General features: G+C 39.9%; 1 protein-coding gene and 1 long non-coding RNA gene across 2 annotated transcripts; one reads left to right on the top strand and one right to left on the bottom strand.

Moving 5' to 3' along the window:
* Positions 1–31,727: 31,727 nt before the first annotated feature.
* On the bottom strand, positions 31,728–37,653 carry LOC140332621 (uncharacterized). Its single transcript, XR_011921206.1, has 3 exons — positions 37,498–37,653; positions 34,370–34,580; positions 31,728–33,094 (listed from the first exon to the last, which is right to left on the bottom strand). It is a non-coding gene; the product is annotated as an uncharacterized lncRNA (long non-coding RNA).
* Positions 37,654–37,856: 203 nt separating this feature from the next.
* On the top strand, positions 37,857–45,680 carry MRPS30 (mitochondrial ribosomal protein S30). The gene is made up of 5 exons (XM_072416680.1): positions 37,857–38,434; positions 40,094–40,239; positions 41,730–41,835; positions 43,806–43,982; positions 45,302–45,680. Exons 1-5 carry the CDS (start codon positions 37,894–37,896, stop codon positions 45,562–45,564), a joined length of 1,233 nt encoding a protein of 410 aa, XP_072272781.1. The 5' UTR covers positions 37,857–37,893; the 3' UTR covers positions 45,565–45,680.
* The last annotated feature ends 26,409 nt before the right edge of the window (positions 45,681–72,089 follow it).

Raw genomic sequence — 72,089 nt, 5'->3', positions numbered from 1 at the left:
TTCAGCAATACTGGCAGGGTTGTCAATCCAGAAAGTGGATGGGACTAGATATAACCAGGTGCTAATTGACAGACTAATGCTGATAGCCGCACCCCCTGCAATATCTTCCCATCCCAAGTAGGCACATCCTATATTAAAGTGGCAACTCTGCTCTGTATTAAGGGGCAGAGGAGCATTGTAGCCACCCCATCACAGGAAATTGCATTAGGTGGGATTCCCTGACAGACCCAGCAGGTATTTGCAGTACATTTAATGGATGAATATAGTTTATTATTTTAGCACACAATTGTGTTAATTGGTATTTGCATGGCATACAATATGATAAGAATCTTATGAAGAAAAGTTACTTCCTCCTTAGTGGAATCTCTATAGGATTCTATGCAAAATGTAGTCGAGGGAGACATAATTTACAGGACAAAGCATTGCTCTGGTAGTCAAAAAAAGCTGGAAGGGGGTAATCATTTCATCGAATATACAGACATCAATAAAAACTGTAAACCTTTTCCACATTAAAAATGTAAAACAATTTTGGAAATTTTTATTAATATTATTGAAAATTACCAAAATAAAATTGAAAAGGAACATGGAAGAATATGTCTACAGTAAACTATGTCAGAACATATACAGTATGTGTATATATATATATATATATATATATATATATATATATTGCACATTTATCTACTGAACTGGAACCCTTTCAGTAAAAATGTCAGAGTAAATGAATTAGTGTAACAAATAATGTTTTATGACCTGTGTCCTGCCGGTGATAATCAGACTGCCGCTTCATCTCCACTCATATAATCAGGGTGACTAGCAATGAAAGGAACATCTGGCTTATCAATAAAAATGTTTATAAAAACACCTGTCCTTAATTTGATTTACCAAGCATTTCAAGGTGATTAATTTACATATACATTTTATGTTCTTTGGTGAAAACTCATTAACCTGGGATCTTTACCAACGAATAATCCCGAGAACACTGGAAGACTTCACGCATGAAAAATGAGGTTTGTGAGACTCCATCTTAATGAAGAAAACACTTTCTGAAGATGACATTTCAAACTTGGGAAATATTGTGTAATGTTAAATTGTTCATACTGCCATCTGTTCAATAATGACACCATGGCTTCACCTTAAAAGAATTACAAAATAAAAATAATAAGTGCCAAGAACACCAAGAACATTTTCATTACTGTTAAAAGTACAACTTTACTTTTAGTATGATTTTACAGATAAAAACATAATGCCTACATTGCATTTTTCACCAGTATTGTTGCTTTGCTTGTTGAGCTTTTTCTTCTATCAATGATGATTCTGTAATAACTAATTTTAGATAAAAGTTTGTCTTAAAGTAGAACTTTCTAAGAAAGAAAAAAATAATAATACTTACTTTACTGATGGAAACCTGTCAATCCATCCACAACCTGAGCAGTTAGCAGTAAGTCCCATGCCGTATTGGCTTCGCTCTCCGGTGCGAATGGAACAGCGGACATGGCAATCTTCTTTATTCTTTCTTTGGGCTTCTTTTCACATCACCCGAGCATAGAACCCAGGATGTTGTGGGCTTCTCCTTCACCTTCGCAGTGGTAAAGATGTAAGGGGAGGAGAACTACCAAAACACTATAAAGTGTGTTGCCATATGACCACACAGCACTTATTATTTGTTTTTACAGTGGTCACGTATTCTAATTGAACGGGGTTTCTAATGGCCTCAATAGGCAGCTAAGTTTGACAATGAGGCCTGCTAGAAGCTGCTGTCACTTAGCATAGCAGGATCTGGTTAGTTCAAGCTAAAGCCCAAGGACACAAACTGACCTCATTCGTACAAATCTGCTTCCATGCTTGGTGGTGGTGGTCTCAGAATCCAGTAGAATATAAGGGGAATTGGCAGAATCACCAGGTATCCTGAAGCAAAAACAATTTTGCCTATAAAACAATATAGTCAAGTGATAGAACATATGTATCAATATATATATTTTATGTTGGGGTATTCAGGTGTGTGTTAACACAATGCCAATAGGGAATTGCCAGATATTGGCAATGATCTAAGATAAGCATTTGCTGCCTGTCATTTTGGGAAAGGTTATAAGACCAATTGAAACAATCTGCAGTCCATTATTCTACAGTGAGAACTATGATTCAAAAGTGTAAAACATTCAAGACAGTTGCCAGTCTTCCCAGCAAATTCACCTAAAGGTCACAAAGTAACAATGTCCTACGATTCAAATCTTCCCATGAACATGCTCCAGTGTTAAATAGAAAGCATCTATGGTGCTCCTTTGTGAATTACCGCAGTGTTCAACCCCTTAGCACATACACTCACCAGATGGAATTGACCTTTATAAATAAAAAAGGTCAGTAAGCCTTTGAGTTATGGAGCTGTCAAATTCTTTGTACTCCATGCTTGGTGTACGTACAAAAACATCTTTCCACATAGATCCATAAAAGATAGGAGCAAGGCCAAAACAGTTTAAAATGCTTGAAAACCCTTTATTATAAGTTTAACAGCCAAGAAAACTCGCATGTCAAAGGGCTGGACCAGTACTGGTATAAATCCCCCTTACGGCGCTGCTTTTCTCATTCTTTCAAGAGCGTGCCATGGGCAAATTCTGGGTGGCATGAGCCATGAGCACCAGACAAAAATTATACCTTCTAAATCATTTACATAGAATGAATTTACAGATCAGGTGTTCTGCTCCAGCTTATCTTTATACCAGTTCCAGGTGAGTCAGTAAAGCATTCAAATCAAGAGATCAGAATTCCAGCCAGGTGACTTTCCTTTTCAGAAGGTCGGCGATGGCTGCTTCCATAGACCTCTCATGGTTGGTATCCTTTAATCAGCCTAGACAGTACACTGAGATGTGTGCTCAACACTTTTTTTTGTTGACATATCAGAATTTTTTTGTAATCACTAGGAATTCTTGATTATTCGATATCTGAGAATCTTTATTAAAGCAACTTTGCCTATAGTGGAACTATAGGTCGCCAGGATGTGCCAGGTAGCCAATTGTGCCAGGGTTGCTGAGCATGATTCTGGCTTGGCCTTGCATGATGGCTAAAGTCTCGACACCAAGAAGAAGATTGGATAAAGATGGCAGCACTCAGGATGGAGCAAGGACAGGTAAGTGCAATTAAAAAAATTTTGTCTGGTAGGTAAGGTTATTTTATTGCAGATGAAACATTACCTGTCGCTTCTGAATTAATAAACCTACCTGGTAACAATTTTTATATTTGAAAAGTTTAGTTCTGCTTCAAACATTACAGATTTACTACATTTACCAAATTTCCACCATTCTGTTGGCTGCTGGAGCTTTGATATTGGCTGATGATGTAAAAATTACAATCAGGACAAGGGTCCTACAAGAATTGTTTGGAAGATTTTGGGGTCTATTTTTACATTTTTTATCTGGCGATTCAATGGATTTATTAAAATTGTACCCCTTTTTTCATTCAGATTCGTTCTATTCCCCTATCACTGACAGGCGAATAAAATAAATATGAAAATAGGAATAATGAAATAGGAAAATATGAATAATGAAAAAAGGGGCAAAGCCCCAATAAATTGTTGGAGACCCCCCAAGTGCATTTCTAGTGAAAAGATCTTGTAACATAATGGTGTATTTTGTCAGTTCATAGTAGGTTAGGTTGAAAAAAGACATAAGTTCATCAAGTTCAATCACTAGGGAAATAAATAATCCCAGCTATAAAACCCTATAAGACATAGTTGGTCCAGAGGAAGGCAATACAAACCCCTGGTACAATTTGCTTCAACAGGGGAAAAAAAATCCTTCCTGATTCCATAAGGCTATCGGATGTTCCCTGGATCAACAGTCTCTGTTATTTTTACTTTAAAGCCTTAATACTCAGTTATATTCTGTGCTTCTAGAAATCATCCAGCTTTTTCTTAAAGCAATCTATAGTAGTTGCTGAAACTACTTCCTGAGGGAGCTGATTCCACATTTTCACAGACCTTACAGTGAAGAATCCCTTCCTTATCCGAAGCTTAAACTTTTTTTCCTCCAGACGCAAAGAGCGCCCTCTTGTTCTTTGTAATGATCTCAAAGTGAATAATGGGGAAGAGAGTTCTCTATATGGACCGTTTATATATTTATACAGGGTGATCATATCCCCCCTTATACGTCTCTTCTCAAGGGAGAATAGATTCAGTTCAGCTAATCTCTCCTCATAGCTGAGCTCCTCCATTCCTTTTATTAGTTTAGTTGCTCTTCTCTGCACTCTCTCCAATTCCACAATGTCCGTTTTGTGAACTGGTGCCCAAAACTGGACTGCATATAGTTCAAATAGTAGAATGTGTATAACATACAAAGCATTGTCATGTTTTGCAGATGAAGCTTAATCACAAAAGCGAAATGCGTTAGCATTATATGTTATGTTGTTTGTAAATAAAAAAATTCTTCTATCTGGAGATCTATATATGATTTGAATTGTCTTCAAGTTGTTTTGGCCTGAAGTTGACTTGTGTTTGTCTTTCTTCTAAGCTGCTTTGGCATTCTTTTGGACCTAGGTAGGATAAAAAGCATTTTGGATACAAATACACAAAAATACAGTCTCCCATTGTAATATGCATTTCCCAGAGCTGAGGGTTGCTTGAAATCCTTATCAGAGGTGAGTTGTGTGAAGACTTGCTTGCTGGTAGGAGAGGAACCGCTAGAGAACAAAATAGGCATCTATAGCAAGGCAGTGCCGCAGGCAAGTAGTTTCAGTGTACTATATAAGCCAGGCCTATCAAAAAGAACTTTTCTGTTGCTTTATAATGAGCAGAAATGAAAGCAATATATAACTTTGGACTATTATGTATTTTTCATTTCTCAGACACTCGATGGCAGAGATCTGCAGCTGCTTCCTTCCCGATCATGATGTTTCAAGAACTCTCCACATGAATCGCTGTCATGAGCTTTCTCCAGGGTAATATATTATTCCACATATATGCTTAAAATATCCCTTCTCATAAAACGCATAACAAGAACGTCTGGGTTATTATTGTATAATTTGTTGATTTCATATGCAGCTGGGGGAATGCTTCAATAGAGAAAACAAAAATATTGAGTTCTAGGTCATTCGGTGCCATCTTGTTAATAAACTGAATTTACTTATCTTCAGAGAAAGTATCACAGTACACAATCTTTTCTTCAAGTGAACCTGTCACATCTTAAAGATTAAAGCATATAGATTCATGCAAGTATCTTTACAAGTAAATTTCTTGCAATCTTGTAATACCTGGGAATTACTGAGGAGAGCTAAGCCTAAGATTTTTCTTTGAAAAGGAAGAGTTCCTAGTTCATCCAGCCCTGGTGTCAGAGACCACAATAATAACCCTCAACATGTGACAGCAATAATTACTTCCCATAAGTGTCAGGACTGCAATACTAACCCCTATGGACATAAAAATCTGAGGGACAAACCTGAAATGAGATGAGATCCCGGGGGCTTCTCTTCTTCACCCAGTGTCCATGTATCAGGTGACAAAACAGCAGCTGTGTCTCCAAAAGGTTCAGCTGGTGGCCCTGACTACCTTTGTACGTGAGAACCCAATAGTATCAATAAGGCTGAGTGTTAAAGTGAAAGAAGAGGGGCTATAGGGTGTAGACCAGCCTTCATAAACCTTTTTACACCTGAAAAATCCATTAAATATTTTTTACGTGTTGGGGAAACCCCTGCTATAACCAGTCAATGTAGAAAAAAAGCTAATTGCATTGGTTGCCATACATTAGTAATTAGAATACCACCATTACAGACAGCTAAAAGACCATTGGCTTCATGCAGCTGGGCTCACCAGGTGGTGTTTGCTCTGAAACAAAGTAGGCACAATCTTATGGGATGGCCACAGCTCAAGAAACCTGCAACCTATCTGGTGGATTCCTGCAATCTTGCACTTGGGGCCCCAATGTAGATGGCACTGGGCATGCGGTTCCAAAGGAGCATCAGTGCCTGTAAAGGAGGTACAGAAATGCAGATCAGAGGCTGGTTGAGTAAAAGGAAGGGGTCAGAAATGTCCTGGCAGGTGCATTACAGGAGTACAGATCACAGATAGGCTGGCGAACAGAAAACAGTTGGCAGCATGCTGGCAGGGGCAGTACGGAACAGTAGGCAAAACAGGTTCAAAAACCACCCAAGGTTGGTAATTATAAATGGAGTCCATACAAAGATTCTTCTGGTGGTACACTGGTTAAGAATGGCTGTTGTAGACTAAGCACCAGGAAAGCTGGTGTGTAAGCATTTCTGGAGGGCCAACAAATAAGGTTGAGAAGCCCGAGGTCAGAGCCAGCTTTGCTGGATCACCTAGGTTCTCCCATGATTAGTCTATCTTCACCAGTCTTGGAGGGCTTTATTAAATTAGACCCAATATATCCAATATTAAGAATATTCCAATACCAGGAAATATAAAAGCACCAAAATGTATTATACAATTGAAAATCATAATTCAGGGCACACAAATTAAAGAACCCTTGTATGCGTCTTTAGGCCTAGTTCCTGGTGTTATCTTGAGGAGTTACATAGATATACAAACTTTGATTCCGACGTATCAACCAGTATGACCCCGTCTTGTGTGCTTTCTTTTTACATATACAGCTAAATGATCCCTCTTCCGTATGTTCCAAATTATAGAGTGATATTTTTGTCATCGTAATGCCCCATGTCAGGGAATATCATAAAAATAGAGCCAGGAGGTGGACTAATGAGGCCTAAAATATAGACTAGATGTCACACCAGGAATCCAATCAGCTCCATCATATTGTGCTATCAGCATACACTGCAATGACACGGGCCCGATGAACCTCATATAATCGCTTCATGCTACTTTTTGTTGTATTCTGCATCTGATTTCTGTATTAGAGAAGTTTAAAAACACTTCTAAATCATATTTTTAATTATTTACTTGGATTGTACAGATCAACATGTGGAAAGTACCAACTATTAAATGTTATACCTATATAATCAAGTGGAATGGTGTCCAACTTCAGCAGTATTTACCCAAGTTGGAGACCTATCTTTTGAATGGGCAATATTCCCAATCATCTGGAGAGCTGAGAACATTATAAATATGTGCCAATGTCCCCAAACTATAAATATCCATCATGAAGTCTTTATGTTCTCCCCATGTTTATGTTGGTTTCCTTTTGGTACTTTGGTTTTCTCCCATATCCCAAATACAAACTGGTAGGCAAATAATGTTCATCATAAAAACTATATAGACTGTATGGAACAATAGGTTGTGAGCACGTCTAAAGAACAATTAGTGACATTGCTATGTAAAATGCCACCTAATATGTCAGCGCAATGTAAATACAAGAAGATAATAATAACAAAAGCCCCAATTTATTTTAAAGTCATAGCATGCAGAGTAGGGTACAGCAAGAAAGCTTTGAGTTATACACATACAGGTAGTTACTTTTCTGCTCCAATGGCCACAAACCTGGCATTCCCCAGTCCCTGCCTGGCATTGGTATTGATGTCATTACTAGTGCCGGCGTTGGCCAGGTCTTTGGCCGCCTATGGATATAGGGCTGGAGATGATCAATAATGTTATCACTGATTGTCCCTGAACTGTATTAGGCATAGCTTTAATCCCAATACATAGAAGCATAGAAGCAGATAAGCAAAGATCTCCCCATGTTTGCCAGGGTTTCCTCCACATTCCAGTTAGGTTTTATGGCTTTGCTCAAAAAAATGACCTTAGACTACAAAGACATAACTATGGTAGGGACATTAGATTGTGAGCCCCTTTGAGAACAGCTAGTGACGTGACTATGGACTTTGTAATATGCCGACGCTATATAAATACTGTGTAAAAATAATAGAGTTTCCCTGAAGACCCGAAAGTTATTTAAAGGGTTACCCCATGTTAAAAAGTTTCAGAAATACACATTGACATTTTTTAAACGTTATAATTAATAAGTGCACAATAATATTATAAGATGAAACAAAGTTTTTGCCTGGAGATGGGTTGCATATTTTTCTGTGTATGACCTACCAGCTTTGTTTATTGATGGTGTAATCGTCAAAACAAGTTTTTCGGCTTTTCTTATAAATAAAAGAAGAGCGAGAACCCCCTGGGACTGATACAGTGGCAGGGGAGTAGGCGAAATGTGAAGATAGAGCAAATAAATGACTCATGAGGAGGTGAAAGTTTCAGCTTTTCTGACAGACACCGGATGAACAATGTAGGTAGAGAGGCTGAGCATTCACCCCCACACAGACAGCTGTCACCGGATAATAAACGGCACACAGGAACAGCATCATCAGTATAATTATCCCTTTCAGCCACCATTACTTCAGGTAAATGGCCCCACAAATGGCCCAGGCCACTGGTAATTGCACTGAAATTTAAGCGGGTTGCAATTCAACAGGAGAAGAAAAAGAGAGGCAGAAAGTGTGCAGCAGAGCCTAACGCTTCAATATATCTGGGAGGGAAATTTTAGAGAATGGGAGTCAGCAAATATACATTGTACTGTACAATAAATGTTTATTTTATATATATATATATATATATATATATATATATATATATATATATATAATGTAATAAATATATATATATATTCGTATATCATATACTGAATTACAGATGTGGTGTGACAAGTTGGAACACCCGATTGCATGATATGTCATACCTATGGAAAATTATATATATATAAGGCATCACAGAACAACACAACCAATAAACAAAACATAGCAATAAGGTTAATCAAGAATTATTCCATTTTTTAAAGTTTGCTTTAGTTCTTTGTATGTCAGGTGATAAAGCTGCCCATTCTTCTAAGCAAAAAGCCCACAGGTTCCTTAAGTTATTGGTTATCTTACATGAACTGCATATTTGTGATCTCCCCAAAGTTTAATGATTTTGAGGTCAGGAGATGGTGATTGCTATGGCCTACTCCAATGACCTATTAATGATTTCCTCACTAACAACCTTTTTCCATGCATGACTTTAAGACTTTTCTAGAGCTGCCCCGACTCTCTGGAATCCTCTTCCTCGTCCTACTTAGCTTGCTCCTAGTTTCACTCACAAAACCCATCTTTAAAAACTTGCCTACCCAACTTCTTCTGTCTCTTAAACCCGCACTGTTTACCCACCATTCCATATCCTCCCCCTCCTCCTATTGTGTGCTACTTCCCCTTCTCTTAAATTGTAAACCTTTATGGGTAGGGTCCTCTCGGGTCCTCTCCTCCTCCTGTGTCACTGTCTGCGTCTGTGATTTGCAACCCCTATTTAATGTACAGAGCTGCATTACATGTTGGAGCTATATAAATACTGTTTAATGACAAAGGGTACTCTAGCACCTTCACTTTTTTTCTGCTGTAGCTACTGAAGGATCAATGATTAATATGTTGGAATGATTCGGGTGCATACAATGTCCAGTTTCAGGACTGATGAATGCAAACTATCTCCCATTTTTTCTGGTAACATTTTTTTTTTGCAGCAGTAGCTTATATATCCAAAGAACATCAGAGATCCACCTACATGCTTCACACTAAGGATGAGGCACTTTTCTTTATCGGTTCACGTTTGGTCCCATTATTCCAAATGACCTCCCTACTTGAAACACCAATACAACTTGTTTGCAGAGAAGACTGTATTTTTGTTGGCAGTTGTGGATGAAGTTTGGTTAGTTTCCTATATTATTGCTTGATCAGCTTTACCTGAAGTATCCTATGGTGGCCACATCGGAGCTGTGTGCACTCCCTGCTGTGTCCTGACAGGTATGGCAAAGGCAAGTGTGGCCACATGCCACACCCTGCAGGAGTCATCCTGGAAGGAAGGGCAAAATTAAAGGGCCAGAGGCTATATTATCCTCTGCTTTGCAAGTGCTTGGTACTGTGACTTTGCACTAGTTAGCATTTAGGACTTCCCCTAGTGTGTGCCTTGCCTGTTACCTGCCCTGACCTTCCCAATGTCACCTTTGCCTTCCACTCTCCCTTACCTTCTTCCTGGGCACTAACACTGCCTTGCCTGCCAAGTGCCCCAACCTTCTGCTTTGGATACTGACGTCGTCTTCCCTATCCGAGACCTTCTACCTGGACACCAACACTTCCATGACTTCCACTTGCCCTTACCTTCTTCCTGGGCACTAACACTGCCTTGCCTGCCAAGTGCCCCAACCTTCTGCTTTGGATACTGACATTGTCTTCCCTATCTGAGACCTTCTACCTGGATACCGAAACTGCCTTGCCTGCTGTAGTATGTCCTGTGACATACTACATGCCCCGGTGTCTCAATGCCTGATGCTCTGAGTGTCTCCACATTGAAGCCCACCTCTGTAGGTCCTTCCTCCGGTGGGGGGAGACTTGAGGGCTGCAACCAGACGGCACTTTGCAAAAACAGCCCAGTAGTCCTTAGGGTTACCGATCCATCACTTCTTGCGGGGTACTCTGGTGAAAACCAGGGTGTTGGTTAAATAGTGGGCCTAGGGTGATCCCACGTTTCCTGCCAGTAGAACAAACATAACACACACATTTGTAAAACTTTGGATATTTTTTATATCCTTTTCCTGATTTGTTTAATTCCAGGACCTTTTTCCACGTGTCCATTGACAGTTCTTTTGCTTTCCGTGTGGCTCATTATCCAGCAAAGTCAGTGCAGCTCTTAATGAATACAAATTGACTTGTTTTACACAGACATTGATTACAATCCAAGAAGTTACAGGCCTGGACACTCCTCTCTAATTAGCCTTAATTACAACCAATGTGTGTCAGCTTGTGTGTATATTATCAGCCCCAACATTCAAGGGTATGGAAACTTTATCAGACCCATTTGGCTGATTTAAATTATCATTATGGTTTAAGCACACACAATTACGTGATTATAAATTGCTTCATCTGAGCACACTCCCTAAATAAAAGGAAATTTTTTTGTGCAGAACTATTTTCCAAACAATAGCCAATATTTCACAAATTCTGAGTATTTAAGCCCATGAGCACAACTGTAGCAGGAAAGGTGGAACAATTCTGTATGCACAGTTGAAGAAGAATAAGATTTCCAACAAGCTCATATATGAGTGATTGCCAGTTATTCATAAATACAGCTTATGTAATGCAAACTAAACCACGGGCTAACTTGTGCAACCTCTGCATTTATTACACCCATCTCATAGGCTTTCATTTCCTTATTAAATACTTTTTTTTAAAATATTGTTTTCCTAATAAGCTATACAAAACAACAAATAAAGAGTTCCAAAAAAAGTATCTCTATATGCTTTACATTGTTTTACTAGATTTAGAAAGAATATATTGAGATGAGGTATAAAAAAGTAGATCCACAACATAGAATGTGTTTCTGTTAGGGGCCAACAATAACTTGAGTCAACAGTGTCTGATGTTTAAAAAGCTATAACCTCACATTAAAAGTGGCTACAGAGGTCATGAATGGCTTGTTATAAAGCTCTTTGAGTTTTTAAAGCTCTTAATGCTCTTAAAGCTCTTTAACTGTTTGTTAAAAAATATGTAAATAGTAAAATGTCTATGTTCTGGGCACAGGTGTACTTTGAAGGAATTTTGTGTTTCTACAGTTTGCCTTGAAATGGAGGCCTGTTTTAACTGTTAAAGTGGAACTCCAGGTTCCTTATCCCATGGTACCCCCTAGAGTCCCTGCAGCCTTTTCCCTAAGCTGCTTTGGCCTGCAGTCTGAGTCATCCTTTACAATAGAAGACCAATAGTCCTCCATTGTAGGTGGGAAACCACAACTGGGATAATGTAGAGAATAGAGGACTAATGGAGCAAGGAGTGAGCTAAGGGAAAATATTATTTACATCTCTTATACCCACGCTATAAACTCTTCCTTAAACTTTTATTATTATTATTAAACAGGATTTATATAGCGCCAACATAGGCAGCGCTGTAAGATAGGGGTAGCAAATGACAGACAGTTACAGACAGTGACACAGGCAGAGAAGAGGACCCTCCCCTGAAGAGCTTACAATCTAGGCGGTGGGGGAAGTCTCACACAATAGGAGGGGAGATATGGAGTGATGGGTGATGGTGAGTGTTTTAGGAGAGAGAAGAAGACGGGTAGCCAAGTCTAAAAAAGTGTGTTTTGAGTGCTCTTTTAAATGAGTGGAACGTAGGAGCAATATGAAAATGACGAGGAAGACCATTCCAGAGAATCGGGGCAGCTCTGGAAAAGTCTTTGAGCCATGAGTGTGATGGGGTTATGAGTGAGGAAGTCATTAGTAGGTTATTGGAGGAGCGAAGAGAGCGGCTGGGGGAGTATTTTTCTACAGGGTCAGAAAGGTAGGTTGGACAGGAGCTGTGTAGGGATTTGAAGGCAAAGCACAGGATCTTGAATTTGATTCCAGGTTGAAATGGAAGCCAACGAAGGGAACTACAAAGAGTTGCAGCAGAAGAAGAGTGGTGGGAAGGATGGATGAGTCTGGCTGCAGCATTCATGATAGATTGTAGAGGAGAGAGTCGGGTTAGTGGAATACCAGAGAGGAGGAGGTTACAGTAGTCCAGACGAGAGATGATAAGACCGTGTACAAGGATTTGGTGGTCTCAGGGGACAGGTAGGGGCGGATTTTGGAAATATTGTGCAGGTGGAAGTGAAAGGACCTGGGAATGTTTTGAATATTGGGGGTGAATGAGAGGGCAGAATCGAAGGTGACACCAAGACAACGTGCCTGAAGGGAAGAACGAATGACTGTGTTGTTGACTGTTAGATATATGTCAGGGGGGGATTTGGAATTTGAGGGGGGGATGATGATGAGTTTGTTTTTATCCAAATTGAGTTTCAGAAATTGGTCAGATATCCATGATGAGATGGCTGACAGGCAGCATGAGACCTTATCCAGGACTGAGGGAGACAGGTCAGGGGAGGACAGATAGATTTGAGTGTCATCAGCATACTACCGAGATGAGATTACCGAGTGAGGAGGTGTACAGAGAGAAGAGAACCGGTCCAAGGACTGACCCTTGGGGAACACCAACAAGGAGGGGAGTCGGTGAGGAGGAATTACCATTGATAGAAACTTGAAAGGAGCGGTCAGAAAGATAGGAGGCAAACCAAGAGAGAGCAGTGTCACTGATACCAATGGAGCGCAAGATTTGGATTAGAAGGGGGTGATCAACAGTGTCAAACGCAGGAAAGATCAAGGAGAAGGAGCAGGGAAAAATTACCTTGAGACATAGTTCTTTAACTTGCCTTTAAATGGAGGGCTTTTACAGATGTTAAAGCTGAACTTCAGGTTTCTTATCCCATGATAACCTCCAGACTCCCTGCATGCAGCCACCAAGGGCTCAACCACAACCTGGATCATGGAGAGAATATGGGCTGGGGGAGTGAGGGGTGAGCTAATTTAAAGTATTATCTACATCATCTCTAGACATACACACACATTTAACCTTTCCCTAGGGTTTGTCTTTAAATGGAGGCCTGCTTGAGCTATTAAAGCCGAACTTCAGGTTCCTTATCACATGATACCTCTCTGCCACCTGGGGTTGTGATCTAATACCAAAGTCATCCTCCACAATGAAAGACCAATAGTTCTCTATAGTAGGTGGGGAACACCAAGGGCCTGACCGCAACTTGGTTCATGTAAATAATATGGGCTGGGGGAGTGAGGGGTGGGCTAAGGTAATATATTATCTACATCACTACCAGTCATAAACAAGCATTTATCACTTTTCTAGGGTTGGCCTTAAATGGAGACCTGCTTGAACTGTTAAAGTTGAACTCAAGGTTTTTTATCCCCTGCTACATCTCAGATCCCTGTAGCCTTTTCCATAAGCGGCTCTGGGTTGTGGCCTGATACCAAAGTCATCCTCTACAATGGAAGACCAATGGTACTCCATTGTAAGTGGGCAACACCAGGGATCATGGAGAGAATAGAGGAATGGGAGAGTGAGAGCTGAGCTAAGTTAAAGTATTATGTACATCACCTCTAAATAAACACAAGCATTCAACCCTTGCCAAGTGGGGCTATCCTTTACTGCAAGGGAACATTTTTCTGAACCTAGATTTTAGCTTTAATCATGAACCAATTTGCTGACTATAAAAATGAATTCTTAACCTCACAAATTACCTAGCAAAAATCCTGTTACTTCCCTCCTTTAGAAAATGTGTTCTGCAATGCCATTGATACTTCTATTCTCCTAAAAACAATAGGGAGGTGGTGGAAATGCTGATAGATGGCAGCCAGGACTATAATTTCTGTCCAAAGAGACAAATCTTTTGTTTGCCATGGTGTTGTGCGAAAATTTGTGGCTGCCTAATTATTTTCTTTTTTAGGCAGTGCTGACTGTTCACTTGTACTGCAGGTGCACAGGAAAAATGGTCAGTGGTAATGCGGAATAATAATTAATCTCATCACACAGCAAATGTTGTATTTAGATTCTGCATTATGTCACTTCACAAATCTTGTGATCTTTTATTGCATGTAAAGTTCTGTCGTCACATACAAAGCTGGCAGATCCATTGTATTTTACATTCAACTGACTAAAGAAACAAATATAAAAGTAATATATTGTAAACCTGCTGTGGGGGATAGCTGATAGCAATGATATTCATATACAGCTCAGCGAGCCAGCATGGGTTACATTTATCAGGCTCCATCCTGGGTTTTAATATTTTCAGTGGAAGAAACACAAAACTTGATAGAACAATACAGAATTATACAAACAAAACACAAATTGCGCTTTATGATATTTGGGACCCCTTAAAAACATTTTTGGGTCATCTATCGCCCTCTTTTAGTAGTTACCTTCCCATTTACCCGAAGACAGAAATGCAAACAGTCCTTTTATAGAAAATAACAGCCGCTTGGTCAACTTACAAGTGGCTGTGTTTCTCTTAGAGCTCTCTTCCCCTCCAGTTTTGGGAACCCAGTGAGCTCCCAGCAGTCTGCAGTTTGTTGCCTAAATTGAGCAAATATGTTTAAATTTAGAGCTGGCTCCAAGACTCCAAACACCAGCTTTTCATATAAACATACTGGTGGAACTACTGTATGTTTTGTTGGAGACATTAGTAGACAAAATTCCTTAGTCTGGGCACTATATACACCCAATCTAATACTTTCCCAGCCAAGCCATTGAACAACCTGTCACAATATTATCTTTAAATTATAAATAATTAAATTTTCAAGTTGGGTCCTGCCTACTCCCATTCCCCAAAACCTCTTCCCTTTAACCTGATATTTTTTTATTATTATACCTTACCCATTTCCAGGGAGCTTACTGAGAAGTCACCTATCAAGCAAAAACTAGTGTAATAATGTACCCCAGAAAAGGGCTTAATGAATTCTTGGTTCTTTTTACTTTGCTTTGGTAAATTGGCCAATTTGTAGAATTTTTAGCAAACGCATAAATACATATTAGATATATTCATGGCCAAGAGTGGCAGGGTCTTGGACGAAAGAGTCTCAGCAGATATGTGATTAGACAAACTGAATCAGGGCTGTCCGGCTAGTGCTAAAATAGTTGGTGAGGTGCCTGCTGAAGAGGAGCGAAGGGAAATCTTGCATTGGAAAGGCAGGTATAAACCTGTCCTAATTGTGAGGAACTTGTCTCAATCAGAGAAGTAGGACTGCCTACAACGCAGAAGACATTGGGTCTGATTTGTTAAAGCTCTCCAAGGCTGGAGAGGATACACTTTCATCAGTGAAGCTGGGTGATCCAGAAAACCTGGAATGGATCTGGTCCAGGATTGAAAACATTTGCTAAACAATAGCAAAAAACTTTTAGGAAATCCATTTCAAGTTTGTTGGATCACCCAGCTTCACTAATGAAAGTGTATCCTCTCCAGCCTTGGGGAACTTTATTAAATCAGCTCTATTGCATCCAACACACTGAAAAGAAGGAAGGTACTGACAAAAACACAAACTAGTTGGATGGCATAAAAATTAGACTAGGCACAGAAGCTAAGTAGGTTGCAGCATAAAAGAGAAGCAATGTTTCTATGGCTAAGACGAACCACAGAAAATAAGGGCAGGACTCAAGGTATTGGGTCTTACAGGTGAATCTAGTTTTGCACGAAAATCACTGGACTGGTGGTAAGATAATTTCTTTGTACTTGGGTGTGGACCTATTAAAGGCTGTAAAGTTATTGGATTTGGACCTGGAGTAAGTATCAGATTAGATTTACAGCAGTTACTTTCCCTGGGATTGAACTGCCCAGTGCAAAAGGTCACCTGTAAAAAGGTAGCAGGTATTCTAATACGTTGGTTCCAGGTCTGCAGGGGCAATTGTAGAATACAAGATTTGTAAAGCAAATCTGGTAACTGCCATAAGGATCCAAGGATAAGGTACTACATTGAGAATAATAAACTCACTGCTCACATAACCCTCAGAACTGAGGGGGTTCTTCAGAGGATTCCCCAAAAAACTGGATCTCTCTCTATAAAGCACCCTTTCCTATCAATGTTTAGGGATCTTCTGGGGAGAAGAGACATTGGTCAGGATCGGCAGACTCTTCTAATATAAAAAAAAAAACATATGCTACTTTAATGTTATTTGAAATTAGCCTTTTGAAAGATTCTCTCCCTACTGTGCAGTATTTTTCCTGAATTTTCTTTTGTGTTGGTACTTGTCCCCAGTGACAGTGCCCTGACTTTTATGCTTTTTTTGCATCGTTTGAAGAATTTAGTAAAAATTTGCCTCTAGAGTTCACCTATCACTAGACCAGAGGGAGAAGAAGCTTTACTGTACATTCCAGATTTGATGGACATTTCACCTTGAAATATCTCGATCTAACAAGATTTTCCTGGGGATACTTTTGCAGGCGAATGCCGTAACATTTGTGAAATGCCATAACATGGGGAAGGAGGCCCATTTACATCAGGTAAGCTATGCCTGATATGAGGATAGATTTCTGCCATTACAATATTATTCTTGTCACCCACCCAAATGGACTATACAGCTGTCAGTTCTATTCTAACATAGGGTGTCCATTATGTACCCAAAAAAGATGAATGTCTAATTAAAGCTCACAACTCACAATATAGCATTGTAGGAGCAGCATGGTGCTCAGGGGTTAGCACTCCGGCCTTTGCAGCGCTAGGTCCTAGGTTCAAATCCCAGGCAGGACACTATCTGCATGGAGTTTGCAGGTTCTCCCTGTGTCTGCGTGGGTTTCCTCCGGGTACACCGGTTTCCTCCCAAAAACATGCAGTTAGGTTAATTGACTTCCCTCTAAAATTGACCTTAGACTACATTAATGACATATGACTATAGTAGGGACATTAGATTGTGAGCTCCTTTAAGGGACAGTTAGTGACATGACTATGGACTTTGTACAGTGCTGCGTAATATGATGGCGCTATATAAATACTGTGTAATAATAATAATAGGAGAACACATCACACTACTACTGCTGAGTCAGCACCCTAACTATATGACAGCAACTCAATTGCCGATCTTATTGTGCAAGAACAACATGCAAATCTAAAGCAAGAAACAGCAACCTCATTGTATTAGAGAACATGAACGGGTGATCAAAAATAATGACAGTGGGATAAGAATAAATACAAATACAAAAAATAAATCAAATAAATGTGATTGATATGTGGTTTAAAATCTATAAAATGTATAAATGGCTTTGGGGATGATTTTCAAAAGGAGTAGAAGCGTGTTTACTTTAAAAGTGAATTTTCATTTATCTTAATGAATGAGGTGAAACAAAGGTGAAGGTGACTTTGCAAAGGCTACATAATCATGTGCAAAGAAAATGAAAATATAGGATTTATGCTTACACTGTTGTATGATTAAAGTCAGTACAACTTTACCAGATTCTCTTTGGAAAGTGATCCACCATAACAAAAAGGCTTTAACACCCAGCTTACAAAATCTCTTCTTATATAAGCAGAAGAAAACCTTGGCATAGCAGGACTGAAGCAAAATCTGGCATGCCTGGGTATGATCACCACCTAGACGGTCCAGGGAACTTTCATTATTTAAAGGAAGAAAATGCTTCTTAGCTTGTTGGGCAGCACTGTGGCTCAGTGGTTAGCACTCTGGTCTTTGCTGTATTAAGGTCCCAGGTTCAAATCTCAGCTGCGACAATATCTGCATGGAGTTTGCAGGTTCTCCCTGTGTTTGTGTGAGTTTCCTTTGGGTACTCCAGTTTCCTCCCACATTCTAAGAACTGTTATAATTATTGGTTTGTCTCCAAAATTGACCTTAGACTTTATTAATGACATGGTATGACTATGGTAGGGACATTAGATTGTGTGCTCCTTTGAGGGACAGCTAGTGACATGACTATGGACTTTGTACAGTGCTGAGTAATATGATAGCGCTATGTAAGTGTGAGATTGAGAAAACAGCACATGTGTTCAATGTTTGTAATAAAATATAGGACTACTGTCGTTCTGCATTTTAGCCACAAGATGCCGCTGTTTCTGAGCACAGCTAAACAAGTGGCCAGTATTTGTATATTGTTAGGAGGTGTGGTTGTTCTGAGGAGAGGAAACAGGAAGGAGGAGAGCAGACATCTTGCAAGGACTGTGTGTGTAAAAGAGAATCCATTCGCATCCAAGGGTCAGCGTGTTCCTAGAGACTCAGAAGCTGTGGCTGAGTGAAGCTGACAACCATCCAAGGTAGATCCTGTCCAGAGGAAAGAGGATTGTTGTCCAGAAAGGCTGAGAGAAGCTGAGGAACCGAGAGCTGTCTGTCCTGCAGGACCTCATGTTTGCTGAAGAGACTTGTTGCTATTTTTCAGTTTAAAGACATTGATGGATCCAGAACAAGACCCGGGTCAGTAAAATCGTGCACGCACCGCATTATAGGATTGGCGCCTGAAACACCAAAGACTGAGATTATACCTGCAATAGTTAGTAAGTTAGGGTCTATGTATGTGGCAGGTCATATTAACCAATCTTGAAAAGGACGCTGTGCTGACCTCTGGGGTGAATGTATTTAATGTGTTTCATTTGTGTTATTGTTTGGAATTTTGTTTATTGTAATATTACGCAGTAAAGTACGTTTTTTTTTATATGAGCTGGCATCCGTGTTGTGTTCTCTGTTCGTGACTTCGCTGTATCCTAGAAAGCCCCCGGTACACGGCTTACATAAGTACTGTATAATAATTATAAAGAAAGCTAGTCTGAGGACAGATAAATAATCTGTAACATTTCATAAAGAAGTATTTTAGATTGTCAGGCACAAGGTTTACTTCAGTTGAACGGTTAACTCCAAGGACATTGTTTGGTATAATGTCGCAATATCGTAGATGACTCTTCATCTACATTCATGATCTGGGAATATAAATACATTTTATACATTTCATTACCACTTCTAAATAAAAATCTTAATCTACCTCTTAGCTCCTGACCTCCCTATAATACTATCTTATGTTCTAGCCCGGTGTTTCTCAATCAGGGTTCCTCCAGAGGTTGCTGGGAGTTCCTTGTGCAATGAGCAGTTTGTAACTCTCCCGTCAGTTTAACAGATTCCAATGATCTTTTTGCCTCTATGTGCCAACATTCACATTTTCTTTGCTAACAAGACCTACCAAATAGAATTTGCTTTTAGAGCTTGCAATCACCATTGAATTTCTCTGGGCAAATTAAAAAAGTATCAAAAATCATTCTCAACCGCATAGTTGTCCTTTTAGAAAAAGTATCCTTTTATTAGTTCATTCACTTCCCCCTCCATCCTTGATCTCTACATGACTACCTTTCCCTTTTCCTATTTTATTATTGTGCTACTTTCCTATTACTGTGGCTTGACTTTGACCCATGACAGCCTAGGATGAAATGAAGAAGGTTGACTGATGCTGGCTGTCATTAAACCTGGATGACTGAAGCCATCTTGTGGCAGAAAAGAAGTACTGCAAGGAACAGACTCTAATGTACGTATTACGGCATACTTTTATATGTAACCTAATAATGGGCTTTTATTACTATTATCATTTTCACAGGACTTCTTCTTTATTATCAGATACATTACACTTATTATATCTATAAATCAAAAGCAAGGGCTTATGAAAGAATTAATAATACAAAGATTATTTTCTTTTTTTTACTTATTCCAATAAGATAATGATTGTTTTTTTTACTGATTGCAGCATGGGGAAAAGGTTTAAGTGTTGGCCTGGCTTTTTCTATTGGGGATAGAGTGGTAATAAGCTGATACATTTCATTTGTATGGCAGCCTTATTGTACAGCTCTGGTAAATGGAGATCGGGGGAATTTCCATTTATGAAAACATAAACGTTATGATTAGTGAACAGAATAATGTAAATATATATGGAATTACCGAGATCATGAAAAATATAGATTACAGAAGACCCGGGCGTTCTTCCAAAAACACGAGGGCTGATTTACCAATGAAGAAGATGATGGCTCGGTGAATTGAATAAAGTGTAGATGTCATCATTCCAGCAACGTTGAAATGCATTAATATTATCAATAAACAAGATTTATATAGCGCCAATGAATTACCCAGCGATATAGATTATCTTGCTGCGTAGGCAACACTCTGATGGCCGTATCTGAAGAAATTCCTCGCTATAATGTGGCTATAACACAGCGTGACAATGTTTATATTTGTTGGGTCTATCAATCTATTTGCCTACTGACTATCAGTGAATCTGATATTCACCAAACATTCTTTGGTGGATAGTCTTCCAGATCAATGGGTCTGATTTATTAAAGCTCTCCAAGGCTGGAGAGGATATACATTCATCAGTGAAGCTGGGTAATTCAGCAAATCTGGAATGAATTTCTTTAAAGTCATTAGCTATTTGTTAGCTAATGTTTTGAATCCTGGACCACCCAGCTTCACTGATGAAAGTGTATCCTCTCCAGCCTCAGAGAGCTTTAATAAATCAGGCCCTGATTTATTATGATTGATTATTATGATTGATTCTCCACCACTGCTTTATAAATAGACCCAATATCTTCTTGGCAGGGGGAATATGGACATGGAAGCAGTGGCGAACGTAGCCAACAGTGCAAAACCGACATGGAGCCCCTGTTGGCTTAGGACGGTCCAGGATTTTGTGCAGCGGCACGCATTGCACTTTCCTATGTATGCCCCTGGCGCCAAAGCTTAAGTGCCACAGGTGAAAGTATTTCAATTCTTCAACATTCGGCCACTGGCATAAATCCCACCCATCTATATGTTGGGATTGTTGACGTGATGCTCTTATGTACCCTTGATGCCAATTAAAAGACAATTTGTATTGTTGAGGTCAACCAGCCCATTTATATCAAAGTGTAAGTTGGCTGATCCAATAGTGGGCATAGCCAACAGTGGGCCCCTGTGCAGAATTGACCTGGGGTATCTGTAGGGGCTCCTTCAGTGCCTCTCAATGTCCACCCCTGGCTGAACCAATTCATGTTCGTTGCCCACTTCCTTGCACCAGAAAGCCCTTCTTGCATTAATTTGTTAGAATAGAGCATCTGGGTATATGGAAGCTTGTTACCCCCACTCCCTCCTTACCCCTTCTCAGACTTGAGGGGCCAATTCTCAGTCTTGTGGGGTGGGGGGCAGTGAAATCATTTACCTGGGTAAGATCCAAAACCATCTGACAATGGAATATACCCAATGTGCACTGCTGTAATGGCAGAAAGACAGTGGACTGGTAAATATACCCCGTCCTGGGGGAAAATCTCAGTACACAAATTATCCAGTGCATTTTTGTGTTAGAACCTCCATCTGGGTAGTTTGCAGTTAGGGAGATTTCCCTTTACATCCTGTTTGGTCACAATGATAGGAGAAAGGGAAAAACTCCCAAGAACCAATACAGAGCAAATGCTCTCCTTCCCAGTGTGCCATTCCCTAGTGGCTGAGAGTGAATATAACTCCTTAGGGTGTATTTATGAAACCTTTTTGCATTCAGAATCATTCAAATCCCCTTGATGAGATTTCTGTAATTCATATTAAACCCAATGCTCATTCAGCCACCTGGGGACCAATTGTCAAAATAGCACAACAGTCACTTTGGTAAATGCTAAATATTCTCAATGCTACTGAATGAAGGCCATGTCTTAGCTAAACTGGGGGGCAAATAATTTATATACTCCCCTTGGTGTTTCCAGGTATGGAGGGATATACAATTTATTCACCTTTGGTGTCTGGTCTAAGACTGATGCACAGGGTGGGTTATGTGTCCATAGCTTCGTGTGTATTCTAGAACAGTGGTCACCAACCTTTTCGGACCAATGGACCACTAAATTTATGGGCTCTGGACACACACATGGGGAGCCGTGTGTCACTCAAAGGGGAAGAAACTTCCCCCATAGGGACGTATGGATGCCAGAACCCGCCCACTCCCCCATTGCAGGTCTGAGCCACCGCCTGCGATCCATACAGGATACATGGTATGCAGCTCTGGCTGGTGAACCCCTCCTCTATCCTTCTCCTGGGGGGTGCTTGGGGGGACCAGCACCGGTTAGCGACTGCTGTTCTAGAACAACCCATTTTTTTTTTCATTCCCAGCATCTGCATGTAGTATAACAGGGAAGATACACAATATATATAAATAAAAGCTACCAGGGCTTGCAGAATAAAAGTGAAGGCTTTGCTTTACTTTGCATGAAGAAAGAACAGGTTCACTTTACAGGCGTAACAAATTTTACTCCACTATACAGAGAAAAGAGTTTCATGCTGCAGTTACCTCTGCAGGTCCCTGCTGTTTTCTTGTCAATTTATAGATGACAGCTACTATCACAGCTCTTGCTTGGTGGATAAGGGAACTCCAGCATGGAAACCCCTTCCTCTCTCTTTGGCTAATCACAAAACAACTTGTATTCTATGAATATGATACACAATGTACTGTTTTGTGTTCAAGCCTTCTGCCATTGGCCTAGAATTGAGGACAGAGGCGTGCAAACAACAATGTCAGCACTAAATGAGAACTGCAGCCCTCATATCTGGGCCCAGCGGAACAAGATTGGTGGCTGTGCAACCTGGACAGGTCACTTCTATGTGCAAGTGATATAATAAAAAAGTAAAACAAAATACCTGGGGTGCTTCTTTATAGCGAAAGTGAACTCAAAATTGACAACGGGGGCTAGAGGCATGGCCACCATCCAGGTGGGGATGGGGAGTGGCAAAAGGGTACTTCTGTACTGGAACCTGATCAAAAAACTTGACTTTTGCAATGCTGGAACTTTTAAAAGGAGGGGGCCCCAGAAAGTTTACCTAGCATAGGGCCCAGACATTTCCAATAGTGTTTCCAATCTCCACTGATGGCTTTTGGTAAAGTCTTCTGCCAAGAAAACTTTTTCTGGCTCCTGGTGGCTTTTTGTTCTTCCCTTGCACTGCACGACACTGTGCTAGGAACAGACCTAGATGCCGGAGACAATGTATCGTCATCAATGGCCATCCAGTGGTTAGGGTGGACTTAATCCTTCACAGCCACCAGAGGCCAGAGCAATGAAAATGGCGGCTTTGCGGAATGCAGCGGGACCCTGTCATTATTGTAGGTGTTAAGGAAAAGATGCCATTTACGTTCGTTTGTTGTGCATTATGGCAAAAACGCACCAACACCAATGAAAAGTTCTGCTTTAAGCATGCAGACCAATATTTTTTTGTTTTTTGGTCGTATCATTTTACTACCAATACCACGCATTAATTACATCATACAAACGAAAGTCAAAGTCGTAGTGGAATGTACTTTCTAAAGCTGTCCTCAGCTCACCCCAAATGTCTGAATGGCCTTCAGACACCGTAGAAAAGTGTAACAATTCAGATTTATTAGATGAGAGAGAAGCTGTCCTATGCAGTACTCTGCCACAGGCCAGTTGACAGCAGCCCCATATTCAGATGTCGTATATCGAAACCCAAGGACAATAATGTCATCTGTTTTCTTTTTGCTTTTTAATACCACACTTCCTGTCCTAGGATGAAAAGGCTCACTACTGTATTGTGTTTATAAAGGAGTGGTGTTGTCACCTTAGGACAAAACACCTCTTCTTCTACACTCTGCCTTTATATGGGGGGTTATAGTCGAGAATGACAGCTGGGAACAATGCTATTTGACAACAGGCAGCAGAGGCAAAAGCACAGGAAGTTATCAGCTTCATTTTTTTTAGAGAGGACTCCTCCCCTTCCACGTACGTCAAGTATCCCAGAAGGCTTCAGACTGTTCTTTCAGACTGTGCATAAGTCCGAGATCGGGCATGTGCAGAGAAGGCTTTACCTAAATGGAAAAAAAAAGCATGCGCAGTAAGATTTGCATTTTTTTTTCAAAAAGGAATGTCAGGCTATCTCATCCATAAGCAGTGTGAGATCAGATGACATAAGAAGAAACCAGAAGAAGATGGCGACATCCCCATTGGAACTGGAATCAGATTGTGGAGGGATCGAAGGCTCTTTGAAAGTAAAGGTTTTTTTTTTTTAATGAAAGTTCCACTTTTGAGAATCCACAAATAGGCCGGTCATTAGTGCAGAAAGGGACAGGTGATGTCTCTTTTTCAATAATCCTACCTGGGTATCTGGCAAAAAGTTGAGTAGCACATGCTTTAGTTGCTGAGATACCCAGAAATCCTGGCTCCCCCTGCACATGCTGGGAATGAATGGCCTGCCCATTCAAGATAGCCAAAGACTGTCTACAGGAAGAGAAAAAAGGATAAGATGCAGACCCCTGCAAGGAATCTGAAACAGGTGAGTATTATTGGTTTAGTTTCAATTTAAAAAGGTAATTACTTCTCCGGGTTCCTTACAGTGCTGGTAACATGACCAAAGTGCTAGAGATTGAGTCACACTGTCTATACGAGGGAGAGAATCAGACCTCCATAATGGCTAATTCTTGCCTTTATCTGGCATCATGTGACCAAATCTAGCAATGGGGGAAGCAAGGAGCAGTATTTTCCCCAGGAACGGTAAGTAGAATGCTGAAAAACATTAGTAGCTCATTGATTGGTTTCACTTGCAACCTAGAATTTAGTTCAATAGGAAAGAATTAATAAGATTTTTCCTATGCCTGCAGAAAAAAAGCAAGGGACCAAACAGAGTTCATAGTGGTGGCTGAGCTGCACTGGAGGGATACGTATACATAAGTCTAGTTATCTTCTAACTCAGCTTTGCCTTGAAACCAATCCTCTATACACTGCAAAGCCATTTCATACCACGGACATGGGACACTTTGGACACTCTCCATTACTTACCTTAAAGATGGGCTCTCATTAGAGGCTTCACCTACATGGGTTTGCAGTGAACAGGTCAAAAATGTTTGCGGGGCCTGCAGGCCCATATCTAATAAAAGAACTGTTCTTCTGTTTTTTTTGTTTAATTTATATAATACGAAATTCAGGGGTATGGGGGCAGATTCCTTTCCATTTTCTTTAAAAGATGATTTGAATATATGTGAACCGCTCTTCTTTGTGTATGTATGAGGAACAGGTTAGAAGGAGAAAAGAAAGGGGCTTCAGGCTCGTTTTAAGTTGTGTATTGTTTCAAAAAGCAGTTTAACAGTCTGGTGTCATACATCAGTACAATAGAGTGTTACATCACAAAAGACCATTTACCATTGTAGAATCATGGGGTGAAGGTTGGCTAGGCTGAACAGTTGCGTTCTAGGCTAGAAAAAAGGTGTGCATGAAAAAAAGTCTTGTCACCCAACGCGTTTCGCCACTGGGGCTTCTTCAGGGGTATGCAACAAGCATAATATACTGTATATACAAAATACAAATTACAAGAGATTAATTAATTTATTAGAGTGTAGTATACATTATGATAAAGCATACATTAATATAGATAAAGGCTTTAAATGTCAGCATATTAGAACAAAATAGCATATGCATACATATTTGTGTGGATACAGATTCATATATAACATAAAGACATGTATATAAAGATTTTATAGCTAAGGTCATCAGTGTGTAGCATAATATATGATACCATATAGGGTTATATCATGATATATATATTTCATGCCTATGGAAAAGCAGTAGTAGTTAGACATTAATTCCCTATGGTCTAACTACTACTGTTTTCCATGGTTATTTCCTACATTTAAAGACCAGGAAACATCTGTAATTTATATCACATTCTAACCCAAGGCACCATCTGTAAGACTGCCCTTCCAAAAAAGTCTATTATTAGATATTTAATACTTGAATTTTATTCAATTTCCATATATTTTTTTTAGACAATATAACCCATATCAGCAGCAACATTTATCCTTATCTGTGCTTAGACAAATAAGTCAAACTTATCTATGTCTATTGTAATATCCTTCAACAACAATACTACATTCAACTTAATTTAAGACACTGGACTACCTCTACATAAGCAGCTTATTTCAATATATGTATAACTACATACAGTCTACTTACTCAACACATATACTTACATACAAAACCCACCTATTTAATTTACATTTTGTATATATGGATAATAATATATACTTAGCCAATCTTACCACCCTGAAATATCTATACATCATGATATAATCCTTCTATAAACCCCTAAGCATACATTGATGTAGTAAAGATCACACAGGCCACGTTTTCTATATTTTGCACCATAGCCAAGACATACGAACGGCTCCGATTAATCTATATAACAGTTCTCTGCTGGCTGCAGTTTTGCCTGCAGTAAACTGGCAGTGTGAGAATGTCAAAAACCTCTTAGATGTGAACAAAACCTTTCATATCACCAGACTTCTCAATGACCCCAACGCTACTTTAAGGTGGTCAGTTTTCTTTTTGGGGAACAGAAAGACTTGCAGCTTCTCCTTTGTTCTGAATTAAAAAAAAATGCTTTTAAACTATGTTATTTCATGGCATGGGAGCAGAAAAGGAAACTAAGATGTCACAATAACCGTTCAATGGATTGGGAGGATTTTACCTTCAATGATTATGACGGCAGATGAAGATTTGTAAAAGGAGAAATAAAACACTGGAAAGCTCAACTAGAGGTTATCTTCGCCGATGCAACCAACTATTGTAACCAGGGCCATCATCAGACATTTATAGGCCCTATACTTGGTACAATTCCTGAGCCATTCTCCCCATGTCTATTAGTTCCAGCATTGAAAAAGTCAAGTTAAGTGTCTGGGCTTACCAACAAGGGAACCATTTGCACAATACAGTCTGACCCTCTAATTGCAGATCTGCATAGCAATACATTTTGGATATGGTACAAAGGGGTAAAACTAAATAGTCCTTAGTAATAGACCCTCAGTGACAGATCTTCCCCCAGTTCATAGCTCAGGGACAAACCCTAGTAACAGAACCCCAGTGCAGACCTTAGTGACAGACCCCATAGTGATAGACCCCCACTGCAAACCTTAGTAACAAACCCCCATTGCAGACCTCAGTCACAGACCCCAATTTCGGACCTCAGTCACAGATTTCTTTGCAGACCTCAGTCAAAGACCCCCCATTGCAGACCTCAGTCACAGACCCCCCATCACAGACCTCCCTCACAGACCCCCCCATTGCAGACCTCACTCACAGACCCCACCATTGCAGATCTTAGTCACAGACCCCCCTTCCTTTTAGACCTCCATCACATAATCTTTTCCTTGTGCCCCTTTAGGTTTGCCCCGCTGAAGCGCATGGCTGCATACTCCCCTGGTATACCTTTTAGGGCACAAGTGAGCGAGACTCATGTGGAACCCAGGCAGATAGACTGACGGGAGCCACCACGGGATCCTCCAGGTAAGGTGACATTCACCCTGTGACTGAAGAGTGAAAAAAAAAGCTGTACAATGATGTGCTTATTGCTGTGTCACTCTATTAGCATGCACCTCTAATTGGCTTCCAGTGCTGCTTCTCCCTCTCCATATCCATGTTTAACTGCTAGGGTGTTAGAGCCAGATACCAAATTAGATTTTGATACTTACAAATGCTTACCTTAAAAAACAAACACACATTTATGGATGTTTTAATGATTACAGTGCTACAATAATGTGCACTTTTAATATCGTCTTGGAGTTGAGCTTTAATTACCAATGCCACATCATCTTTAACAGCCAATCTTTTCCGGGCGTATAAAATAGACGTTACAAACGGGAAATAAACACACTTGTTAAAACAAAACTGTGGGATTGTTTTGTGTGAATAAAGCTGTGAATAAAGCACAGCTCGTGCAAAATGTGAAAAGTGCTTATGTAATCTTATTTCACATTTTATTACGGTCTGCATCCTGCGTTATTGAGAGATTAGTTGTCGCCATGGCAACTGGCGGCCGGGAGTCCTGCCAACTACCGCTGGTTGTAACAAGTTTGATAAATTCTGCTGTGTACACTGGCAGCAGCAAAAAAAAAAACACGTTCACTCAGCCGTCAGTGATACATCAGAAACAAGTAACACTTAAAGGCTAAGTTCATCTTTTTAGAAACTTTATCCATTCGAGTTCCTGATGACCCAGGGCTGTTGGACTCTTCTATTGACTAGGTTCAAATTCTTTATCCATTTACCTTTTAGAAAAGTTTTGCAAAAAATAAAAACAGGCCGTATGTTGTCTCTGGGCAATAGGCTTTCCAGATCGGCTGGTTAATAAAAATAGAAACACATACAGAACGGATTTTATTATAGTATCAGAATTCTAAGGGGTCTATTTAAAAAGCAGGGAGTTTAAAAAATATAACAAAACATTTTTTTATTGGACATAACAAAAGCCAAAATTATACAAAACACCATTATAACAAAAGAAAGAAAAACACACATAATATTCCAAAACAAATTCAAAAGATCTACCTAAAAGTTGGGTTCGATACCTGCACCTTGGGGGGTATAGGCAAAGTTCACCCAAAGGTAATTCTTTGAAACAAAGTTTTAGATCCTCTTATGAAATTCTTGTAAAATAAATAAATGGTCTTTTATAAGATGGAGCGATGAAAGCCACCACTGAAATGACACGGTACCAAAACAGAATGTCACAGTCCTACAGTGTGGGATGGTGCACCCTTTGACCCTGATTTATGAGAGCTCTCCAAGGCTGGAGAGAATACACTTTCATCAGTGAAGCTGGGTGATCCAACAAACCTGGAATGGATCTGGTCCAGGATTCAAAACATTTGCTAGAAAATAGCAAATTATTTTTAAAAATCCATTCCATGTTTTCTGTATCACCCAGTTCACTTCTGAAAGTGTATTCTCTCCAGCCTTGGAGAGCTTTCATAAATCAGGGCCTTTGTGTCACCAGCCCAGTTGGTGGAGATGTGCACGGGATGCAGAGTCTAAGCAACCACCTGGTCTTCTCTAGAGCCTCTAGAGGTAAGGATGCTACGCTGCAGGCAGTTACCAGGGTGCGGCGCCCATGCATGCAGAAGCTGGTGACTGCTGACATATAGGGGAAAAGTGTGGTGCAAGAACGTGAGACAGGAGCGTCGTCAAACAAGCCAGAGGTCAGAACAGGCAGCAATTAGGGGAAGTCAAGGGTCAAAGCTGGGGTCAGTACATGAGAGATTCAGCAGCAGGAACCAGGGACAGGAACTACTGGAAGCTGGAAACAGGGCCAAAAGGAACTCCTTGTTCAGGCAACTTCCTATTGCCAGTCATTTCTTTTTATAGGGGAGGTCATGTGGCAAATGGAAATCACATGACCAGCAGGTAAGAGAATCCACCACCAGAGGGAGTGTTGGAGCAGAGGCAGCTCAGATGGTGTTCACACTTTTGCCAGCAAATGGAGTGCTTCTGTGGAATATTCTGGTTCTCTGGGGTAAAGGGGCAGCTCTCAGGGGATCACATGACTCAGACCAGGAAGTGACCAGCGGACAGGATTCCAGAACAGCGCTGCTGCTGGCTGCAGAGGAATGTTAGGTGGGGGATAACGACACAGGCGCAGATCCCTTGGAGATATTGAATTACCAATAGTCAATATGAGATAAAATGTACATATAGGTTAGTTCCTTGTTATTGAGGTTGTAACGCGATTTACAGCAAATAATCTGCTTCTTTAGATCGAGACTTATATGTTGTAATTTTCAGGAAATTTTTGTTGGTTAATTCTCTACTTGGTGCCAAATATTAACCATTCATCCAATAACAAATTTCAAATTAGTGGCAGTAAGTATAGTCAGAGAGCTTTCAAACAAATATACAACTAGGCGTCAGCAAGTCCCATACCAGGGATGGCTCCATTGTGTCTATACAGACCACGGGATGTATTGGAGTTCAATGCATTACCAATACTGAAGCCCTGCAATGTATGGTAACACACTAAAGTTAAATTTATCCATTTATTTAAAGTGAAAATTCTGAGTTTAGGTACTGTGGTAGCTTACTGGGGGTTGCTCATGGTAATGGAATACTTGCAGGGCAGATTAGAGGTAGCAGACTCCAAAAGTCCAAAAAAAACAGCAGTTTTTATTTTAGCCAGGTGTTACAGCACACTCCCCAGCTTCACAACAAAAACAATAAACAGTAGCCCGGCTGGGTACCTCACTTAGGTGCCCTCTCCTACTAACACATTCACTATCAGTACTGTTCCACTCACAGTTTTGTAGTACTGTTTGGCCGCTGGCCTTCCTGGAACCCTCTGGCTCTCTCTCAGCCTGGAATCCACTCTGGCTCTCTCTCAGCCTGGAATCCACTCTGGCTCTCTCTCAGCCTGGAATCCCTCTCTGGCTCTCTCTCAGGCCTGTAATCCACTCTGGCTCTCTCTCAGGCCTGGAATCCACTCTGGCTCTCTCCCTGCCTGGAATCCACTCTGGCTCTCTCTCTGCCTGGAATCCACTCTGGCTCTCTCTCAGCCTGGAATCCACTCTGGCTCTCTCTCAGCCTCTTGCTGATCAATTCTTTTCCTTCTTCCTTGCACAGTGCAGGTGCAAATAACCCAAATCAGGATTGGGTTGGGTCAAAGAACCCCACTCCCTGGTTTTCCTTCCTAGGTCCGATATATAAAGTCTGATATTAGTTAGACATTGGAAAAATGGGCAATTGAGTGAGCTGTTTTACACAATGAAGGTCAGCTCTATATGTAACTCATGTTAACACATATGTTAACACAAAGTACCTGGACGGATCCCCAGTCTGGTAACAAAGGTTGGTGTTTTCTTCTTTTGTTGAGCTGCTATGATGGCATTGCAGTATTCTCTAGTGAGTCCAGGCTGAGCCGATGAGAAAGATTGGTATCTAAGTGAGTTGAAGGACACTGGGTATTATTCAACCTGTTAGAAGCCTGGGGGTGGATTGCAGAGCTATGAGTCTGACGAACACAAGTACAAGAGAATAGGTAAGTAATGCGGTCAATGATTTTTTCTTCACTTTATCAATGGCTCAGAAATATTCCAGACTTTTATTTCAGACCAAACTGTACAGACAGAACACTGACAGCTATAAGAATAGATCATGTAACCCTTTGCGTGCTATTCAAAAGGGCACAAAAATAGCTGAAGTTGGGCTTTATAAAAAACAGGGAGCTTTAAAAGGTGTTATGCCTTTTATGGAGCTATTTTAAAGAAAAAAACATTTTTTTTTTATTTAGTTTTACTTATTATGTGCATTGCAAAAAAAATAATATTGCATTTCATCAAAGCATTACAAGCTGCAATGCATGTGCTGAGGCCTGAAAAAAATCCCACATGAATGCACTGCAACCCTTTCAAAAATGCAGAACAATACAAAAAAATGCCCATCATTTCATGCCAATGTTCTTGTGCTTGAGCCACGTTGACACAAGAGCTGCTTGAATGACCCCAAGGCTGGATTCCCACACATTTGCCTAAGATGGATTGAAATGCAGAAAAGAGAGTGGCAAGGCACGTCATGACACACATCAGTGCATATCACTGCAAATTAATGTGCATTGACGTGCAGTATGACGCACAGCAATGTACAATGTAAGTGGGGCTTTAAAAGACATGGAGCACTGCGTTACATTTTGATGCATTTCCAGTGCATTTTAATTATTGAATGAATAACAGGATACAAAAAAAATATGCACTTGCATTAATGTAAAGGCCGTTTTATGCTAGGGTGTAAACATTAATGCACCCCAGTGAATCCTGCATTGCCTGCTTTTGTTTTCCTGTTCTGCTGCCTTACATCAGGTCCTGTTCCACCATCATCAGAAGCCGGGCTGCCTTTTCCTCATTTTCTGTAGCTGCTACCTTTCCTCCCGATATGTTGTCAGATGTGATGTATGTGCATAGTGAGAATTGGCACCAGCACGTTATGATGCCTTTAGAGATGAGATATTGGGGCAGCACAGATATTGGGCCAGAATATGGGCAGCACAGTGCCTCAGTGGTTAGCTCTCTTTGCAGTGCTGGGTCTCAGGTTCGAATCTCAGGCAGAACACTATCTGCATGGAGTTTGCAGGTTTTCCCCTTGTTTGTGTGGGTTTCCTCCCACGTGCCAAAAACATGCAGTTAGGTTAATTGGTTTCCTCCAAAAATTGATCTTAGACTGTATTAAGGACATATGACTGAGTTAGGGATATGACTATAGACTGTTGTAAAGCACTGTGTAACATGTCAGCGCCATATAAATAATGTGTAATAATAATAATATGGGGTATCAGAACATGCTGCCTTTGGGATATGTGACCTGGATATCCCAGGATACACCAGTCAATCACCCTCACCTAGGCATCCCATTTATTTTTAAGGAGCTGCAAGCAAACCTAATGCAAGAATACACAAATAACTGTTCCACATGGTGCATGGTTCACATCTATGCTTTGTGCTGCAATTAAAGGCACATATGTCAATGTGCACCGGAAAGATGCATTGGGGCAAGATTGCCATCATCAGTGTTTCTCAACCTTTTTAACATGGGGGAACCCTTGAAATAACTTTCAGGTCACGGGGAACCCCTTCTATAATTTATATATCCACAGCTCACAGTATATTAGTGTGGTGGTCAGTAGGAAGAATGCCACTTTTGTTGCTAGCTGTTGGAAAGAATGTCACCCTTACACATAGCCAAAAAGATTATTGGTGTCACTTAAACTGACCTGAGAGGCACAAATTGCTCATTGCTCAAGAAACTCCTAGCAACTTCTGGAGGAACCCTAAAATACAGAACTTGTATGGCTCCATGCATGGCACAGACATCAGATTTCTTAACATTCTGCAATTATAATAACTAAAAGAAACATGTCATAATGCATTACAATGAAAATCCTCATTCATTTTACACCTAGAAGTCTCACACTGGACAGCTGAACGCAAGGTGCAGGACATGGAGCATGATGATGGATGTGCTACATTCTGTGTCTTCATTTACCTGTAAAAGAGCTGTAGAGAATGGATTTTTAATTAAAACAACTCAGCCCAATACATCCTATTACCATAATCACTTCTTTTTCACTGGTCCTATTTTCTGGTAGAGTTACTTAATTAATTAGCTATAAATTTTTGCTGCTTAAAGCCAAAGTCTGAAGGATTTTATAATGCAGATGGTATTAGGATGGGGTGAGAAATGTAGATTTACCATAGAATGGAGAAGAGAAAGCTATATTCAGATTGGTAAGAAAGTTGCAGCGCGGCTACAGCTTCCTCATGCCGGTAAACCATTACCTTGGGGAAGACGCTACAAGTGAGGTCTATCTACAGTAGCCCAATAGAGAATAATTGGGGGTGGCGGTGACTGGTACTATATGCCAGCTGTCAAACCCTGCATCTTGAAGAACAAATGCTGTGGTGCAAGTACCAGCCATGGGGAGCTAATTCTTTCAACTCCAATGAAGGTCCGAACCTACCCTTGCAGGGATAGCGTAAACACCCCATATTTTATTTCTGCTCATTTAAAAGAACTCTCAAAACCCATCTTTTCAAACTCACCAATTGTCTTCTTCTGTCTTCCAAACCCTCACTACTTCCCATGACTCCAGATCTCCCCTCATATTGTTTGATACTTCCTCCTCCTCTTAGATTGTAAGCTCTTCTGTGCAGGGTCCTCTCCTCCTCCTGTGTCACTGCTGTATCTGTTTGTCATTTGCAATCCCTATTTAATGTGCAGAGCTGCGTAATATGTTGGCGCTATATAAATCTTGTTTATTATTATTATTATTATTATTATTAATAATAATAATAATAATATAAATAATAATAACAATAATAATATTATTATTAACAATTGTGAATTTGCCTGACCTGTCCCCATGTTACCAAGTGCTGAATTAACTGCCATCAATTAAAGGCGCAAACCAGCCAGGGAAGGCTCTAAAAGTTTGTTGGGTATAAATTGTTGTCTATATTGCCATAGAGAAATGTCATCTCTATGTCAGGAAGTCAAAAGAACAAAAAAAGGTTACATAGGAGCAAAAAAGATACATTTGCAAACTGTCCATCCAAATAGAAACAAAATCTGATCTCCCACAGGCAATCAAATTACTTCCCGAAGCCACAATTTTAGACAATGGGAAAATGAAGAGTCCAAATAGTAACTTGAAAAATGAAATAAAATTTTTATGGGGAGTGTAATTTATTTTAAAATATCAAATAACAATAAAAATGCAAACAAAAAAAAGTTTTAAAGCAGAACAAAAGTCAAGAAAAAAACACACTTACCTTTTATTCGTCGATCCATCGGGAGGTTTCATCCATTTCGTATACTTCTTAGGCCCGATGCGGAGGAAGCGCTGGGCACCGCCATCTTCTTCTCTCTTCTTCCGGGTTCTTCTTTGTACATAGATAGGGAAAAAAAAATTGCCGATCTCACTGCGCATTAAAGAAACGGCTCCTTCTGCTCATATTGTATGAAAGGGTTGTCTACTCTTTTCTGTAAAGAAAAAATTTGAGTTTAGTTTCGCTATAACTATTCAGACTTTTTGCTGTTGCCTGTTTACATGTAAACTTTGTAGTAACACATGGAATGTTTTACCATCTCATTCACTGTGTCATGGCACACCAACACAATAAGGCAACACACTGCATGTGCAGTGCTTCAATATACTAGGGTTCTGTATTTTTTTTGGAGGTTAATGTACATTGATAGCCAAATATTTTGAAATTAAACATGTAAAATATAAATCTAAATCTATGCAACAAAAACTAAAACTTTAAGTAGCACACAACATGCATTAACACACTACATAGATCTCAATTAATATTAAACAGTATTTAAAAAGAGTCAACATATTACACAGCGCTGTATAATAAAAAGGGACAAACAGAGACAAACAATGATACAGATGGACCCAAAAAGACAAAGAGTACACCACAAAAGGGAAAACACGTGCAGAACACAAATAAATAAAACACTCAAAAACTATTAAAGCCACCTTCATTTTGCTGCCACCTACAGGCAATGCCCGGAAAATACAGCAATTTTCAGTGAAATTGTTGCAAATCAGAACAGGGAATTTTGTTCCCGCCTGCATTATTATTTTTTTTTTTTTAAAGTTGAATTTTTTTGTAGAAGATCCTTTTTTTGCTAATAAACAATAATTTATATCCATGTATGAGTGCAAAAATAGAAACTTGCAGCGATAGCACTGCACAGGCTACCATACTGAAAAATGCACTTTGCCTGGCTATTACTGCATGCAGCTTATAAAGTTTATACTTCATCCTGATCTTTAATATAAATTAGCACTTTCACAACAGGTTGATCAGTGCTGCTTACATGCTCCATTCAGCTCTTCTCAGGGGTCAGTTTTTCATGATATAACCCAGTGTTTCTCAACCTGGGTTCCTCTAGAGGTTGCTGGTGGGTTCTTTGAACAATGAGCAATTTGTGACTCTCAGGTCAGTGTAAGTGACACCAATGATCTTATTGGATATCTGTAGGGGTGACATTCTTCCCAATGGCCAGCAATGTAAGAAACATTCTTCCTACTGACCTACTACTACTGTTCTTTTACTACTACTGACCTACTTCCTACTAATATACTGTGAGCTATGAATATAGAATCTATAGCAGAGATTCCCTGAAGGTTTGAAAGGTATTTCAAAGGTTCCCCATGTTAAAAAAGTTTGAGAATCACTGATATAACCAATACCTGTGTGTAGCTCATATGGAAGCAGGTATGAAAACCCACTGCGCCCCCTAGAGGTCAGACCCGAAGCACAACTATATTGTTTCACCTGTTCCAATATAAAAAGCATTGCACAGATATTTATTTATTTATTTTTTAGTAAGAACAGCTACAACAATCATTTTTATACATATTTTATAAGCTATAGTTTATTTGTTGTCCTCAAAATGTCTTCAAATACATTGAATTCAAAATGAATTTCATAGCATTGCTGCACAGAACAGCCAGGGGCAGACATCGAGAGGAACAAAGTGCCACTGCAGAAGGCCCCAGACCATCCTCAGACAATAGGGTCCTAAAGCCAGTCCTGCACATGGATGATGAGGTCATCCCTCTGCTCTTTCTCCAGCAATCAGAATATTCCCTGTTCACTCCTTGCATGCAGCTGTATATAAGTAATAAAAAGTACTTCTATTGATTTATCAATGGAAACAGAAATTCAATACAGGTTCATCTTTACACCCTTTGTTTCTAATGTTGACCACCTGATACTTGAATGTAAACCCCCCCCCTTTAAATTATAAATCCTTATCCTACAAGTCAGGTGGGCTCCAACTGCCAGCAAATAGGAGCTTGTCTGTGTTACACTTTAGTAACCAGCCAAAAGCCGATGTGTACATTGGTTACTATTCATAATAACAAATGATGTTACAACATGAAATCGCATTACAGGGCATCAGCAGTTACACAGGATTAACCATTTACACTACATTGGCCCATGTCTACTTAATACCATTTAAGTCTAATAATCACATTCACCAATCTCTGGTGCACTCTGTACACTGGCCCATGTCTACTTAATAGCATTTAAGTTTAATTATTACATTCGCCCATCTCTGCTGCACTATGTACATTGGCCCATGTCTGTTTAATGCCATTTATGTCCAGTTATTACATTCACCCATACATGGTGCACTATGTACACTGGCCCATGTCTACTTAACACCATTTAAGTGTGATTAATACATTCACCCATCTCTGGTGCTCTTTGTAATTTGGCCCATGTCTGCTTAATAGCATTTAAGTCCATTAATTACATTCACCCATCTCTGCTGCACTCTGTACATTGGCCCATTTCTACTTAATACTATTTAAGTCCAGTTAATTATTTTCACCTATCCCTGGTGCACTCTGTACATTGGCCCATTTCTATCTAATACCATTTTAAGTCCATTAATTACATTCACTCATCTCTGCTGCTCTATGTACATTGGCCCATGTCTGCCTAATACATTTAAAGTATATCATTGTATATACATTAAAGTCTATCTTTCTGTCTCAAAGTACACACGCATATTCACTATGTGAATTGTTTAGAAATATATTTGTCGATAAACAAGCTTTTGAAAAAATGTTAAAGTTCCTCCAACATTCACTGCTCCCCAAACTCTGCATGTATTCTACACTTGTAGGTGTGTGAAATATCTGTTCCCCCAACAACAGAATGGTTTCACCCGCTTGCTCATACATCACAATAGGACATAGCAGCCAGTGGAAGAAACCACAGCAAGTGGTGGGGGTAATAGGCAGTTATCCCACCTAAAGGGTTGAATAATTGCAGCCACTATTTTTTTTTCTATTACTAATATTTTATTATATTTTTTTGGGAAGGGGTTTCTTTTCCCTGCACTTCACCACCCCCTCCTCTTCTGTGCTTACCCAATTCCTCAGAAGTCCCACCCCAATCTCCTTAGATAACAGAAAAGGGGGTCCAGGTTTTTTTTATAGGTAAATAACAAACATAAACAAGTTTCATGCCTATAGAGATATAGAGGAAGACTATTTCGTTGAATTGTCTGGGAACAGGGTCTCTTTAACATCACGTGACCCGGAAGTGGATTGCATTTTGCCTTCCCTTACCAATGACATGAACCCCGCCCCCTGCCATGTGACCTAATACACGTGGTTTATCTGGATATTGTAAGACGGAGGGGGGCGTGACTGATTTAGACAGCCAGGCGTCCTAATTGGTTATTCTATAGACAGCTGACTTCTGATCCTCCAATCAGCGCACGTCGCAGAAGGTCGCGTCCTTGGTTGCTGGGGTCGAGCAAGATGGCGGGACGCAGGATTTTCGGGAGGCTGCAGCACAATCCCGATTTACCGGCAGCCCTGCTGAGGCCCCCGGAGCCTGCCGTGCAGCGCACCTCTCTCTACCCGTCCGTCGTGGCTTCTATGACCGCCAAGAGTAAGGCGTCCAGGCGGCGGCGGATAGAGGGGCACTACAGCCGGGTGAACGCTCAGACTGACATTGGCAGCAAGTTGAAGCTCATTACCGGGCTGCAGCGCCTCAAGTACGTGGTGTACCCGCAGACCTTCGCTCTGAACGCCGACCGCTGGTACCAACACTTCACCAAGACCGTGTACAGGCCGGGGCTGCCGGTGAAGGGAAGCGGCCTGGAGGATGAAGAGCTGGGCCGGCTCCGGTCATTGCTGTGCGAGGCCTTATTACAGGACTTCTACTATGCCAAGAAGGGCCGCACCTTCCTCTACCGGAGCCACGAGGTGTCCGCTGCCCCCTTCCTCACCAATGCCATGGCAATCCTCCGATCCCAGTGTGCCAAGCACAACCCCAGCCTCAGCCAGGGAGCCCTGGGTAAGTGAGGTGTCTAGGGGTCCCTGTGTAAGTGAGGTGTGCTCAGGGGGGGGCCCCGAGAAAGTGGGGTGTGCTTAGGGGGAAAGAAGTAGAATTGGCCCCTATTTGTGCCCTGGTCCCAGAGAAGGTTAAAGCCTCAGGGTGTTGGATCAGCATTTATCAGTCTCCTGGCTCTATTGACATTTATAAGTCCAAGGCGTCAGACTAGCACCTCTACATCTCCCAGCCTGTAGAAGTAAGGAAGTATGAAGGTCCGAACCACAAACCTGTGGATATCAGGAAAGTGTGTTGGGTGTTATAGTTTTCATGGGTGTGAATAGTATGGCTATCACTGGGTCCTCTGACACTAGGTGTGGATAGAAATCCCACCTCTGGGTGCTGTGCAGATAGTGTGGCCACCTCTGGGTTCTATCTTTGTAGCATGGATAGCATGGGCACCTCTGGGTGCTATGGATCTCCCCGGGTGCAGAATGCATAGGCACCCCTGGGTGCTATGGATCTTCCCGGGTGCAAAAGGCATGGGCACCTCTGGGTGCTATGGATCTTCCCGGAGTGCAGAAGGCGTGGGCACCTCTGGGTGCTATGGATCTTCCCGGATGCAGAAGGCATGGGCACCTCTGGGTGCTATGGATCTTCCCGGATGCAGAAGGCATGGGCACCTCTGGGTGCTATGGATCTTCCCGGATGCAGAAGGCATGGGCACCTCTGGGTGCTATGGATCTTCCCGGATGCAGAAGGCATGGGCACCTCTGGGTGCTATGGATCTTCCCGGATGCAGAAGGCATGGGCACCTCTGGGTGCTATGGATCCTTCCGGGTGCAGAAGACGTGGGCACCTCTGGGTGCTACTATCTCTACATACTATGGCATTTTTTTTTCTGTGGTTCTCATGGATGTATATTTAATGGGCACTTCTGGGTGCTTTGATTCTCCCTGGTGTGCATGGCATGACCTCCTCTAGGTGCTGTGCATCTGGCATGAGCCAGACATTTAGAATCTTCATAAAGATCAGCAATTGGCACACAATGACACGCTCGTCTTGCCAGGTTGACTTTGTTTCTCTTTGTAAATGGACACATATATGAGCTGTTGTCTTTCTGCTTCAGGATCCGCAATTCTTACTTGCCCTCCATCCCTATCAAATCTCAGTAATTTTGCCCCTGTGGAGGTTAGTTAACTTTTGGGGAAGGGGCCCAATGGAAAGTAAAGTTCTCCTTTACAACTACATTTTCTGCTTTTTACTATAGGTATTTCTGCTAATAACTCTCCACCCACAGACTGCTTAACACATCCAGCATCCGCTCTCTTGGCCATGCTCATTTAACTCCATATAGCTCTGCCTTAGCTAAATGTTATTGTTACATATCAATGCCTATCCAATAACACAGGGTGCTGTGTGCCATTGGAACTAAGTGGTAATCTTCCATTGTTCTGATGTTCTCAGTATAAAAGATGGAATCTGATAGACCGGAGTGATTTTCAGCAATTTGCACACAATCATTCTCTGCATTGTCAATGTATCAGTCTGCTATAGTATTTTGCAGGGGGCATATAGGTGATTGTTATTTAGAAATTGCATGTTGATATGTATAATTGTATAAAGTTAGTTTTTAAAATGATTATAATGTGGATTCCTGAATGTCATTTTGTTTGCCTTCAGACGTGAAACCTCAGGTCAACTTCTATTGGTTGCGTGGTGAGACCAGAGTTCCTCGGGGCCACAGGAAAGGATGTATTGATCCTATCCGCTTTCAGGTTGATGACCATCCACTTGTCCAGCTCAGAGTACAGAAACCACTTCCAGAGGTAAGGCCGGGTATAGATCATAGGACTTTGGTTTCTTTCTCTATCTTTGCAGTTTATCAACAAGTTTGCATTGTAGGATAACTGCCAGACACCACTGGTGTGGACTTATTAAATCGGAACTAAACCCAAAATAAAAAAAAAACACCTGCATTTAATCCTGCAGAACTGTCGATCTGTTGGGAAGTTTCTTCATTTGGGTCCCAGTATTCGTCTTCGGGCGCTGACATTTTCTTCTCTCTTTTTCTTATGTCACCTGATCTCGCACTGCGCAGGTGTCATGGATTATTATTATAACACAGTATTTATATAGCGCCATCATATTACGCAGAGCTGTACAAAATACTTAGTCGTGTCACTAACTATCCCTCAAAGGAACTCACAAGCTAATGTCCCTACTATAGTCATATTAATGTAATCTAAGGTCAATTTAGTGGGAAGCCAATTAACCTCTTTGCAAGTTTTTGGGATGTGGGAGGAAACCGGAGTAAACTCACCCAGACATGGGGAGAACCTGAAAACTCCATGCAGATAGTGTCCTGGCTGGGACTTGAACTTAGGATCTAGCGCTGCAAAGGCTTGAGTGCTAACCCCTGAGCCACCGTGCTGCCCTGATAGGGCAAAAAGATTACCGATCCCACGCATGCGCAGGTTTTTCTTCCATTTAAGGACTCCTTCTGCCCAGGATCGGAGCATGCGCAGAAGGAGCAGCCAAGAGCCTCCCAGAATGCGTGACGTTGGTATCTCGGAAGGCTTTGCGCTCCCGTTCTGTCTTGATCATTGCAGCAGCAAGGGTGTTGCACTTGTTGTCTACCCTTTTATGTAAATTTTAGGTCTGCTTTAAGGGGAAACACATTTTAACATTCAGTCCTATAATGGGATCAAATCATCAGTGCCAGTATCCACAGGCAATCTGGAAAAAATCTTTATATATTGATAATGTTTTTAGCACAGCTCCAAAAGAGTTCTTTTGAAATGATAGTAGGTTTCACATTGAGACAACTCATTATACATAGCCGAACTGATTTGTGTGCTAAAACTTTTATCATCTATTTACATACAAAGATTATTTTCTGGTTTGCCTGCTTATACCAGCGCTGCCTATTTGGGTTTATTTTAGGACTTCCCATCACAAGAATATGTGACAGTGAGTGATAAAGTTTTTGTGACTCATTGGCCTGTTTCTTTAAAGCTCCCCAAAGCTGGAGAAATGTACTTTATTCAGTGAAGCTGGGTGATCCCGCAAACCTTGAATGTATTTCCTAAAAGTCTCTTGCTATTTGTTAGCAAATGTTTTAAATTCTGGACCAGATCCATTCCAGGTTTGTTGGATCACCCAGCTTCACTGGTGAAAGTGTGTCCTCCCCAGCCTTGGAGAGCTTTAATAAATCAAGTCCCTTGAATCAGCATTTAGACAAAGGACCATAGCTGCTCATTGCAAATATAATTGCTTAAATGTCTTAACTCTATTTTTTCATTCTTTCCATTTTAAGTTTGTTCCTTTGGATCATGTTGTATCTGAAGAGGTTCCATTCATTCCTTTTGAGCCAAGCAGATTACCCCTATTTAAAAGGCAGTATGAGAACAACATATTTATTGGTAAGTTCCCTTCTTAGCCTAAAGCGACTCCGACTCACACTCGGGATTACCGCTAGGGGTTATAATGTGCACACACATCAAATGATTCAACAGTGGTATGTTGACTGATCAGGAATGACTTCTTTGGAGGACATTAATACAAAGGCAAAAGGTTCACTACACCTAAAGGGGAGTGGGTGAGCCCAAAGAAGGAATTGCTGGCATATTCATCAATTAAAGGTTATAAACAATTTTTATTTCAAAAAATTATAAACATTTACAATATTAAAGGGTTATTTGAACACACCCAATCATAACATAGTTTAAATGGTAAGCTATAAACAAAAGATATCATATATATATATATATATATATATATATATATATATATATATATATATATAATTAGTCCTTCCAATGCGTTTTGCAGTAGCAATCGCTTTTTCAGGGGATTTGTTAGCAGAAAATCTCACGCAGATGTCCAAGAAATTATTTAAACTGGACATGTCACCAAACTGATGATAAAATTCAAAGCTACACACTGGACAGCATCTTATAAAAACACTGATTGAATTTAGAAATGTCAGCAAGGTCAGGATATTATTTCCCCAAGCACATTTTTTCAATACTACATTACAATGGGTAAACATTTCAATTTCCCCATTGAATAGAAGGGCTCTGTGTGTACAGCAGTCATTCATTCATATGTCATATCTTATACTAGAAACGGTGAAAGCAGCAATCTGACTTCCATTGGACATCTGTATGAAGCTTTACACCGGATAATACACTTCCAATGTTCTTCCACTATTTACTGGGGAATACAATATTCTAATACAAACAAGCTTCTATTATCACCATCTCTGGCTGTCACATACAATTGGATATTAATGCAATTTTTATTTGTCACAATATTGGTGCAATTGTTTATAATAAAACCCCTATACATTCTCTCAGAAACAGAATATAATATCAGTGTTCCCTCCGGCCCCTTTGAGCTGGGTGCACCATCCAGCACTTTTTGGTAACCACTTGGCTGTTTTTGGGTGGTTATTGAATAGTTGGGTCACAATACATGGGCTGCCACCGAGCCTAAAAAAAAATTCTGGGTTGAACACTAATACCCATTTAAGTCCATTTAAGTGCATAGATACCTAAAATGCCTATCCTATAGGGTGGTGAGAAATTATGGTTCCCAGTCCACAAGCAACATTGTGCAAAGTGAGTTAGTGTAGCAGTAGGGAATGGTCCCAGAACTGTTGTGTGGCGCATTTGTTGGTTTCTAACAACTGAGTACCTCTGGTACACGTTTGCATTCAAATACTGTGTGGTTGTGATTTTCTTTAATGAAATTCTATTTTTGTTTTTTAAATCCTATTGCTTCATTCCATATGTAATCTGACAGGATATAAGTTCTCTTCATGGAGACATCAGGGTTCTGTAGTACCGCTGATGGCACTCCTTCACTGTCTAACACAGATTACAGTGTTCAACCCAGAATTTTTTTTAGGCTGGGTGGGAAGAAATTGTAGGTGGGTGTCAGCCCCTGTACTGTGTCCCAACTCTACAGTAACCCCCCAAAAACAGCCGGGTGAAAAGTGCCGGCTGGTGCTCCCAGCTAAAATGGGCTGGGGAGAACACTAGATTAGTTTGCAAGTTCTAGTTCTTGCCTACCTCCTTAGCTACCACAAAATACAGCATATCCCATTGTCTGTTAGTGGTTTTTAGATTTAGCAGGTCGTGTTTAGGGGAGCACAGAAAGGACATGAGAAGGATAATGGGAAGACCTCTTTCAGTGCTAATTTCAGTTGTAATGTGCTATGTATTTCTCTGCTATAAAAACAACTATAAAGGCAACACTTGTTTGTAAATAAATAATTTACACATAAATTAAATTTTGAGTGACAGCCTGCCAATGATATTCATTATTATTGTGTATGTATTTTCCTGATGTCATCAAGTCTAATCGCCCTTTACACCTTCCTTCATAGGTGCCAAGTTGGACACACCATGTAGCTACGGCCATACACAGTTTCACCTGGTGCCAGACCGTTTCCAGAGAGATCGGATGGAAAAGTTGAGTCTTTCAGACCAGATTGAAGTGTTCCTACGTGCTAATGCTATAGCAAGTCTTTTTGCTTGGACTGGAGCACAAGCAATGTATCAAGGTAACAACTTTACTTCCCACTAACCTCTGCTTGTCAAATGTCTGAGCAGCGCCATGTGAACATATTGTTGGTGTTGGTGTTTTGTCTGTTGACGGTGGAAAAAAAACACTCCTGAAAATAAATTCTCTTAAAACCCTCACTACTTACCCACCATTCCATATCCCTCCACCTGCTATTTTATGCCTATTTTATGCTGCTTCCCCACCTCTTATATTGTAAGGTCTTCTGGGCAGGGTCCTCTCCTCCTGTGCCACTGTCTGTATCTGTCATTTGCAACCCCTATTCAATGTACAGCGCTACGTATTATGTTAGCGCTATATAAAAACTGTTTTATTAAGTAGAAGGGTACATAGCACATCCTTTCCCTCTTCACTTTTTCCCCCTGCCAGTCACTCTGGCTGCTGCCACTGCTCTTGAATTGGAGCTTCTGACAAGATTAAACCCAGTTCAGCAGGGAAATTCTGTAATACAATATAAAATATTACTGTTAACATTATTTTTACTTTGGTGCATCTCATTTTATGCGTTGGAAAGATTCATGAAAGACTGAACAAAAAGTGGGGGGCTCCTCAATGATCTATGAATACAGGTAGTCCCTGGGTTAAGGACATCCGACATATGGACAACTGCTAGATACCAACGACCTTCCCTGCTCGCTCCTGTGCAGGACAGAGGCTTGGGAAGGGGAGGGGGCGGTTTGCATGACTTGTAGAAGAAATCTTTTGCTGAACACAACTAAGACTGAGCTCTTCTGTAAGCTCTTGTAACTCTTTAATGGCCAAGACAAACTCTACAGCTGTTACTTTTTGCATATCGAAGCACAGCTTGCTCCAGAAGGTAATAAATATCTACGCTCCATAAAGTTTTTTTTTTTTTTTTTTTTTTTTTTTTTTTATTATTACATTTATCAACTATTAGAAAAGTGAAAATTATAGGTCTACAATGTAAATTAAATTTCCATGCAAAAAATTGTACGACTTTTTGCATGGAAATTTGACCAGAATCGGACCGCTAGGGGGGTTATTGTGACTTCTGGCTCTATTATGTTTTACTTTGAACATCCTCAAAGTAGAGATAAAAGTTCCTTTTAATTTGATGGCATTTGTTGAATGTTTGGTCCTCACACTGATCTTACACTAGCTGATGCCTGTGTGTAGTAGGCCTTAGCATTTCAGAGCTGGAACTATCCCTGTACAACGTCTAGCCGATAATCCCTTGAGAAGGTGAGCGTGTGTCTTCTAACATAAATTGCACTTTTCACTTGTAATGAAAATGATTCTTTGATGCTTCAGGCTAAACTGTGCTGTTTTGATTTGCAGGTTTTTGGAGTCAGGATGATGTGACACGACCATTTGTCTCACAAGGGGTCATTTCCGATGGGAAATATTTCTCATTTTTTTGCTACCAGCTCAATACATTAGCTCTGGCAGCGGATGCTGATAAGAATCCCAACCGCAAAAACATTTGCTGGGGAACACAAAGTGTTCCTCTATATGAAGCCATCGAAGAAGGGGATATCAAAGGGTTTAATGATGACGTTTTTAGGCAGCTCGTTGACTTCTTTCTAAACCGTCCAGAGTAGCACATCCGCTGTGCAGGAAAGAAGCTAGTTCTATTATAATATGTATATAGTTACATACCTCTCAATGCACTTATCAATAACTGCCCCAATAAAGTGACGGCTGCTTTGTTTGTAAAGACTTTCTTTGTTTTTATTATTTTGGCAATGTTGCATTCACAGTTCTACCTACCTATTCATACTGTTTCCCCCCCTCCCCAACTTAAAAAAAAAAAAAAAAAAAAAAGTCTTCAAATGCCTTTCATTTTAGGTTCATTTACAATGGACCAAGCTCTGTAAGGAAGACCATTTTTCCTATTGCAGTAGCCCATGTTTTCAGTGAAATGCTGCTACAAATATTTTACTTTTCTGGGTCATATAACTGCTTGATCATCTATCGCTATCACGAAAATCCTTCAGACATGCGTGCTATGTTTAACTGCACGCTGTCTTATTCATTTTGTGGTGTCCTTTAAGAAAACAAAAAGTAAACATTTAGGGCTCTATTTATAAAACGGGATCAGACTTTCCCTCTTGGGAATTTTCCAGGGCCATGTGTTTCAGTGACAGTAAGAAATAAGTAGATTTGTTTCCCTGAGCTAAAGGTTCTGGGATTAAAGATATGGGTTTCCTGTCATACGATCAATTTCTGTTTATTGGTAAGTAAAACATGCCATATACATGTATACAAAAACATATTGTACATAGAACAATAATTAAATATAGTCATGTTACATGATGGGTATAGTAGTTGTTCTTTGGCAGACTGATGATAGTACCTTTCCATTAAGGAAACACAAATGTGTCTATTTCTGATGCGTTTCACCCATCCATGCTTCTTCAGAGGAAGCTGTGACCCAATAGTACAGCTTTATCATACAAACACTGAAGGAACATTTTAGCATTTTTATAAAAGATTTTGTTCTTCATGAAAAGATTCAAAATAACCGCACACACACTACAAAATACCAGTCTTAACAATCTTAATCAGTAGATCATGTACAGAAACCACCATGTGATGGTACAGAACATGACATTAAAATACAAGTAAATTAGCTTCCTATAATATTTTGTACACACCCTTATTTTCCATTTCTTTGTTATATTTCAATCATGGAAACATGAAACATCTCAGTTATGACATACATTGAAGAAGTATATCAAATAAAAATATCTCAAGGATGTTTAATTTGATGTCTGGAGATAAGGGTACATTACTTATGGGGCGCCCCCAACGCCTGCTGGTCATAAGTTGTATGTCTAAATATTTTAATAACATCATGTGTTAGGCTTCTGTGTTGTCCATAACCCTCAAGGCCTGTAGGTAATTTTGAAAAATAGTCGGGGAGTAAGGTTCCAACCTATTTTTGAGAATGCTTTTCTTGGCTGCTAGTAAACAGAGATGTTCGAGCTTAGATAAGGCCTCCAAAGTGGTCAGGTGAGATACACTATGAGAAATGTGTAATATTGTATTTCTTACTAAGATGGTGAACTCACATTTTCCTTGTTTGGGTGGAGTATTAGTGCTCCGCATTTGGTTAGTTGCTAGAAGCACCCAATTTACCTATTCTAATGGAAGTAATCGATTCCCACTAGGAAATGTTTGAGGGGATGTCGAATTCCCTTTTTTATAAATGGAGCTCACAAATATGCAAACTTATTTATTCCAATATATTCATTGACCTCTGGTTACAAATGGGGTAAAAATGATGTTATTTTGTGTTGTAGCCTGCCCTGCTTTTTATTGTCAGATGTAATATAACATTTTAAAGTATGTGGACTGTGAAACTTTTAGATGCACTTATTATCCAATGAAGGCTACTGTTCATGCTACAATACACAATAACACTTTAGCTAAGTGTAACTTTTTAGCAAAGATGGGGAAGGTTGTTATCTATCCTACCGGTATCAGAACTATGCACAAAGCCCCACTCCATAAATACATGGCTTGATGCGTTTGGTGTGAAGATACTTGAAGAGGTTCCACAGATCCTTGACCTCAATCCTGTTAAGACCTACAAAATGAACATGGATTGCAAACCAAATTTCATAACCATTAGTTCCTGATCTCACAAGTTTCTGCAAACATACAAAAAAAATCATGAGGAGTCTTTTATAGTGAACATGCAGCCCAACACCATATTTATGGCCATGGTGTAACATAGGTTAAAAAAGGACTCAAAGCAATCAGGTTCAACCACTAGGTAAATAAACATACTAGGAACCTGCATATGCCAAAAAGTTCCTTCTTGATTTTGTGAGCCCATGTGATGTTCCTTGGATCAACAGTGTCTGGTGTCATTTTAAAACTTTATTACCCAGTTATATTCTGTGCTTCTATAAAAGCATTCAGCTTTTTCCTAAAGCAATCTATAACTTCTAAAACTAAAATTTTCACAAACCTTAGAGTGAGGAATCCCTTATGCGGAGATTAATTTTCTTTTCCCTTCAGCTGCAAAGAGTGGCCTTGAATCCTTTGTAATTAACTTAAAGTGAATATTCAGCAAGAGAGTTCTCTATATGGACCATTTATATATTTATACAGGGTGATCATATCCCCCTTATACGTCTCTTTTCAAGGGAGAATAGATTCAGCTCAGCTAATCTCTCCTCATAGCTGAGCTCCTCCATTCCTTTTATTAGTTTAGATACCCCTCTCTGCAATCTCTACAATTCTCTCGCAATGTCTTTTTATTAAACTGCTGCCCAAAACCTGACTGCATTTTATGTGATTTCAGATTCTAATATAATGGGATTTTGAACCAACTTCATAGGAGAGATGGTCAGGAGTCCAGAAAGCCTTGGTCAACTTTTAGTAGGTTCCAAAAACTAATCTTCCCCTACTAATTAATTAGCTACAGCAGGCTGATTTTTTGAAATGTGATTTTAATTTCCATTTTTATCATCTTTAAAATCCCAACATCCTTTATAACATGACTATTCCTCTCCGCGTCTAATTTTCTCCTTGAGATGTTCTGTCTATGCATCTTGCAGCAGTACAAGCAGTGACATCTGAGCCGCTTCCTCATCTGGTTGTCTTATACAGAACACTACTTAGTACAGGCCTGCTGATGCCATTTATCATGAGAGCGGAGAACAATCTGCTGGCACTCTATAATAATAATTAGAGCAGACGTGTTTTCAGTCTCAGTAATGTTCTGGGAATTGTCGCCCTAAATGTGCTTTTGTTTAAATCTTTGCAAGTTTTTGTTGCTGGTACACATCACTTACTGCACAAAAAAGGACATATCTTGTTAATTGTGTAATTTGGGTTTTGTAGGTTATGTGCAGTATTACACATTGTGTTCAGAAATACAGCCAAATACCTTGTATGCAGCTACAATTCTGCACAGATTCATTGGCAAAGCTCAACTTTAGGCCTCCTTAGAAATGTTCTTTTGAATTGGGGTTCACCCCAACTGCCTGGGTAAATGCTTGCTTTGCTCTGGGGATAGAAGGGAAGGAATAAGAGCAGATTCTATAGCTTGCTTCTGTAGGCTTCCTTCTCATATGATTGGTCCCTTAAAGCAACATTGCTGCCTACATGTTGCAGCTTGTTAATCCCATCATATATAAAAAATGGCCTCCATTCCTGCATTGTACCGGAGTATACATGTAAAAAATATGCGTATTTAACTGCAGGCCTAGAGATTAGCTTTAATCTTTCCCACATGCTTATATCATATACATTTTGTTCATTTCTATGTGATCGTAGTGTTTCCCAACCAAGGTTCCTCCAGAGGTTCATAGGAGCAATTTATGCCTCTTTTGTTTTGTTCCTTGTGCATCCTTTTCATACCATTGTGTCAGGGACGAAATAACTCCTGTGTTCCTGTGTGGGAGTTAAATCATCCTGGGCCAACCAATTAAAATGGCAAAGCCTGAAAGAAAAATGGATGAAGATGTCTACAAAGGATCAATAAGGGAGATCACAGCTGCTGAATCACTGAAGGGGGCACTTTGGCAGGCAAAACTACCATAATGTGCAAAAACATAGTTTCACAATATGGAAAAACTCCTAACCACCGGCAGTGAACTTTACTTCCGTTTTTAGTTGCTGAGAGACTGGAGACCACCCTGAAATATCAGGAGAGTTCGACTCTTGGGTTTATTTTGTGGACTTCATTGGTCTAGGAAGTGTTGTGAGGGTCACTTTAAAAAATTGTATAACTTTGAGTTGTTGCCTGTCCGGATGACTTATTGAATTTTGTTAATGTATCTGTATGGAGTGCTGGTGATTCATATGAGCATTTTTCTTCATTACTTTTTATATTGAACTGTAGCTGAAGAAATACCTCCTGCTTCGAGGCCATCTTCATCCATCTCAAGTGGCAATTTCACAGCTCACACACAGCGGTACATCTCTACCCAGCTTCCTAGCTTTTCTAACAGATAGCAGCAGATAATATCTAGCGATATCACCGTATAGGACCTGAATTTTAATATTTTAATGTACATTGGCTTTTGATACTTTAAATGTTTGTTTAGCATTATCCTATCATTAGTTTTAGGTTTGCTTTTTGATTATTTTCGATTGATTTCTCTCTTTTGTTGTTGTCCTGTCCCTGTACACTTTATTTGTCCCCCTGACCACTCCTGTAGCATACCCACAATCTCTGACCATCCTATGGAGGAGATCTTGGTCCTTGACCATGTCCTGCAGCATGTCCCCAGTTTCTGTCCATCCTATGGAGGAGATTTTGGTCCTTGATCACGTCCTGCAGCATGTCCCCAGCCTCTGACCACTCCTGCATCATATCCATTCTTTGGAGGAGATCTTGGTACATGATCATGTCTTACAGCAAGTCCTCAGCCTCTGACCACTCCTGTAGCATACCCACAATCTCTGACCATCCTATGGAGGAGATTGTGATCCTTGATCATGTCATGCAGCATGTCCCCAGTCACTGATCACTCCTGCAGCATATCTATTCTATGGAGGAGATCCTGGTCCTTGATCACATCCTGCAGCATGTCCTCAGCCTCTGACCACATCTGCAGCATACCCACAATCTCTGACCATCCTATGGAGAAGATCATGGTCCTTAATTATGTCCTGCAACCTGTCCTCAGCCTCTGACCACTCCTGCAGCATACCCGCAATCTCTGATCATGCTATGGAGAAGATCATGGTCCTTGATCATGTCCTGCGGCATGTTCTCAGCCTCTGACCACACCTGCAGCATATCCATTCTATTGAGGCCCATGATCATGTCCTATGAGGGGGGGGTGCTGAGAAGTTCCTGGCTTTGCCCCCTCCCAGATTAACCACCTGAGCGTTACACTGATGTCTAGATTTCTGTACCAAAAGCGTTACAGGTTTTCATGAATTTTTTTTTTTAAATTGTAGACCTGTAACTTACAGAAATATGTCCGAATAGGGGTCTAGTAGATATAATGAATATAAAAAATGTTTGAAACACACAATCATGTAAAAAAAAAAAAAAAAATTACTTTTAATAAAATTAAAGGAAAAACACAAAAATCAGCTTAAACAACAATACATAAATAAATGAAAAATACTGAAAATGCGATAATTTGGTATACTGTATAGTAATATATTTTTCTAAATCACCTCCCTAGTGTCCGTCACATACCTATAGACAAAACCACATAAATATATTTTCTATTATTTTGGATTGGATTGGATACAGGACTTTGTATTCAATCCAATACAAAATGAGAACAAAATTCAAACTCTCATTATGTATTGGATTGAATACAAACTCCTGTATCCAATCCAATTCAAAATACATACTTTGTATTTATTTTTAATTATTTTGTATTGGATTGGATACAGGACTTTGTATTCAATCCAATACAAAATGAATGAATGAGTTTGAATTTGAATTTCCCGCACACGCGCCGACGTCATCACGCACGCACAATAAGCCGGTCGGCTTTTTTTTTCTCCGCCGGCCGGCTTCTTGTGTTAGAAGCACCCGACGCTGGACGGAGAACGACGTGGGACGATCAGCGGGACCAGGTAAGAAGCCGGCCGGCATCTTACCGGTCCCGCTGGTATAGGAGACGGCACCCGACGCTGGAGAGGGAGATCGACGTTGGAGGACGACGCTGGAACACGGACCCGACGCTGGATGAGTACAGCGGGACCAGGTAAGTGAGATTTTAACATAGACGAAAAAGTTTGGGGTTATCGATAGTTGCAAATATTTTTTTGCAGGACAATGCACCTGTGCACATGTCCAACCTTGTGGCTGCCAAATTGAACATCCTGGGTTTCCAATTGGTCCACCAACCCCCCTACTCACCTGACCTGGTCCCTTCGGACTATTATCTGTTCCCGAATTTGAAGAAACACCTGAAGGGGCAATGTTTTGAGGACATTTCTGACGTCAACGATGCTGCTGAGAGCTGGTTTGCAGCCCAACCAAAGGACTTTTATTTGAATGGTGTAGAGAAGCTGCAACTACGCTGTAAGTGCATCAGTCTCAGGGGGGAAATACGTTGAATAAATGTGTTATTTCATAACTCTGGCTCTCTTCTTTCTGGGCAAAGCCAGGAACTTCTCAGCACCCCCTCTTACAGCATGTCCTCAGCCTCTGAGCACTCCTGCAGTATACTTTCAATCTCTGACCATCCTATGGAGGTGGTTGTGGTCCATAATCATATCTTGCAGCATGTCTTCAGCCCCTGACCACTCCTGCAGCTTATCTGAAACTTCTGTCCATCCTATGGAGAAGATCATGGTCCTTGATCATGTCCGGCAGCATGTCCTCTTCTGTAACAAGTCAGCAGTTTGTCACCACTCCTGTAGCCCTTCCCACAGTCTCTGGCCATGTTCTGGAGCATGAATGTGGTCTTTAACCATCTCCTACAACATGTCCATAATCACCAACTGTTTTCTGCAGCAGGTTCACAGTCACTGGCCATGTTCTGTAGCTTCTTACCACTCCTGGAACATGTCCTCTAACCATCCTATGTAGGCTGACCATGGTTTCTTACCAGGTCTAACACAAGGTCTGCTGTCCGATTATTTTCAACCATTCCTGTAGCTTTGCTACGGTCTCTGGCCATGTTCTGTAGCAGGAACATGGACCTTCTTCTGCAGCACATCCATCATCCATAATCACTGTTGGTTTTGTGCAGCATATTTGTGGTCTCTGGCCATGAGATTGTACTCCTCATTGGCATTGGCAAAAATTGCAGCATACTCAATACAAACACACCAAGCCAATTGTGGCAAAAGGTTGGACCGCAGCCCTTTTATTTTAAAACATTCTGTTACCTGTAATAAACCAAATACACTTAGTCAAGATATATTCAAGATACATATTCGCTGCCTAATATTATGTTGACACAAACATCTGTCCTAATTCCATTTATTAAAATAATGTAACTCAGCCTCTGACCACTCCTTCAGCAAACTTTCAATCTCTGACCATGTAACTGTTCCAACTTACATACAAATTCAACTTAAAGCGTACCTAAACTTTTTAAACTTTTATGTAAGGTATAAATTCTATTTGTTAAAGGTTTTTTTTAAGTGCAACACCCTTTTTTTTTTAGAAAAAAAAGGGTGCAGCACCCCCCCCTAATTCTCGATCGCCTAGGCGATCAAGAATGAATAGGATCACAAAGTGGGCAATATTACCCTATGAAAGGATGACTGGAACATATGATGTAGCTGACAGTTCCTGAGGTAAAATATGACACTCCCTCAGCCCCACAGGCATATAAATGGTGGAGTGAAATGTTACTGGACAGTTGTTTTCCCTCCAAAATTGGACTGCCAATCAGCCACAAGAATGACAGAAAAACTGCCCGGCGACAGGCACCTCCACAGATTCTTCTGCCCGGCAACTCAGACAGCCTGATCGCAGATCAGAACAGACTGCCACCCAGAGGCAGCAGTTAGGTAAGCTACAAATATTTATTAACTGACAATAAATCAGAAAAAAGGGTGATAGGGGCGACAATCCCATGTGGTCACTCATTAAAATTTAGGCCCTGGCATTTTTGGTAGCTGGGTTATGCTGTCTGACCATCTTGTGTACCAGCTTCTGACCACACTTGCAGCATGTTCAAGGTCTGACCATCCTATGATCGAAGTTCCTTGAAACTTTGTTAGCATGTCAGAAGTTTGTTATCCCTTTTCAAACCCTCAGGTATTCTCTGTCCACCTTCTGTAGTATCAATAAGGTAAAATACTTAACCTTACCGCTTCTTCTCTCCAGTCCCCCAAAGTTGCTTCTCTTCTCCAGTTGGCCTTCCCAAACTCTCTGATGGCGAGGGCTTGCCACATCAGCAGAGGAGAGTGCAAGCTTCTGGGGTAACAAAAAATAAGGTAGGTTTTTGTACTTACATACCCATGCAGCAGTTGCTTTAAGTTCCTCTGATTATTAGATTGTAAGCTCTTCAGGGCAGGGTCCTATCTTCCCTCTGTGTCACTGTCTGAATCTGTCTGCAATTTGCAACCCCTATTTAATGTACAGCGCCATGTAATATGTTGGCACTATATAAATATTGTTTACAAATGACTATCCGGCCCCAAAATCATTAGGTGGATCACCTTATCACCTTTTAGTAAAAAACAGACTTTGTATCTTCAGTCAGTAGAGGTCAGTGTAGGATTATGAAAACATGAAGACAGCAAGATATTTATACTAGATAATATTTATTGCAAGCTTTTTCAAAACATTACGCAGCATTAAGTTCTTGCCTTTTTTTTTTTTTTTTGCTATTTTTCCTCTGGTGCTAAGAGAAACATCATCTTATGTACACTGAGCATGAAAGGTTTTTGTTCAATGACTCGAAGAAAACCTTTAATAAATGTCTTAGATCTGTATACTATAAAAGGGGTCAGCCATATATAAAAAAAAAGTCTGGTTCATGAAAATTGGAGAAAAATAATGATTAGTCACCTGGAAAAGTTGCCAATTACAGCCAATCTTTAACTAACAATAATATAATAAAATGTGTCTGTTCTCTTTTACAATGATTACCTAAATGGTATACATGAACATTATATATGTGTTTCAGAAAGGTTAACTAGGGATAAATATGGGCTGTGGCAGTAAAGACTGAATGGGAAGCCCACAGCCTCATGGGATACAAAGGTCACATGATCAAGCATGCGCAGACGGGACTTTCTTCTACTTGAAAAAAAAAGAAGTCACGTTCATGCATGTGCAGCGAGATCAGCAATTTCTTTTACATTTTCTGGAAGCGTGTCACCTGATCTCACTCTTGCAGAGGGAGACTGGGTGATGTATGATGAAGACCCTGGAAAAATAGGAAGAAGATGGCTGTGCCCGGTGTCCAGCCTGCAGGACAAAGAAGGAATACGGAACGGTGTAGGATGTGGGATCAATTTAACTAAGATCACAAAGGGATCAATGCCTTTCCATGGTACCTTTCTAAAGTGTCATTTTTTCATGATCTCATGATTGATCATGATTTCAGTTCCACTTTAGATTACACAAGACAATAATTCATTAGTGCAAGCTATAGTAGGAACTTTCATTTATAAATAGTTGACTGCAAAGCAAGACTCCAGTTATTTATATGAAAGCTTTAGCTTACATGCATAGCATTTCCCATTATGGCCAAAAGTTCAGTTTGAGACTCAGACCCAAAAAACCTTCCCTTTGTGTTTGAGGAGTCCACTACTTGCAGTTGGGCAAACTCCAAACGTGCCAGAGCCGCGGACCAACACAAGCCGGTTGGCGACCACTGTCCTAGTGGACAAGTGTACCTTTTCCAATACAGTATTCACCACAGAAATATTTTTAGGCTGCGTGGAAGAAGCTGTAGGTGAGTATTGTGACCCAACTTTTCAGTAATCACTCAAAAACAGCCAGGTGGTTACTGAAAAGTGCCAGGTGATGCACACGGCTTAAAGGGGCCGGGGAGAACACAACTGTACAATTTTCTGGTATTTATATGAGAATAGAGGATACAAAACCCTAACTTACCAAACAATTTCTGCATGTCTTTCCTACTTCTTTTTCTGGTTTCCTAAGAACATGGTGGCCGTCTGATCTAGTTGACATCTGGCAGTAATCATCTCCTAGATTATGGTCAATGGTCAAGGATTATTCAATTACAAAAAGCAAATAGTGTGGGATAGGCAATAAATTTCAAACCATAATTTGAAGTATAAAATACAAACATCATAAAGTCATATATACAATAACAGTTAAATATAAAAAGGGGGCTTTCATACCATACTCAATGCACTTGTCTCAATTTTTTATACTCAACGCGTTTCACAGATGCTGAGGTCCGCTTCATCAGAAGTCATTTTAGTCAAATCAATCAGATACATCTAATATTTCTTGATGTAAAACATCCTGTCAAATTCCTCTGGTGAAAAACATTCAAGGGGATAGCAGAGAGTGCAAACCACCAAAAGCTTTTTTTTTGGAAAGGATTGCTGAAAAAGCCTACTCCATCCAACAATTTCCTAAAGATTCACCAAACATAAGTACAAAGATCCAAACCACATCCTGCAAACCAAATCAGACCAAAATGACAGGTTGAAGAGCCATAACTTAGGAATTGATTGGATGTGTGATCTTGTTATAATTGGAGCTTGGTGACTAAATGAACTCTTTCTGTGTTAGTTATGGTCAAAGGGTTTCCTAACCCTGAAGTCTTGTGTTCATTGGGTAGATTTTTCCTCATTTCCTGTCTTAGTGAGCACACTTAGTAATACAGGAATTAAAGAAGTTAAATCTCAGACTGTGTTGATAAATGGAGCTATCAACACAGTCTGAATTGCTGCCACTCTCCCTATTACCATTAAGATTTCCACAACCTTTAAACAAAACATACCCAACTAAGCTCCCTGGTCCCTAGCATTCTCTGGAAAAAAAAACATTACCATTTATCTTTTTAATTATTAACCTATCTAACCCTATTATCCAGAAAACCTTAAATCTCTATAATCCCCAAAGGAAGCCTTACAGCCAAACCTCGTTTCATTACCTACATTTTTCATTGACCCCTATTCTGTGTTGTTCAGTTGAGCTTTGTCTAGATATTATATTGTTTGACTTACTCCCTTTACCGAAAATATACGTAAAATTGTCAAAAAAACCCGCTCTTTCTACCTTCTTTAATTGTGGATACTGTCCTTTAGAGCAGCGGTCCCCAACCACCGGGCCGCGGCCCACTACCGGTCCGCGGCGGTGTTTTCAGTGGGCCGCGAGTACATGATCCATTATTGAAAACGAAGCGGCACCCAACCACCATCCGCGGACCGGAAGTGGTCCGCAGCGGTGTTTGTATGAGATGCCGGTAAATGTACACAGTAGTCTGTGTACAAGCAATGCGAGCACATGACATGCAGCTCGATTGGCTGTCAGATGTCATGTGATCGCTTTGAAGCAGCAGAGGTGCACAGAGAGAAAAGAGAAGACGCCAGAGTATGTCTTCTCTTTTCTCTCTGTGCACCCCCCCCCCCCTGGTCCTCAGAGAAATTTCCTTCCGTGAAACCGGTCCCTGGGGCCAAAAAGGTTGGGGACCGCTGCTTTAGAGGCTTTGGCAAACTGACATATAAAAATGGGGAATCTTGAGGCTTTTGTAAAAGTAGCTACTTATTGGAAAGATAGAACTAAACAGTGTCCAGCAGTCTGCCACCCAAACACTTCTGTGCCCCTCATTTAGGAACATGGAACCTGAATGTATGCTTTGCCCACACATGGCAATAAAGTGTGTCAATTTTTATTTAGCCCACCCCAGAAGACAAAATCTATATTTCTTCTACTTCACATCTGCTTTTTTAGCCACCCGAAGAGAATGAAAGCCTTGTGTAAACTCTGATTTACTGACGTTGTAGCTCACATAGGACTACAGGTAGTTCCCGGGTTACATACAAGAGAGGGACTGTAGGTTTGTTCTTAAGTTAATTAATTATGTATGTAAGTCAGAACAGGTACATTATTTTATCAAATGCACTTAGGACAAACGTTTGTCTCAACATATTATTAGGCAGTGTGGTATCAGTTACTGTATAAATTCCTCACTGTTAGTTAATAACAAAGCAAAAAAAACTTTATGGAGCCTAGACATTCATTAACTTCTGGAGCAAGCTGCTTTGGTATGCAAAAAGAAACAACTGCAGAGTTTGTCTTGGTAATTAAAGAGTTACAAGAGCTTGCTAAACAGCAAAAGGTTTCTTCTGCAAGTCATGTAAACTGCCCCCAACCCCCATCAAGGCTCTGTCTTGCACACAAACGAGCAGGGAAGGCCCGTTCGTATGTAGGAGTCGTCTGTATGTTGAATCTCCTTAACTCGGGGACTACCTGTATAGACTCCCCATGTGACTTCATTGATTGCCCCATTACTAAATTACCCTAAATTAGCCGGTACTAAATTGGGCAACAGAGGCGCAAAGAAAAGTAGAGTAAATGCAGATTACACCAAAATCCTTTGTACTGAATAGGCAAAGTTATGTACTGTATGTGGTAAGGCCTATTAAAGGTATGTGTAAGGCCCATTATAAAATCGGAGACATCGTCCTGTATTGCTTATACAGTGTAGATGAAGGACAAATCCTCAATTATCCAAAAAAAAAAGGAAAGTTTGTTATAGTTCCTAATTAGTTCTTCACCGCAATGTGTGCCATGCTAGCTACGAAATGTAATTAATAATTAAAGTCTGTTGGTGCTGAGATCTCGCTAATGTTCCTTCTTATAATTGAAAAATGTGACATTTTTAACTAATAGGATGTGGCAACATGAAATGGATCCTTTCCGTCAGTAATGGGTAATGATCCACAGAGTGCATTTACAAAATAATGTGCTTCAACAAAAGGATAATAGCTAGCAATAGGGAAAATTAATCTATTTGATGTCATCTAAGGTTAGGTGAGGATAGTTTGTGCTAACTCGTATGGCATATTACATATTTCATTATGTCTTCAATCACTAAAGTCCCAGATGCCATTTTATAATGATGAATAGATATCAGTTGCCAAATGGCACCTGCTGGAAGCGGCTGATAGGTAACAGCTCTGAGATTGCAATTAGTGATAGCTGGATCCAGGGCAAAGTTTAGGAGAATTTGTGTAGTGCCAGGAAACTATAATAAAGAGAAGATTAGAAATGATGGGGACTTCATCTCTGACCTTGCTGAGATTTCCTCTGAGATCCTGCAATTTTTTCACAACATAACAGAAGAGATCCAGCTCTGTTCTTACTTCTTACCTACTTGTGTTGTATGAGACCACCATTTTCAAGGATTTGTTGGCACAAAGATGTTGGGTTTAGATGCCCCCCAATCTGATCCTGATCTGATCCATCTCAAGCAGAACTTGAGATGAAAGGACCACCTGTCATATTGTGCACAACATACTTCTGCATTATGGTAGACTTTCCTTTTTGTTTGCTCTCCCCCAATGATGACAGCTCCATGCTCCATGTTACCATTCAGTAATGCTCTTAAATCCTTATTCCCAACCAATGTTTTCTTAATTCAACCAATTGGTGGCCACAGATGGTGTAGCATCTACGTATGCACACTGGAGTTACAATTTCTTGGCGCCTAGAACCTTCTTGATAAAGAGTATTACACCCTGTGTCCACAGGCAGTACAACAGAATATGGCGCTCCCATCAGAATAATTAGGGCCATGGGGTGCATGTACAAGATTAAAGCAAGGACACTTTTTAAAGCAAGGCTGTTCAACTCCAGATAGGACTGCACATTGACCATCACTGGATCATGAATGAATAATTCTATAGGTAGGCTACTCTACCTATAGTAGAGTAGTAGAGGGTTTGGGATATGCCCTAACATAAGTGCTTAGGTAGTTTGTTATGTTCCTGATGCATCCTTTGGGATTGAGGATAACCTTCTTCCTCTATTACCGCCATTCTCAACCAAGGTTCTGTGGAATCCTGAGATTCCACCAAAGGTTGCCAGGAGTTCCTTGAGCTGTGGATCATTGACCTGACTTTGCTGATCTCTGTACAGTTCTTGAGCCCACACCACTTGGCAGAGCCAGCAGAATGACACCAGAGATTGTGTTAGCTGTCTTTAATTGTGACTTTCAGACTGCCAATGTAAGAAGAACATTATTTCAGCTAACCACTAATGGAAGGAGTATTTTTTCCCACTGCATTTTAGTATTGATTCCTCAAAACCTGGCTAAAATAAAAGAGGTAAAATGCACATCAGTGATGGGATGGAAATGATGCAGAATGTTATGTAGGAACATCCATGCATCACCAAACTGAAAGGATTGCTCATGAAGAATACTCCAATATGCCACAAGCAAATGTAAAACATCTCAAAGTCCTAGTAGATGATTGCATGGAGTTTTTAGGTTATTGCATTGTGGAGTGAATATGTCAGACAATTTTTATATGAAGTTTGCACAGTATGACCTTATTTTAAAATGCTAAAGTGCGTTGGGGACTTCTACTGACCAATAAAAAAAAAACTTAGTATATGCATAAAAGCATGACTTGCTCAAAGCAAAAAAACTGATGCAGAACCACAGACAGTTCTTTCTTAAACCTAGAGTATACTTTTTCAAGGGTCATGTTCTCAAGGCAAAGGAAAGCTGTTGGTAGCTCAAATTGCAACTTTAGATCCTCCTTCAGACTCATCCCACTTATGTCTAGAAACCCTTTATGTACAATAAAGGGTTTCTAGACATAAAAATATGTATTTCCAGAATTGTCTACACTAGATTTTCCGGACTTTTTAACATGGAGGAACCCTTAAAATGACCTTCAGGTCTTAGGGAACCCTTGCTATATTTGGAGAAACCCTCACCTTTGGGGGAACCCCTGCTTTATTTACTATTTCCACAGTTCATCATACATTAGCATGGTGGTCATTAGGAAGAATGACTCCCTGTTAGATACCCAAAAAATTCACTGATATCAGTTAAACTGACTTGAGAGGCACAAATTGCTCATTGCTCAACGGACCCCTGGCAATCTCTGGAGGAACCATAGGAATTCATGGAACTGTAGTTGAGAAACACTAGTCCCACACCGCACAGGTAACAATTATCTCCCACTCTACTCAAACTCATATGCCAAGGGGCAATATGGTGGCTAGTGGCTGGTTGTTAGAACCATAGCTCTGTCTGCATGGAGTTCAAATGTGTACAGAGAAAAACCAGATAGTCCAACCCAAAAAACACACAATTCGCCTTGTTTTGGTTACTTCTCACACACCAAGAACATGCTAGGGGGTTCATTGGCTCCCCTCTCCCCATGACTATTTTAAGGAAAAAATCTTTCTGTTGCCATATGTTGCATGTACACCTCGAAGCTGCACAAAATGCTATCCTGCCACTCAGGAAGGGCATTTTATTCACTTTACAGATCATTCACTAGAAACGTTCATTGATTTAAATACAACTTATTTGATGAATCAGAAAGGTTCTTTGATACAGTGAGAGAATTGAAAGTGATTTAATGTTTGCTTTCTATTTACTCGATGATACAGAATTTTGTGTTTTGGATTAGACCATCTGGTTTCTCTCTGTACTAATTACACGTTAATGTCTCATTTACATTTGACCTTTATGTTTTTGAGCTGTGACTGTGCAAGAAAGTATAAACCAAAGTATTGGTTACACTCTGTTCATCTTATGTCATATGAAGCAACTTCAAGCATATATTTCTATAACGATGGACCAGGTATCATTGATGTCAATTGTCTGGCACAGGTAGTTTTCGCCAGAACAAGTTTTGTTCCAGTGTGGGTTACCAAAGCAAAGGATAAGGAAGTGTGTTGCAGAGGGTGGGTAAGTTGGGGGTTGAGTTATTTTCAAGGCCAGACCTAAGGGGATTTAATATATATAAGGGGTTATAGTTTAGGTCATTAGTTTAAGAGAACCTTTCACTTTGCCTATTATTGGCAGTTTGGCAGGATCTATATAAATCCCACACAATCCCCTCTACGGCACTCCCCTACAGCTCCTCAGAATGAAATTTTGGCAGGTTGGCATAATAATGGTCTGTCATACAGTATAGATGTGGTTAGGATGTGTTTCCACACAGAAAGGTCCCAAGTGAAGGCTTTACATTAAAGATATATATATATATATATATATATATATATATAATAGAAGCTATTAACTGACAACAAAGACATGCCATTGAATCTTGTTGTAGGGTTCTGGCTATTAGTTTATTTGGTGCAGGGTAGCCATATGCATAAAGCTTGGGTTATGCTGTGCAATAAAGTGCATTGCATTAGGGCAGCCTATTGAAAAAAGCTGCTAGTGCACCCTCATGCACCAAAAATTGTATAATAATACCTTGTGTTTTTGCTAAAACACAGTGGTAGATTGGGTAGCCATTGAAAATATATAGTTAACAGGACACTTTCCCTCCCTTCTCTTTCTTCCCCTCTTCTTTATGCTCTTTTTTCCCTTTTCCTTTTTTTTAATGTTTATTATATTCATCCATGTGGTTTGTTAAGTGTTCCTAGATTTTTTTTGTATTATTGTATTCTTTTTTACACACAATCCTCCTTTATTTTTATCCTTTTTTATGTTGCAAAAATTGTTGTGCTCTCAAAATTGTACGATATTTACCTGTATTGTGCCAGATTTGGATTGTATTGACATTCTGTCTGTTTATTTTATCTACGTTTGTACTGAAGTCAGTGTTTGTAATTTTTTCTTTAACCCAATAAAAACCTTTGTACCAGAAGTAAACAAGTAGTAGAGAGTATAAGAGAATTAAGAGTAAAAATGCAAGAAGAGGTAAGTAGGGAGTAGAAATGAAAGTGGTAAAGTTGAAAGATGGGGAGACCTTTACCTTCCCTTAGTTTATCCAAAACCAAAAAATGTTATTTTTCTCTAAAGATTCACTTTATCCGTAAATCCCCTTAAACTATTTTGGAACATCTCAAATGTTCAAGCCTGCTTTGCCCTTTAACTTGTTTCTGTTTAGTGTTTTGAAGTATTATGCATGAAAAATAATATACTTAACGGCTTCTTAAACTGGCTGTTCCGTCCAATTTCGGATTCTAAGGTAATGTAATAAAATGAAAAAATGTTTTGAATGTTCTTCTTTTGATCTTTGCTTTCCATGAATACATCACAAAGGATGGTTTATGTCTTAATAAGAAATGTTCTCCTTCCTCGAGATCTATGTTCTCTGTCATCCATTAAGGGGCATTCCAAGACCAGCTGGTTTTACAATGTTCCCATGTAGTCTGGTTTCAGACATTCTTGGCAAAGTTGGCAGTCTATTTCTTCTGGTGGTCTGGCTTTGCATATTACTGGAACCCTCCCGTGTATTAAAAGTTTATTTTTGTTTGTCTTTTGCTTTAGCCTTGGGTCATTTAAGGCTCAGCTACCCAAACCATAACTAATATTTGTATAGGGTTACATGTGACAATCACATCTCAGACTTATTCCTGACGTTTCTATTAAAATGTCAAATAGGCTGTCAAACATTGAAAATCCTGACAACTACATAAAGATATATTCTAGTTTTATTTGTCCCAAATGTGCCTCTTTATGGTCAAGTCTAGACATTACATAAGGTAAACTCATTTGTGCTGATTCTTTTCACTGGTTACTTTTTGAACTGGTTAAAGCAGGATTGAACCTAGCTAGTAAAAATTGCGAGCATGCAGGTTGATTATTGCAGTAAAAAGAGACGATGCATAAAAATAAACTTTCCTACATGCTTGCAAATGTTTTAAATTAAACTCACTTGTCAACATCTTCACCATGTCCTCTTCCAGGTTCTGGATCTTTGGCCACTTTGATTGGCCAGGCTGAAAATGATGAAACTCCCATGCATGCTCATTGAAGTTTGTTTATTCCCGGCAGCTAGGGGTATGCAGGGATACCCAGCATTGTACACTGAGCTGTTCATACTCATTGAAGTTTATTTATTCTCCGCAGCAAGGGGTACACTGAGTTACCAAGCATTGTACACTGAGCTGTGCATGCACATGGGAGCTGATTCATTTCTAGTAGCAATGACTTTGTTGAGATACCCAGCATTGTACACTAAACTGTGCAAACCCATTGGAGCTCATTCATTCCCAACAAATAGGAGTATGCTGAGATACCCAGCATTGTACACTTAGTTGTGCATACCCATTGGAGTTATTTCATTTTGCAGCAGCCAGGAGTATTCTGATATAACCAGCATTGTACACTGAGCTGTGCATGCTCATTGGAGTTCAATATTTCCCAACAGCCAGGAATATGCTGAGATACCCAGCATTGTATTTTGATCTGTGCATGGGCAGCTCAATGTGCAATGGAGATTGTAAACAGGCATATGCATTTTTTTAGTGCAGAGAGGACATTCTGCAAATATGAACCTTTCTGCTTACATTTTTTTTATTTTTTAAGTTCTGCTTTCATTAGGCAGAATGTTTTTTGTCTTATAATGCCTGATATTGTTCCGTGCCATTTTTTCTGTTTTTACCTCTGTAGCTGCAGGTACAATGGAGTAATTCATCCTCGAATATTACAACGGATACACTGAGGTCAGGTAACAGTCAGATTCTTAATACAGTTTGCAGCACCTTTTGTTTGTATACAATAGAATGCTGGCTGGCTGCAAAGTTTTTGTGCCTGTGTTAAAAACTGTGAGGAAGAATTTCTCATACATGGTATTGAAGTTACAGATTTCAGCAAAGACAAGAACAAATATGTTGTTTTTTGGGGAAGATGTATATATGACAATTAGTTCCCAATTTATTGTTTTTTATGGTAAAAAGGTCAAAAAGTTATTGAAATTGGAACTTGTTACAGCTGGGAGTAAAGTCATCAGTGCGCTCTGTGGGTATGAGTGCAGTAAATCATCAACTCTCCACTGAAGAGTGAACTATAGCTAATGTTAGCATTTGATGCTTGAAACATTTCACAGGGTATTGTTGTTTTTTACTTTTTTAAACATTTTATATATTTTTATTTGTTTTACTTTTTTTTTTTACATTTTTTCCACTTTGGAAAGAGGGAGGAGTTGATATCATTTGTTTTCCAATAGGAAGCTACTTGCTTTAGTGCTGGAACTTCGGCTGTAATTGGCACCCAGTGGTTCCCGTGCCAATGTTTCCCATGACCCACCAGAGTAGTTGACAACCAAAACTGTTTTAAAACAGTCTCTGGGCACTAGAGACTTAAGCTGAACTCCAGGCAAACACACCAATAAGACACAATGCTTCCTTTAATGTACATGGAGCTGCACATGCACAGCTCAGTGTACGGTGCCAGCTATCCTGGCATACCCCAAGCTGATAGGAATGAATTAAATCCTTTGCTCATGTACAGGATTATTGTAATTCCCACCTGGCCAATCATAATGGCTGGAAATTATAAATAGAGGGGAACAGGTAAAGATGTTGGCACAGGACAGGTTAGTGTAATTAAAAAAAATGTAAACAGACAGGTGAGTTTAATTTATTCCATTACCTGTCCCTTCTGACTAGGTGAAGATAAGTGCCTGCGATGGAGCAAGGGGAGGTGAGTGTAATTCCGAATTGTTGGATCAGACCCATTGTATTCATGAATGTAATATTGCAGAAATTCAAGCAATATATGTATATATGGGACTTTAAAGGCATTTAAATCCAACAATTCTCAATGTTCACATCCATTTTTATGTACATTATTTGATTTTGGTATATGTAATTAATTTGATGTTACCAAAAAAATATTCTAAAAGTCTTTAATAAAAACACAACAGCATGTATGTAAACATGCATGCCACTAACATAGACATGGTAATTGAAACATTGAGAATTGCTGAATGAATATGCCTTTAAAGTCCCATATATACATATATTGCTTGAAATACTAAAGTGTTTATTTACATCGGGACGTGGCATGTGTTGATAAATTGCATGTAGGGAATTTATAAATTAAATACTAAATGTAATATTGCAGTAAGTTATTCCTTTTACCTTGAGTTCTTCTTTGCATTGAATACTGAAACATTGAACAAGACATCATAATGCAAATGTTTGTATTATTAGAAGCAATGCAATATTTTTTTTTCCTTGTTTTATTCAAAGTTTTTTGTTTCTACATAAGCATAAACATTATAACTTGTTTTAAGTAAAGTCTCAGTTTTTAAAAAAATTGAAAAACGAGCTTAAAGTGGAACATTCATTAAAGTTAAAAAAGTTACACTTACCATTAATTCCGCACAGCCCTAAATGCTTCCACAGCTGGCCTTGATTCGGTCCCGCACCATCCTGGATTTCTTTGTCCCGGTGCAGAGGAACTGTTGGGCCCTGCCATCTTCTTCTTCCTTTTTCTGAGTTATGCTTATGTCACCAGATCTTGCACTGCTCAGGTGTGAGACCGAGTGATGCCTACTTCTGTAAATTTAGGAAAGAGCGCCAATCCTGGTGCACATGCATGAGATAATCACATTTTTTTCATTGCGGGGAATAGCCCTTCTGCACAAGAAATAGGGTGATGTATCCTCCTGTAAATTTAAAAAAAGCGTGTTGATCACACTGCACATGTGTGAGATAAATACTTTTTGAATTGTGGGGAAAAGCCCTTTGTGCACAAAAGGATTACCCAAAGCCTTCTGGGATATGTGAGAAATGTATCCCAGGAGGCTCTGGGTTTCCAATACAGTGTTTACCGCCACGGCAGTAAAGAAAGTAGGGGAGGGGCCTCCCCTTCTTTTTGTAAAAATGAAATATTAAAAAAAAAACAAAACATTTTTTGCTTAATATAAAAGTGTTATTTATCTTTCTATATAAAGTAAAAAATCTGGTGATAGGTCTGCTTTAGTACATTACCGATTGTGTGATATATAGTACCATACATGCATGTGTTTCAATAAAAAAAGCATTTTTCTCCAGGTTAAAGGATTATCATCTGTTTTAGTCATTGCCTGAAAACTTCCCTTACATTATATGTGATTTATGGCTCAAAAGACCCTAAAATTGTACTGTACATTATAACATCCAGAATGAAGCAGCACAAATGTACGTCTTCTCTGTACAATAATGTATAGCTTTTTTGTCCCATGGAAATAATTTTTTTCCCTTTGCATTTTCCAAAAATAGCCTGCCAAAAGTGCTTTTTAAATTTGTAGCTGAGCCAAACTATTACTTTCAGGCCCCCTGAGTGTCCCATGGCTGCTGTTATACATTCATACATACACTTACCAGACATTTCTTGGACCCCAGGCTTGAAATTCTTGTGGGATTATTGTAAAATCTGAGGCTGCACAAATTGCCTGCAGAATGTCCCAGCAGCACCTGTAACCAGACTATGAAAATGGACAGATCCAGTGGAGCAAAAGGCAATTACATTCATTTTTTTGCCGGAAGAATATTACGTGGGCATCTTTTTTCTATTTTATCAATTAAGGGGCCAAGCATGACCAACAGTATAAGTTACATAAAAGAGGTATTAAAGGGAATATATGGTGGTTTTCACATGTATTTTAAATTATAGTGAAGACTAAAAAAATATAAAACATAGCATATTGAAATTATATAATCTTTTATCCAGAGAGCACATGGAGCTCTAACATTTATATTATTCCAACCTGTGCCAAAGGAAACTGCTTGTTTGCAGAGAAATTAGGAATTTACATATGGCTTAGTTAAAGGTTTTAATTAGACAAACGATGCCTCAAAGCAAGCTGGTCTTAGCTTTTAGTGCTCTGTCAATCCTTTGTCATATAATAAATTATTGTTTAAAGATATGTATATGTATGAAAGTAAAAAAAAATATAATTAAACCTTTAAAAAAATGTAACAACCAATATTGTTTCTCCTAAAATTTAGATTTTTAGAACAAATAATATTTAACGTGAAGGTCCAAAAAAAGGAACAATATTTGTAATCATGCAGCTGATATCACTGGTTTTTAAAAATCTAATTTTAAAAATACTAAAGTTTTAGATATTCCAAATATATATATATATATATATATATATATATATATATATATATATATATATATATATATATATATATATATATATATAGTCATGGCCAAAAATATTGGCACCCTTTCAGAAAATCAAAACCACTCTCCCCAGAAAAATGTTGCAATTACAAATGCTTTGGTATTGTCATGTTTATTTATTTTGTTGGCACTGGAAGAACACAAATAATACTTGGTAGCTTATTCTTTAGAAAAAATAACTGATGTTAATCACTTTATAAAACAATCAATGAGTCTTTTACATTTATCTACTGGAATTTTGGACCATTCTTCCTTTGCCAGCTGCTCCAGGTCTCCCAGATTTGAAGGTTTTCTTCTCCCAAATACTGGTATTGGATCTCTCCAGAGGTGCTCCATGGGATTTAAACCTGGACTCTTCCTGCTGGCCTTTCCAGTTGCAGGTCATTGTTTGTCAACCTTTTTTAACATGGGGTATGTCACACTCGGGAAGCTCGTGAGCTCTGAGAAGGGCCAAGGTGCAGAGTCTAAGCAGTAACCAGGTCTTCTCCAGATCCTCTAGTTGTGAGGATGTTGCGCTGCTGGTTATCGCCAGGTTTCTGTCCTTGGGCAGACCAGGGTGGAAGGAGGATACACTGTACAAAATCACAAGGCAGAAGAATTGTCAAGGAAGGCTGGGGTCAAGGCAGGCAGCAAGCAAGAGAGGTCAGATCACAAGCCAGGGGTCAAACACCAGGAATCTGGAAATAGACACCAGTGACACATGGGCCACTGCGGACACAGGAAACACTGGAAGCAAGGCACAGGTGACACAGGAACAACCACAGACAGGGAGGAACACTAGACAGCACAAGGGAATAGTCTGGGAAACAACGGACTGGGCAACAAAGGGTTAACACAGGAACTGGACACAGGAAACACTAAATTAATCAACAGGTGTACAGGAACTAGCTCAGCAAACCAGGGGCTCAGCACGCTTGGAGACACATTGCACAAACACTTAGTGCTGTGTCTGAGCTAACTAAATAGCCAGGGATGGTTAGGAGGCCATATTCTGATTGGTGGGAGGGATGACCGAAACTGATAAAGGTTGGGAGCGCAGGTACGCCCAGAATAGAACTGCCTGCATGCGTAGGAGAGAGACGCTCGGGGAAATGTAATATATACCGGTATATATTCACATCTCACAGTATATTAGCATGATGATCAGTAAGAAGAAGAATGCCTCTTACATTGCTGGTCATTGGGAAGAATGTCACCTTATAGATAGCCACATTGCTGTCACCTAAACTGACCTGAGAGGTACAAATTGCTCATTGCTCAAGGGACCTCTAGCAAGGAAGGGACCCTGGCTGGGAAACACTGTGCTAGATTTTTTAGTTTTAATCAACGTAAATCAAATCCAACTAAAGACAAATGTGTATATTGCTCCCTCATAAGAAAATATTAATGACTGAAGGAAAAAATGTGAAAATATGACTGGCACAAGACAAAATCAACCTCCCTTTCTGTACCTCTTTTATTGATACCAGACAGCACCAGGGCACACACATATCTAACTAATCCTACATCAACCTAACATTATTTTTTTAGAACATGAAGAAATTTGAATATAATTTTACATCCCAAACTTACAGGATTGTAAAAAGGGGCACCTGCTGGTCACTTGCCTGTTGTTTCAGTCGTAAAGGTATTGTCATTTTGCTAGCCCAATTGACTTTAATGGATTTTCCAAAGTGTTGTTTTGTGATGAAACCTGAAATCTCACAGAGAAACATTTTTTCTCATTATTAAAGGTCATAAATGAATAAATAAGACAGTCTATCACTGCTTCAATTGCCATGAACATATTAAAATATATTTACATATTCTTCTTTTCAAAGTGTACTGCTAGTCCAATGTAATGAAATCCTAACATGTTTATGGGGTACAATAGACATAAAATGATCACAATTGGGCCAAATTGGCATTCACAAGCAGCCTATAGCGTATTCCCGGGGTAGTTCCTTCCCCACGCACACCCATTACCTCCTACCCTACACTTATTTATCACTGGTTAAAAAAAAAAAGCTTCTAACTACCCCTTTGACTTACCTAGGGGTCAGAATTTAAAGCCACAGCTTTAGGCAGCAAAGACAAGCATCGAACACTTCTGAAAGGGGTAAATGTTGAATACCGCGGTATGCAAGAAAATGTTGGTGGTCCATGGCCCTGGCCAGTGCCACGGACCACGTCTCCCGTATGGATTGTAGGCTCAGGGCCGTGGGCAGGTTGTGTCTCTGACCTGCGATGGGTGGGTGGAGTTCTGGCATTATAACATCACTCTGGGGGAAGTTTCGTCCTATTCGCGTGACACCCGGCTCCTCCCGCATGTGCGGTCAGGAGTCCATGGATTTAGTGGTCCGTAGGTACGAAAAGGTTGACGACCACTGTTTTAGACTGAGGCTTCAGTACTGGAATGAAGGAGAGGTAAGAGACATGGGTCACTGGAGAGGTGAACATATTACCACTGCAAGGACTTGGAATGAAACATTGAATGTGATGTGTGTCTGCTCAGCCACTCCAACCACAGGGCACACATGATGGTGTTGCCACCAACATATGGCCACCTGCAGTGCCATGGTACCCCATCCCCCCCCCCCCCCCCCCCATCAATGGGTATTTTTCTCTACTTGATTTTAAACTTGGGTATTTTTCTGAGCTTGATTTTAAACTATGGACAAAACATAGAGAGATGTGTATATACTGCAAAGACTTACGTCATATGTTTCCTTTTTTTTCCCTGATGTCAATTCTCTTTTCATAGAATCTTCCTAGCAATACATAGATCACACAGACAGGCAAGCTGGAAAGCTGAGCAGACCCATGGTTGGCGGAAATTGGTGGAATCAAAGAATACAATAAAGACCCAGCAGGTGATCAAAATTGGCTTTTACTTTGGCCAAAACTAAAAAAAAAGAAAAGTTCTGCTGGAGTTCTACTTAATAGATGAAACTGCAGAGCTCTGTAGACAGCAATTTAATTTAGTTCTGAAGTCCAAAGTGTTCGGTATGTCGGGCTGTGTCAAGTTTCAAGCTTAAGATTCATTGGAATTACAAAAATGTTGTTCCAGTACACAGTTTCCTCTTTCATATTTAATGAAATGTTCTATCAGATTTTTATGGGCTGAATGATATTTAGCAGAAGTAGTTACTTAATATGCCAGCAGGCTCAGTGCCCCACCATGACAAAATAGCCAAGCAAACTACAATATTGTATTGTCAGATGGTAGAAATATACGCTTCAAAGATTTATATTCTATGAGATACAGTGTTATCTTTTTATTTCTATATTATACGTATATCATTTTATATATACGGTGGCTTCAAAAAGTATTCAGACCCTCTTCACTTTTTTCAAGTTTGTTATATTGCAGCCTGATGCTACAATCATTTCAACTCTTTTTCTTTCTGCATTACTCCATAATGACAATTTTGTAAATGTATTACATAGAAATACCTGAAATATAACATTTACATGAGTATTCAGATCTTTTGCATCAACATTTTAGCTCAGAAGGCCTCATAGCTTGCAATGTATATCAGAGCAAAAACCAAGCCATGGTCAACGGCATGCAGAGTTCAGAGACAGGATTGCTGCAAAGTTCAGATCTCGGGAAGGCTGCAAAAAAAAGTTCTCTTGCACTGAAGGTTCCCAAGAGTACAGTGGCCTCCATTAACCTCAAATGGAAGAAGTTTGGCCCAACCAGAACTCTTCTAAGAGCTGGTCACCCAGGCAAACTGAGCAGTTGAGGGAGAAGGGTCTTAGAGAGGGGACCAGGAACCCGAAGTCTGAGATCTATAGATTGTGTGTGGAGATGGGACTAAGTTCCAGAAGGACAACCATAACTGCAGCCCTCTGCCTATCTGAGCTTTATAGTGGCTATTTAGAAACCTTTTCTCAGTGCAAAATACATGAAAGTCCACTTGGAGTTTGCAAAAAGCACCTGAAGGACTCTTGGACTGTGAGGAAGAAGGTTCTCCTTGATGAAACCAAGATTGAAATGTTTGGCCCCATTTCTAATTGTTATGTCTGGAGGAAACCTGGCAATGCTCATATTCTGCCCAATACTACCCCAACAGTGAAGCATGGTGGTGCCATGATGCAGTGGCAGTGTTTTTCAGCAGCAGGGACTGGCCAGGGTTGAGACAACACTGAATGTAGCAAAGTACAAAGATATCCTCAATGAAAACTTGTTACACAGTGCTCAGGACCTCAGATTGGACTGAAGGTTCACCTTCCAACATGACAATGACCCAAATACAACACAGAAGAGGCTTAGGGGCAACTCTGTCAGAACCCTGACTTGGTCCCTATCAAACATGAACCAGAAAATGCCTGTCCCACGATGGCCCCACCCAAGATGTCTGAGCTAGAAAAGATTTGCAGAAAATCCCCCAATCCAGGTGTGCTAACTTTCTTGTATAATACAATACTTTTGAAGTTTAACCAGCCTATGATTTGACACAAGGCCACATCCCTAAATCTTTGAACAAATACACAAAATCTGAGGAATTACCTCTTAAATTAGGACTTTTAAGGCCAATGAATATTCATTACAATCATATAAATTCAAACCAAAATTTTATTTATTATCTTTAAAACACATCAATTAAAACTTTTAAAAATGTGAAGCAAATATTGTCAAACATTCCTGTCTGGGT

Source organism: Pyxicephalus adspersus, chromosome 6 (assembly GCF_032062135.1).
Source record: "Pyxicephalus adspersus chromosome 6, UCB_Pads_2.0, whole genome shotgun sequence".
Classification (NCBI taxonomy): Eukaryota; Metazoa; Chordata; class Amphibia; order Anura; family Pyxicephalidae; genus Pyxicephalus; species Pyxicephalus adspersus.
This window is presented reverse-complemented; position numbering and strand designations above follow the sequence as displayed.

Excerpts from the sequence above, each read along its gene's own strand:
- MRPS30 (XM_072416680.1), top strand. The coding sequence starts at position 37,894 with ATGGCGGGACGCAGGATTTTCGGGAGGCTGCAGCACAATCCCGATTTA. Across the intron at positions 38,435-40,093 it reads CCTCAGCCAGGGAGCCCTGG|ACGTGAAACCTCAGGTCAAC; the intron begins GTAAGTGAGGTG and ends GTTTGCCTTCAG. Across the intron at positions 43,983-45,301 it reads AGCACAAGCAATGTATCAAG|GTTTTTGGAGTCAGGATGAT; the intron begins GTAACAACTTTA and ends TTTGATTTGCAG.